We start from the raw sequence: 62781 nt of genomic DNA, 5'->3' as shown, positions 1-62781 counted from the left end.
TGAAAGGATAGAAAGGCATTTATTATGCAAATGGAAGTGAAAAGAAAGCCAGGTTAGCAATAGTTGATATTGGACAAAATAGACTTTATTATTTTTTTAAGATTTTATTTATTCATGAGAGACACGGGGGCGGGGGGCAGAGACACAGGCAGAGGGAGAAGCAGGCTCCATGCTGGAAGCCTGATGCGGGACTCGATCCCGAGACTCCATCTGAGACTCCAGGATCATGCCCTGGGCCAAAGGTGATGCTAAACCACTGAGCCACCCAAGAATCCCCCAAAATGCACTTTAAAACAAATACTGTTAGGGGCATCTGGCTGGCTCTGTCAGAGGAGCATGCAACTCTTGATCTCAGGTCATGAGTTCAAACCCCATTTAGATATAGAGATTACTAAAAAAAAAATTAATAAGTAAAAACTTAAAAGTAAAACAAAGACTATTAGAAGACAAAGAAGAATATTATGTACTCATAAAAGGAACAATCCAGCCAGAAGATACAATTGTAAATATTTATGCACCCAACATGGGAGCACCCAAATACATAAAGCAGCTAATAACTAACATTAGTAATTGTTAGTAATACAATAATAGTAAGGGACTTTAATAACCCATTACATTAATGAATAGGTCATACAAACAGAAAATCAATATGGAAATTGTGACTTTGAATGAAACATTGGACCAGAGGAATCTAAAGATATGTACAGAACAGTCCATCCCAAAATAACAGATATACATTCTTTTCATTGCACATGGAACATTCTGCAGAATAGTCACATATTAGATCACAAAATAAGTCTCAACAAATTAAAAAAGATTGAAGTCATACTGTGTATCTTTTCTGACCACAGCAATATAAAACTAGTAATCAACAACAAGAAAAAATCTGGAAAGACCACAAATAATACATGGAGGTTCAGTAACATGCTACTAAACGATGAATGGGTCAACCAAGAAATCAAAGAAGAAATTTTAAAAAACACGTGGGGATAAATGAAAATGAAACAGTCCAAAATCTTTAGGATCAGCAAAAGCTGTTCTAAGAAGGAAGTTTTAGAGTAGTACAGGACTACTTCAAGAGGCAAGAAACATCTCAAATAACCTGCCCTTATACCTAAAAGAGCTATAAAAGAACAACAAAACCCTAAACTAGTAGGAAGGAAGGAAGATAGATTATAGCAAAAATAAATGAAATAGAAACTAAAAAAGCAGTAGAACAGATCAGTGAAGCCAGGAGCTGGTTCCTTGGAAAGATCAACAAAATGGTACATTTTTAGCCAGACTCATAAAAAAAAAAAATTAAAAAGGACTCCAAATCAGAAATAGAGAAGAAATAACCACTGACAACACAGATATATACAGGATTTTAAAAGAGTATTATGAAAAATTGGGCAACCTAGAAGAAATGGATAAATTCCTAGAAATGTATGGCCTCCCAAAACTAAATCAGGAAGAAATAGAAAATTTGAATAGACCAATTACCAGCAATAAAATTGAATCAGTAGTTTAAAAAAAACAAAAACAAACAAACAAACAAAAACTTCCAACATACAAAAGTCCAGGACCAGACAGCTTCACAGGTGAAATCTACCAAACATCTAAAGAATAACTAATACATATTTTTCTCAAACTACTCTAAACAAGGAGGAGGAGGAAAGCCTTCACATTCGTTCTGTGAGGCCAGCATTATCTGGATATCAAAACCAGATAAAGGCAGTATAGAAAAAGGGAACTACAGTATCTCTGATAAATATAAATGCAGAAATCCTCAACAAAATATCAGGAAAATGAATCATTCAGCAATGCATTAAAAAAAAAATCATTCACCATGATCAAGTAGGATTTATTCCTGGGATACAGGGTTGGTTCAAATTTGAAATCAATGTGATATATCACATCAGCAAGAGAAAGTATAAAAACCATATGATCATTGCAATAGATGCAGAAAAAAGCATTTGACAAAGTATACCATCCATTCATGATAAAAGCCTTCAATAAAGTAGGTTTAGAAGTACATACCTCAATATAATAAAGACCGTATATGAAAAACCCATAACTAACATTATATGCTCAATGGGAAAAAAAACAGAGCTTTTTCTCTAAGGTCAGGAACAAGACAAGAATGTCCACTCTCACCACTTTTATTCAATATAGTATTGGAAGTCCTAGCCACAGCAATCAGACAAAAACAGAAATAAAAGGCATTGAAATCGGTAAGGGAGAAGTAAAACTTTCACTATTTGCAGACGACTTGATAATATAATTAATAGAAAATCTAACAACTCCACCAAAAAAGTGCTAGAACTGATAAATGAATTCAATAAAGTTGCAGAATACGAAATCAGTATACAGAAATCTGTTGTGTTTCTGTTTACTGATTGAAGTAGCAGAAGGGAAATTAAGAAAACAGTCCCTTTAGGGAGGTGAGCAGGGAATGGGCTAAATGGGTGATGGGTATGAAGGAGGACACTTGCGGTGAGCACTGGGCATTATATGTAAGTGATTAATCACTAAATTCGACACCTGAAACAAATTTTACCATATAGATTAACTAACTAGAATTTAAATTAAAAAATTGAGGCAGCCCGGGTGGCGCAGCGGTTTGTGCCGCCTACAGCTCAGGGTGTGATCCTGGAGACCTGGGATCGAGTCCCACATCAGGCTCCTTGCATGCAGCCTGCTTCTCCCTCTGCCTGTGTCTCTGCCTCTCTTTCTCTCTCTGTGTGTCTCTCATGAATAAATAAATAAAATCTTTAAAAAAATAAAATAAAAAATAATTTTAAAAATTGAAATAAAAATAAAAATACTGAGTATATATTTTTACTGCCAAATGGAGAAAAAAAAATCCCATTTACAATTGCACCAAAAATAATAAAATAACCAAGGAAGTGAAAGTCCCATACTCTGTAGACCTATAAAAACACTGATGAAAGAAATTGGAGATGACAAACAAATGGAAAGATATTCTACGCTCATGGATTGCAAGAACGAATATCATTAAAATGTCCATTCTAAAAAAAAAAAAAAAAAAAATGTCCATTCTACCCAAAGCAATCTACAGATTTATTGCAATCTCTCTCAAAATACCAGTAGCAGTTTTCAAAGGACTAGGACAAATCATCTTAAAATTTGTATGGAACCACAAAAGACCTCGACTAGCCAAGCAGTTTTGAAAAGAAAAATAAAACTGGAAGTGTCACAATTCAAGATATGTGACACAGCTCTAGTAATCAAAATACTGTGGTTCTGGCACAAAAATAGACGCATAGATCAATGGAATAGGATCAAAAGCCCAGAAATAAATCCACAGTAGTTTAATGAATCTATGACAAAGGAGAGTGAGAATTTACAAGTGTCTTTAAGAATTGGTGTTGGGAAAACTGGACAGTTGTATGCAGAAGAATGAAAGTGGATCACTTTTTCAGCACACACAAAAATAAACTCTGATGGAATGAAAGACTTAAATGTGAGACATGAAACCATTAAAATCCTAGAACACTGGCAATAACGTCTCTGATATTGGCTATAGCAGCATTTTTCTAGATATGTCACCTGAAGCAAGGGAAACAAAAGCAATAATGAACTATTGGTACTACATCAAAATAAAAAGCTTTTGCACAACAAAGAAAACAGTCAACAAAACTAAAAGACAACCTACTGAATAGAAGATTATTTGCAAATGAAATATCTAGTAGAGTTAATATCCAAAATACAAACAGAACTTACACAACTCAACACGAAAAAAAAAATCCAATTTAAAAATGGACAGAAGACATAAACAGATATTTCTTCAAAGAAGACATGCAGATGGCCATCAGACATAGAAAAAGATGCTCAGCATCACTCACTATTAGGGAAATGCAAATCAAAACCACAGTGAGATATCTTACTCCTATCAAAGTGGCTAAAACTCAAAAACACAAGAAGTAAGTGTTGGCGAGGACGTGGATAGAAGGAACCCTCATGCAGTGTTGGTCGGAATGCAAACTGGTGTAGCCACTGTGGAAAACACTATGGAGGTTCCTCAAAAAGCTAAAAATAAAGTTACCACATGATCTTGTATTTCACTACTTTGTATTTACCAAATGAATATGAAAATAGTAATTCAAAAAGATATATGCACTTGTATGTTTATTGCAGCAGTATTTATAATAGCCAAATTATAGAAGCGAGCCAAGTGTCCATCAATAGATGAATGAATAAAGATGTGATGTATATACACAATGGAATGTTACTCAGCCATAAAAAATGAATCTTGCCACTTGCAACAACATGGATGGGTCTAGAAGGTATAATGCTAACTGTGAAGTAAGTTAGAAAACTCAAAATTTTTTTAGTTTAAAATAGTGAAATTAATTTTTCTCTTAATTTCAAGAAATAGACTTTTATTTTTTAGCATGTTTGCTTTAAATTAGTTGGTTTCAAATCAAATGATTTTAAAGTTTTTGTTTAATACCCTGAAGTATTTTTTTTTTTTTGCTTTCACAGATCTTTATTAACATTCCTAATGCTTTGGGGATGGCCATTTAAATAAATTATATATGTGTGTATGTATACATGTTTGTGTCAAAGTAATAGCAAGAAGTTTGGCTAAAGTTTATTTTGTTTTAATCATTGCAACGAGCATTAATTCTTTTTTTTTTAAGATTTTATTTATTTATTCATAGAGACACAGAGAGAGAGGGGGGCAGAGACACAGGCAGAGGGAGAAGCGGGCTCCATGCAGGGAGCCCGACATGGGACTCAATCCTGGGTCTCCAGGATCACGCCCCAGGCCGCAGGCGGCACTAAACCGCTGCGCCACTGGGGCTGCCCACGAGCATTATTTCTTTACCAGTTTATTGAGCATTTGTCATATATCAGATACTGTACTATTTTTGTTCATCAGTTACTTAATCTTTATAATAACCCTGTGAGGTAGAAAAGTGATATTTCTATTGCAAATATGAAATACCTGACTTGATATATACCATCAGCGTTAACCATTAATTCCCCTTTCCTTCCAACTCCTAAAGCTATGCTCATGAAACTTCAGGGAAATGAAAAGTAGTTCCTCTTAAATAACTGGTTAAACATGTTTAAAGATGTTTGAATATGTTTGTAAACAAAAATTTATCTTCCATTTAGTATGATCCAGAGCTGTCATCTCGACAATTTGGGGTTGAATTGTCCCGTTTGACCAGTGAAGAACGCACTGTTCCTTTAGTGGTAGAAAAGCTCATAAACTACATTGAAATGCATGGACTGTACACAGAAGGTATTTACCGAAAGTCTGGTTCAACTAATAAAATCAAGGAGCTTCGACAAGGTCTAGATACAGGTAAGATAGCACTCTCTAAATCAAGACCAACTGCTTTTATTTAAGTAGGTCATTTCATACTTTTAAACTTTTCATTACATGTTGATCTTTTTCTTGCAGCCAGAAGAATGCAGTCTTTTCTTTGGTGCTTTTTAAATCATTTTGTGGCTTTGTAAAAGTCTTATTTTTGTGTGGTCAGTTCAGCAAATGCATACTGAGTGTGTCATTTATACAAGGCACTATTAGGTACTTCACACAGCTGGCATTTAAAATCTTATGGGCACCTGGGTGGCTCAGTGGGTTAATAAGCGTCTGCCTTTGGCTCAAGTCAGGATTGCAGGATCCTGGGATTGAGCCCTGCATTGGGCTCCCTGCTCAGTGGGGAGTCTGCTTCTCCCTCTCTCTCTGCCTTTCCCCCTGCTCATGCTCTCTTTCTCTCTCTCAAGTAAATAAAATCTTAAAAAAAAAAAAAATCTTAACTATTGAGTGAAGTCATGATATCTGTAATTAACAAGAAATTTTAGATTCAGGGAAATTAAATGATGGTCTGTTGATGATGATGAGCAGTGTGCTGATGTTTTGTTTTTTAAAAGATTTTATTTATTCATGAGAGACAGAGAGAGAGAGGCAGAGACGTAGGCAGAGAGAGAAACAGGCTCCCTGTAGGGAGCCCGATGTAGGACTTGATCCTGGGATCCCAGGATCACATCCTGAGCCAAAGGCGGATGCTCAACTGCTGAGCCACTCAGGTGTCCCCCAAGTGTCTTTCTGATGCATGTTCTTACCTTCCTACATTCATGACATAGTTAATTAGTGGATTGAACATGTACCTGTGTAGAGCTAGCTATAGCCTCAGCCCTGGAATACATATACAGGAGTTTGACTTTGGTTTCATTGTAAACTTCTACTCTTTACCACTTTAGAGAGGGAATAGATTGTTTTGAAACACACTTTGATACAAAGCTTGTCTCTGTGTCTCCAAGAACCTACCCACATACTTTTTCTTTCTAGTTTTTTTGTTTTTAAATGAGCAAATCAGGGAGAGATTGGTCAGTATGGAAATAATAGCAGAAAATGCCTGGTAAAAGTCAAGCAGGATGTTCTGCCTACCAGAGACGCCATCTTCGTTAGTTTAAAGGCAGCTGCCGACTCTTGTACCTTGGGTCAGCACAGGTGAAAAATCATTTATCCTATATCCTCCCAGTCATTTCTTTTGTATAACGTTGGGAGTTTATAAGTGAAACAGAGTACGGGTGGGTTCTTTACATTTCCTATGTTCATTTATGTCCTTTCACCTTTAAAGATGACTTAAAATTAGCCTTACTCTCAGAAAATGTCCTCTGGGCTTTTTTCCCACCTGCCATCTAAAACATTGCTACTCAAAGTGTGGCTCATAGAACAATCCACAATTTAAGTACAGAAATTGAGAGCAAACATTTAGAAACATTTATAGCTGTATTTAACAGTTCTTTAACATGAAAGCATATGATCTTTTATTTTATGTATCTATCAGTCTACAAGAGATTTCGAAAACAAATAAACTAAAAGCTGTTTCTTTACCACAGTTAGAAGTCTATTCCAAACCATGGAATTAGATCGTAGAAGATACTGGTTTGATTAAAAACATGAAGCCTTCTTTTGGTGCTGATCGTTTCTAAAGTGAGTTATTTGAATCTCTTTGCATGTTTTGGCTTTGTTGTCTAACTCTTGTCTCTAAATAGATGCTGAGAGTGTAAACCTGGATGACTATAACATACATGTCATTGCAAGTGTATTTAAACAATGGCTTCGCGATTTGCCCAATCCACTCATGACCTTTGAACTCTATGAGGAATTTCTTCGAGCTATGGGTAAGCACAGGCTAAAGACTATAAATAAATTAAAGGACTAAATATATTTAAGGGCTGGCTTATATTCATTTAAATTGTGAATCTAGGCAAGAACTCTGCTGTCTGTTTTATGCCAAGCCTACCAGGTGATGGAGTTTAGTTTTAGATGTGTAGGATGTTGCTGAAGGCCTGCCTAGAAGTGTGTAGGCCCTGACAAATGACTCCTCAGATTCCCCTAAGACTGATTTATAAATTACATGGCAATTAATTTTGATAGGGAATCAGTCTGCCACAAAATGCCTAAAAAAAAATTAGGGCATCTCTTTCCCCTTGCTCTAATAAGGATTTCTAGGATATAGATTAAAACTCAGGAGACTGTTTAGTGAATTTAGAACTCAAGCAAAGGAAAATTGGTGTGGTAACTGTGAGCTGCTCTTTTCCTGCGATACAGATAAAACTGCCTCTCCTAAAACTTTAAAATTTAGAGCCAGGCTCCCCTGCTACCTATTATCTGTTCAGGAGGAAGATATAGCATATAAGGGAATATTCAGTCTTACTGGCTGTCCTTACTCTTTTTAGGCCTTCAGGAGAGGAAAGAAACCATCCGTGGTGTATACTCTGTGATTGACCAGCTCTCCCGAACTCATCTCAATACGCTGGAACGCCTCATCTTTCATCTAGTCAGGTAATTTCAAGGAGCAAGGCAATGTGTAATAGTTTTTTTTTTTTTTTTCTTTTCAGTAAGTGAGGAACTCCTTCATTTGAAAACCTGACAGATCTTCTTTTTCCTATTTATAAAGTCAGTACCTCAAGCAGGTGCTTTATAATTCCTTGGAGTAGAAATCCTCAACTGAGTTGCACTGTAGGGCAAGGAATTCTCTACCCTATTTGTGCCATATAACAACTTCAGTCTCATAGTGGCACTGTGTAGTCTAGCCTGTTGCCTTCTTCCTGAACTAGAAGGTAGAAAGGAGGTATATATATCCTGATAGAACCTAATTCATAGGAGGTGGCTTTAGATAGTCCTCGAGAATTGATTGTCCAAAGAGACTTCAGGAGTGGTCTCTTTTCTCTGAATATAAATACCATCTTTATTTTGATTAGATAAATATCTGGCAAATACTAGATAAATGATAGATGAATTTCTAATACAACTGTCTGAGAATACCTTGAAGTCTCTACTTTGCATTCTTCAGGTATGTTCATCAGGTATATGGCAGTGGGTCAGAAATTTCCCTTGATAAGCTACCTGTTGGCCTATATTGCTTCAAGTAAGGAGCAGAGTGAAAGTGCATTTTCTAGAGGCAGAAAAGTCTATAAGTGTCTCCTTTAAACTGATACAAATATCGTACAAGTACACTGCGGTTGATGTCATACATCTTCTTTCTCTCATGTCTTTTGTTTGTTTAAGTCCTTACCATTTTCCCTTTTAATCACCATTTTACTTGTCTTTTTTTATTCCTTAGGATTGCTCTACAGGAAGAAACTAATCGAATGTCTGCTAATGCTTTGGCCATTGTATTTGCCCCCTGCATTCTTCGATGCCCTGACACCATTGACCCACTACAAAGCGTGCAGGACATCAGTAAGACCACCACGTAAGGCCGGTTACTATTACCTCCTCAAGACCCCAGGGATTTCTGAGTCCATGTAGCCTCTTTATCCAGATGGCAAACATAGTGAATGAGTTCATAAATTCAGATGTTTTTAAGAAATTTGCTAGACACCACAGGATTTTCTTTTCTTTTTTTTTTTTTTAATTTTATTTATTTATTCATGAGAGACACAGAGACATAGGCTGAGGGAGAAGCAGGCTCCCCAAGGGGAGCCCAATGTGGGACTCGATCCCAGGACTCTGGGATCATGCCCTGAGCTCAACCACCTCAACCAGGTTTTCTTATGCTGAAAATGAAAAATTTCTTTAAATTCTTTTAAATTCTTTAAATTCTATTCATCATTTGTTTTGAAGGGTCTTTTTAAATTTAGCTTTTCTTCAGGAAAGCTTATAGTCTCTAAAAGTATTTTAAAATTCCATTTTACCAAAATACATACACTTTGTATCTTCCTATAATCTAGTATAACTGGCTCTGAATCCTTTTGGCCTTAGTACTTTAGTATTCCTATATTTCACTTTAGCCTTTTTTAATGGAACTCTGCTTTCCATCTAGAGTGATGGTTCCTAACCATGGCTGCAAAAGGAGCTTTAAAAAAATCCTGGTGTTTGTGTCCTATCCCCAGAGAGTCTAATTTAATTGGTCTAGGGTGTGGTCTGGGCATTGCAACTTATAATTGCTTCTCAGATGGATCATAAAGTGCAGCCAAAATTGTGAGCCACCATTATATAAACCTTATCTTAGAGCTCATAAGATAAGGAATGTTGATTTTTCTTTCATCCTCCAACCATCTACCACATTTAGCTGAAAAGTCTGTGGGGGCTATACTTTATTTGACTCACTTCTTTTTCTTCCTAATTCAGCTGTGTGGAGCTGATTGTTGTGGAACAGATGAATAAATACAAGGCTCGTCTCAAAGACATCAGTAGCCTGGAATTTGCTGAGAATAAAGCAAAGACCAGGCTGTCGCTGATTCGTAGATCAATGGTAAGATGCAAGATGTGGATCATAGGGGAAAATCGCAGCCTTCCTGAGGCTTTAAGTATGCATTTATGGTGTAAAGAGAGATTATTCTCGAAATCTTTTTCACATGGAATGAGTAAAAAGAAACCATTTTATCTCAGGGTACTGTGGATGCTTCATGTTTGATCTTTTAGCCGTCTGTAGTTATATGTACAAAATATATGCCGATAAATGTGTAGAATTTTTTTTAAATCAAGTGTTTGGATAAGATGTTGGTGGCTTAATAATCTGTCCTGTTTTCTTTTCCTGTCCTTTCTATGAAAATTTGACCCATTCTAACTTTTTCTCTACTTCCTCTACCATCTGTTCTCACCCTCAACCATGTCACCTTTGATGTTCCTGCCAATACTCCTGCAATGTAGAGAACTTAATCATATGCAAGAATGTGATTCCTAAGGAAATGGAATTCCATCTTATGAGTCTATCGTTATCAAATAAAGAGTTTTTAAGGGTTTATTGTTAGGTTTTGAGAAAAGCCTTACCAAAATGATCATTTATTTTCTCCATTTGCCCACTTTTCTGTTTAATATCTTCCTTTGTAACCATTGACCTACATATAGACAACTTCAGTTCTTACTGATCAACAATCAATAAGGTCTGGATAACTGTAAAACTGCTACATTGAAGTTTAATCATTTGCTGCCCTTTCCCTCAATTATAAAACAAAATTGTAGTCATGAAGACTCAGTCAAATCCCCAGTAAATCTCTAAAGAGAAGCAGGCTTCCCTGTCATCATGTGCATGCTTTTCCAGGGACCCAGCAATATCTTCATGATTTATACTTAGATTAACATTAAAATAACTCTGTTTCTTTGTTTAGTACTTAAACTCCCTGGCACAGAATAAATCCTAACAAATATGTCATTTGATTAAATTAGTGAAGGGTCTTCTCTTAAAACAAGCATAAACATAGACTTTATCCAGGCGATACAGGTATTAAGTAAAATTAATTGTAGGACACTATTTAAATCTTTCCCCTGGAAAAAGAAAACAGAAACCCATTTAAAAGTGAAACCCTTTCTAGCAGTCTGAATTTTCAGGAGCTCAGTCCTAGAAGGCCCAACTTGGTAGTGCCCATCCAAGAAGAAAGGGAGGAGACCTTTTACTCGAAAGCTACTTTTCAAAGCAGCTAGACAAGCTGTGCTTTCTTTAATTTTTTTTTTAACTGATGCTGCAGAAGTCGGATAAATTCAGTCCATTGAAAGATTAAACCTCTTTTAATGGGGCAATGACATGTACATTCTAACCCTCTGCTTTCCTTTTCATGTCCTTCCTAATCCAGAAACCTGTACTAATTGCAGTTAGATTTATGAGCATTACCCGCAATTCAGTCTCGGTATGTATTAATATTGCAATGTATCACAGCCACTTTATTGTCTCTCATCCATCCAGGAGTTGTTCCGCTCTGTCTCTCATCCATGCCTGTCCACCCTCCACCCTCCACCCTCCACCCTCCATGTAAAGCCCCAGTTCAGGTCCCACTTCCTGACCAGCCTTCACTTCTTTTTCTCTTACTCTCTTTCTTTGGAATCTCCACTTATCTTCCTCTGTATCATGCAATTGAACAGTGTCCATTTACAGTATATTTTTGCTCTTTGTCAGATAAGTCTCTTTATGGGTTTCTTCTTTGTTTGGATCATTAAAAGGTGAACATGGAAAGCATTGAGGTATCAAATTTATTTCTGCTCAAGAACTTTGTTCTCATCAATCTCCTTCACTTTATTACTTGAAATACCTGTTACTACTTTTAGCATCCTCCATCACTAGTAATGCTTATTTGTCCATTCATATCTGTGATTTTGATGGTGACTTTCCAAGCATAGAAGGAGAGGTCTTATCTCCTTACCACTTTTCAGAAAGAATAGCAAAAGGTAGTGAGAAAGTTGATATACTGATTCTAGACTTAAATACCATAGTATAATAGAGCTCATACCAGGATTTCATTTAATATACAAAAAAAGGAATGGAGAGATGGAAAGCTAAGAACACCAATATATATGGAAACTAATTTCAGAGGCTTTCCATCTATGGATAACCAGTTCATTGAGGATCTCAATTTGCTGAGATATAAACACAGATCGGTTTTGCTTTTTACCTAGTAACTGCCTGCCAACTCTAACTGTCTGACTCCCCTTTCCATTTGGATGTTAATTTCCTTCTTAGCGTCTTGTCACTATTCTGCAATTTTTAAATACTCCAGTTTCATGCCAATATTTAAGAATTAGTTCTCTTTCTATTATAACTTGACAGACTTGAATCAGTACTCTTATCTAACATTTTCCTAGGACAGAATACACCTTAATCTGGGGCTGAAAACTTTAGGGGTGGATGAGTAGGCTCTTTTTGTCACACATGTCTGACCTCCCTTTTTCCTGTTTTTCTTCCTCTGGTGTTGAAACTAGGAGGAGTGATAGTGGAAGCAAAATTCTACATGCTGTCCTACTCTTGAGGTGTCAGTCCTCTTTCTTGGTTGTTGAACACTGCTGTTCTAGCTCATTGTCAGTAGACTAATTTCCATTTACCCTGCTAACAGTGAAGTCAGTCCTATCTCATTTCTATAGGCTTTGGCAATCCCTTGGAAGATTTGGTTCCATCTTTGGACTAAACCTGTTGATGGTGGCATTCCCACCATGGGACTGTGATATGTCTGTCTTTTATTCCCTCAAGACTTTACAATCAAATCTACCTCCCAGTGCCAATTTTAGGGCCTGCAGGCACATTAGGGAAAAGATACATTTTTCATCCCTCTTGGAACCAGGCCCAGGAACCAGGCCATAGTCTTGCCTATCTTTCTACCTGACACTTCCTCACCATATGCTCTCCCTATTTCTCTTCCCTTATGTATATAACAGAGGGGCAAATCAGTAAGTATTTTGCCTGTATAGATAACCAAATAGAAAATGAAATACCAGTCCGTCTTTCTTTTAGATAACCTCAAACTTTCTTACCCCCTGGTTTCAGATATTACAATTTCTTTTTTCTCCAAAGAGGAAGAGAGTATCCTATTTTCATAAAATCTGTGTTCCCCTTAACGTCCAATAACTTCCTCTTTCTTAGTAGCCTTTTTAGAGTCACATTGACGAAAAGTGTTACGATCATTGTTATGATAGGAGATGGTTTAGTAAACTAGTGCTTCTCACGAAACCCTGAGAGAGAATAGGTTGATACCAACTATGGTTGGCTTCTTAAGCTAAAAGAAGGGGTACATGGGACACCTAGGTAGCTCAGCAGTTAAGCATCTGCCTTCGGCTTAGGGTGTGATCCTGGAGTCTTGGGATCAAGTCCCACATCAGGCTCCCTACATGGAGCCTGCTTTTCCCTCTGCCTATGTCTCTGCCTCTCTCTCTGTGTGTCTCTCATGAATAAATAAATAAATAAATCTTTTTTTTTTTTTTTTTTTAAAGAAAGGGAGTATGTAACTATTCTCAGCTTTGGGCCTTAGCCACAAATTTTGGAACAGGAGGAAAAATCCCACTTAACATACTATTGCTTTTCCATTTAGCTGTAGTAAAGGCTGTAGGCCCAGTCTTAAAAACAAGACTGTTCTTAAGACTATTTAGTATTTAGTAAGCATCTATGGAATTGAATCTAAGAATTAAATCTATGAGAGGTAGCAGTGATTTTTTAGCATATTCATAAATAGACTAATCAAAAACAAGTGTTCATGTACTCATAGATGAAAAACATTACTATTCCATAATTAAATACAGTAGTGACTTTCCTGAAATCAAGAGTGAAATGCATTTATGAGAAATATGTTTTATTGTTGCCAATGTGAAAAGTCATTTGAGTTTAGTGTCTAAAGATGAGTAGTAATTTAACAAATGGAGTAAAGAAAGAAGGAAAAGAGAATTCCAGAGGGAAGGAAGCATGAAATAACAATCTGTGAATGATAACTACCTTATGTAGCTAGAGTTGGAATAGGTAGTGTGGGAAGTGGGTGAATAATTTGGAAAAGTAGATGGGAACCAGATGTGCAGCATTAAGAATTTTGAATTTGCTGCTTTGAAAGGAAATTTGGGAGCTCTAGAAAGATTAAGTAGGGGAGTGTCACCATCAGTGTGTCTTTTAGAAGATAACTGGTAGCATTCTGAAGAAGAATAGATTAGAGATAGGAAAGACTGGCAGTCATATATCAGAGGCTCTTGATTCATAAATCACTGAAATAAGTTGAATCCGGAACATTGTAGTTGTGTATTTGTGAAAGAAGAACCTCTTTTAAAGCCTTGGAATCTTCTTTTTCTCTGAGATGGGGGCAAATAAGAAAAATTTGATAGGGAATTCTTGTAGATAGAATTGCATAGGAATGGAAGAAGTACAGTAATATCTGGGAAGGGAACTTAACCCTTTTCAGGAAGTGTAACAATTAGGTTTGAAGAATAAAAAGCAGAAGGTAGGAAGTGAGAAAATATTAAGGATTTCTGTGGTTTGGGGAATAATAGGATTATATGTGAGAAATGAGAAGGTGCAAGAGTTTACAAACAGGATGATCCTGGGGACTTTCGTGTTTAGAGAATAAAAAGTACAGAATGCTAGGCAAAAATGAGTGCTGTTGGCTTCCTATGTAATTTGAGCTGCTAGAAGGAGATGTCATGATTTTGACATCACAAGCCCTTTTAAATGGGCTTGAAGATATCAGATAATCTCTGCCAGGAATCCACAGACTAGTGCACTTTGGGAACCACTGCTCTATAGTACTATAATACTGCTGGCTCACTGCATTGTACAGAAATATTTGATGTGGATAATTTCTTTTCATCTGCAAGACAAATACACACAGACACATACTGGCTATGTTTAAAGTACTTCCTGAGTCTCATTATCTGATGAGCCGTAACTACAAGCATCGGGATTTTTTTATCGGGGATCCCTGGGTGGCGCAGTGGTTTAGCGCCTGCCTTTGACCCAGGGCGTGATCCTGGAGACCTGGGATCGAATCCCACGTCGGGCTCCTGGTGCATGGAGCCTGCTTCTCCCTCTGCCTGTGTCTCTGCCTCTCTCTCTCTCTCTCATAAATAAAAAAAAAATAAAAAATTTAAAAAAGGGGGATTTTTTTTTTATCAAGCCTGGTTAACCTAAGTATAATACCATGCAGAACAACCAGTATTCTAGAAAGCCTCGGATATAGGATCTGTTCTTAACAAGAAAGTAGAATCCTCAGGAAGAGGTCTAATAATTCAGTTCCTTGCTTCCTATTTTTTGTGACTTAACCAAAGATAGAATAGTGATCTTCCATCTTGGCCCAAAGTACTATTTTGGTGTACAATTTCTTCATAAAGATTCTGAAATTTTTGCTTTAGCTAGTTATATACAGTCCTGTCTAGATGATGCATATTTTCTTCGCCTTATGTATTCAACCCAGTTACGTATACTTTCCTTGGATCTTCATAAAGTATCATACTCCTTGGTGAGGGTCATACGTGTTTTTCATTACATAGCCATCAGGCTTCTTAGGGGTGGTGTAATCCAGTCCTTTACAACCACCAAACAAATGTATCTCTATCTTCATCTGTCTTTTAACTCTTAGGGCTTTGACTTAAAGTGTTGAATTTCTTTGTGTCCCATCAATTGTGCTTTGCCATTCCCTCTCACATCCTTCCTGCATCATGAGCTTAAAGCATTTTCAGAAGAAATTGAAGCTTTCTCATAGGCCTTATTCCTTTTAGCCCTTTGTTATACTTTCTACTCATATTGTTATCTCTTAAAGCCATAGGAGAAAATGGAAATGTAGGGCCCAACTGAAGATTACCTCAAAGAGGTCTTGTACATTATTTAAGTCTTGTACATTAAAGCATTTAGTTCCCAGTATTTTTGTTATGGTAAGAAGCCTTTTATAGACTGGCCTCACAGAATCAGGAAGCCTAATATGGAGTCACAGAATTCTGACCCAAATCAAATAATTAAGGATCTTAATCTGTTTTAGAATATCATTCTTAGAAAAAGTAGATTGTAGAATCTATAAACTTTCTCAGATAAAATATGGCAGATTTATAAGATTAGATGACTGAATTTGTAGGTATTAGGAAAATGTTCTAAAAGGAAGGGAGGGAGGAGGGATCAGATAGTACTGCTGCCTCGGTGTACTGAGAAGGCCTGTAGAAGATGTGACACATGAGTTAGATCTTAGAGGAGGAGTCTGAACTAACCAAATGAAACACATGTTGGTACAAAACATACATGGTTTAATTCTGGAAAAAGCTGTATAACTAAGAATTGCTAGAAACTTGGATATGTAATTGCACAGAAGGGAAACCTTCAGTTAAAACCAAAATAGGCTTTGCTTGGTAGTATACTGAGACATTAGCACCGTGGGGCCATGAGAATGAGCTAGGACTCTCAAAGGTCTCATATTGTAGATAGTTTAGTACTTAACATAAGTTTGGGTGCTTTTTATCATACTTTTTATATTTATGGGAATGAGAGTTAATGTTAGTTTTATTTTTCAACCATAAAATTGAAATTTCCTCCTGGGTCTCCTTCAGGTATCCTAGTAAGTGTTACTAAAGAGTACCCTAAGATATCCAGGCACTCTGTTGGATGGAATGGAAATCTTATTTTTAACCACAGAATGTCCTCCTTTTTAGGGAATAATTAGTACCAGGAAAGATTGTTTAAAGTGAATATCCTTAAATACCATAATTAATGACTGGTCTAATGTGTATATGCAGTAGTTCCTGCTTATCTATGATTTGCGTTTTCTGTGGTTTGTTACCCATGTTCCAGCCATGGTCCAGAAGCAGGTAATCCTCCTTCTAACATGTATCAGAAGGTCAGTAGTAGCCTAATGCTACAGTGCCTACATTATTCAATTCCATCTCACAGGCATTTTATCATCTCCCATCATCACAAGAAGGGTAAGTACAGCACTATAAGATATTTTGAGAGAAAGAAATACCACATTTACATAGCTTTATTACAGTACATTGTTATAATTGTCAATCACTTATTGTGCCCAATTTATTAATTAAACTTTATTATTGTAATGTATGTATGGGGAAAAAGACACAGTATATACAGGGTTCAGTATTTTCCATGGTTTTAGGCCTCTACTGTTGGCATTGGAGCGTATCTTCCACAGATAATGGGGGGGACTACTTACTACACATGTAATTACATATCCACAAAGAGAAAATGTACACTTTTTTAGCTACCCATAGGATATTCTCAAAATGAGGCCATAGCACATCAATATCTGGTTAGTGGCCACACAGGTATTTATTTTATTGTCATTGAAACTGTACTTGTAAATTTTGTATTATCTATTAGTATAAAATATTTCATTAAATAAAATTTAATTAAAATAATATATCTATGGGAAAACATTAGGCCATAAGAAAAACCTCAAAGGCAAAGAGGAAATTATTGAGTAATTTAAAAATTACGATAAAAAAATAAAAAATAAAAATAAAAATTACAATAAAAACACTATCTTGAGTTCCTGGGATATATAGCTAAAGCAATGTTCAAAGGAAATTTTTTTTTTTAAGATTTATTTATTTATTCATTCAGAGAGAGCGAGAGAGAGGCAGAGACACAGGCAGAGGGAGAAGCAAGCTCCATGCAGGAAGCCCGATGTGGGACTCAATCCTGGGTCTCCAGGATCACACCCCGGGCTGCAGGTGGCGCTAAACCGCAGCGCCACCGGGACTGCCCAGGAAATTTTTTTTTGCCTTAAAAATAAAACATGTAAATCAAGAAGTTAGAACAGCAAAATAAACTCGAGGAAAGGAGAAAGAAGGAAATGATGGTAAAAGCAGGAACTACACCAGAAACAACAAAAAATGATGAAACTAATAAAATTGATTCTCTGAAAAAAAAAATCAGCTAATCTAATTAAAATGGAATAGTCATAAATTTACAAATAAGAAATAAAGATTGTCATGGATAACTGAAAATTAAGAGACCTATAAAAGACTACTATTGTTTTAGTCATTTATTGCTATGTAATAAATTACCAAAAACTTAATGACTTAAAACAGTAATAAACACTTATGATCTCATACATTTATTTTTGTTGGTTAAGGAATTCAGGAGAAGGTTATCTGAGCATATCCATTACCCCACACACATAGTTACTTTTTTTTTTTTTTTTTTTTGGTGGTGGTGGTAGTGGTGAGTTCATTTTAAGATTTACTCTCTTAGCAACTTTCAAATATACAGTATTATGTTAATAACTATAGCATGTTGTACATTACATCCCCATAATTCATTCATTTTCTAGCTGGAAAATTTTACACTTTGACCACTATCATCCATATCCCCTACACCCATACCCCAACCCCTGGCAACCACCAGTCAATCTACTCTGTTTCTTGGAGTTCATTTAAAAATACAATTTTTAGGAGACAAGCACCGGACTAGGACAATGTATTTTCAGAACATGAATCTGAAGAAAGATTTGCATGCAAAATATTCAGATAACTAGGAAAACTCTACAGTAAGAAAAGAGACTCTAAATTAGGATAAATAGGGCAATATGAGTAGGTATCTTACCAAATAATATACATAAGTGGGAAATAAGCATGTGTAAATTGCTCATCTTGGGGAATTACTGGACAATGATATGCATTATACATTAAAGAAAAGCAAATTAGAACACCAGTGACATACTCTGTCCATCCATTAGAATGGCTAAATACCAAAACTGATGATACAATTTCTGGTGAGGATGTGGGACAAGAAGAAATCTCATTATTCATTACTGATGGGAATACAAATGGTACAACCTCTTAAGAAGACATCTTATGAGATTCTTTTGAAGTTAAGCATAGTGTCACCATATGGTATAGCAGCTATCCTCGCAGTGCATTTACCCAACTGGTCTGAAAAATATACATCCACATAAAAGCTACTAAGAACATATATAAAGCAGATTTATAAAAAGAAGAAGGAATCCCACTTCCTTCCATTTTGAAAGCATGAAATCCAGTACTAGTTTATTTTTTCTGTACAAACTAATCATAGCATTGAGTAATGTATAGAATTGTTGAATTAATATGTTGAACACTTGAAACTAATATAAAATTGTATACTTTTTGTATACAATTATACTTCAGAAATAAATATATTGTGTAGGAGGGTTCCCTTTTCTCCACATCCTCACTAACACCTGTTGTTTCCTATGTTGTTAATTTTAGCCATTCTGACAGGTATGAGGCAATATCTCATTGTGGTTTTGATTTGCATTTCCCTGATGATGGGTGATGTTGAGTATCTTGTCATATGTCTATTTGCCATCTGTATGTCTTCTTTGGAAAAATGTCTCTTCATGTCTTCTACCCATGTTTTACCCGTATTATTTGTTTTTTGGGGGTGTCAAGTTTTAGAAGTTCTTTATAGATTTTAGATACCAACCCTTTATCAGATATGTCATTTGCAAATATCTTCTCCTATTCTGAGGTTGCCTTGTAGTTTTGCTGTTTCCTTCACTATGCAGAAGCATTTTATTTTGATGAAATCCTATGGTTCGTTTTTGCTTTTGTTTCCCTTGCCTCAGGAGCTTATCTAGGAGGAAGTTGCTAAGGCCAGTGTTGAAGAGGTTGCAGCCTGTGTTCTCTTCTAGGTGTTTTAATCCATTTGAATGTATTTTTGTGTATGGTGTAAGAAAGTGATCCAGTTTCATTTTCATTCTTTTGTAGGTTACTGTCCAGTTTTCCCAATAACATTTGTTGAGGCTGTCTTTTTTTCCATTGGATACTCATTCCTGCTTTATTAGTAGTAGACATATAGTTGTGGGTCCACTTCTGGGTTTTCTATTCTGTGTTCCATTGATCTGTGTATTTGTTTTGGTGCCAGAATCATACTGTCTTGATTACTGTAGCTTTGTGATATAGCTTGAAGTACAGAATTGTGATGCTTCCTGCTTTGCTTTTTTTTTTTTTTTAAGATTGCTTTGACTGCTTGGGATCTTCTGTGGTTCAATACAAATTTTAGGATTGTTTGTTCTAGCTCTGTGAAAAGCGCTGTTGGTATTTTGATAGGGATTGCATTAAATGTGTAGATTGCTTTGGGTAATACAGACATTTTAACAATATTTGTTCTTGCAATTCATGAACGTGGAATGTCTTTCCATTACTTTGTGTCATCTTCAATTTCTTTCATCAGTGTTTTATACTGTTGGTTGGAATGCAAACTGATGCAGCCTCTCTGGAAAAAAGTATGGAAGTTCCTCAAAAAGTTAAAAATAGAGCTACCCAATGATCTAGCAATTGTAGTACTAAGTATTTACCCAAAGGATTCAAATAATTGATTCAAAAGGACACATACACCCTGATGTTTATAGCAGCATAATCTGCAATAGCTAAATTATGGAAAGAGCCCAAATGTTCATCAACTGGTGGATTAAGAAGATGTGGTGTGCATACACACACATACAACACATAATGGAATATTACTCAGCCATAAAAAAAAGAATGAAATCTTGCCATTTGCAATGACGTAGGTGGAACTAGGGAGTATTATGCTAAGTAAAATAAGTCAGTCAGAGAAAAACAAATATCATATGATTTCACTCATATGTGGAGTTTGAAAAATAAAACAAATGAACATGGGGGGAAAAGAGAAACAAACCAAAGAACAGACTCTATAGAGAACAAATTGATGCTTACTGAAGAGGAGGTTAGAAGTGCGTTGGAGTCCCAGGAAGGGGAGATTAAATAGGGTATTAAGGGGGTATTTGTGATGAGCACCAAGTGTTGTATGTAAGTGATGAATTACTAAATTATATACTTGAAACTTATTATACTGTATGTTAATTGGAATTTAAATAAAGACAAGGAAAAAAATTTAAAACACAAAATTTTTTTTAATTGAAAATAGGTAACTCTCCATATTGTCTTAAACTCCTCCCTGATCTTTGAGATTTGTGTTTTATCTGTGACATCTTTGGTAGTGGTAGTCCAGCTTTTCCTAGTAACTTGGATTGGAAATTTGAATATTATGTATGATTTTGAAACCTGGATTAGACTTCAGATCTATACTTGCCAACATTAGCAGATAATTATAGTCAATATCCTAATTTTAGAATAATTTATCTCTAAAGTTTAAGCTGGAATATCAATGAAATACGTTCCTCAGAAAAGAACTTATGATTTTATATTCAGTATTTGCCCAATGAATTGGGTATAAATTTTTCATAAAGTATGTGATCAATCCAAACTAATAAAATCCCTATTATGATAGAAAAATATCCTGTAATCTTGGAGAAGTTTTTTCTATTATACAAAACCATTAAAAGAAAAGTTGATAGGTTTATTAGCATAGATAGAAAGTATTACTGTATGATAGAAATGACTGTAAGCAAGGCAAAGGGGAAATGACACATCCTAAGAAAATATTTACAACTCACATCACAGGGTCTAATTTTCCCTAGATTAATGAGGAGAAGCTCCTATAAATAAATACAGAAAGACCAGCTATCTAGTGAAAAATGAACAAAGGATTATACCAACCACTGCTCAGCGTCTTAACTGCTGACTCTTCAGAGAGTCCATGAAGTCAAATCTATTTTTATTATAATGCCAAGAAAATATTTGCCTTTTCACTTTGTTGACTTTTGCATAGATGGTAGAAAACCAATTACGGGTAAAAGCACTAAAAGAATATGCAAGTGAACATTGCTCTGAAAAAAAATTATAATAAAAAAGTCATGCCATTATAGGAAAGTTTGAAAGTACAGAAAAATATAGAAAATAAAAGATATTACTCCACTCAAACTAGTGTTAATAATTTGGTATGTTTGCAGATTTTACAAAAAAAACCCTACAGTATACAAATTTATGTCCAGTTTTAACACAATATTAGCAGTTTTCCATTTCCATATTTCTAGAAGCTCTGTGTAATCAACTTTAAAAAGTACTCTTTGACCTTGTCAGAGAACTTGGGGATTTCAACTTTTTTTCATCTTTGTTTAATACTGATTAGAGGGCAGCCCTGGTGGCGCAGTGGTTTAGCATCACCTGTGGCCCAGGGCCTGATCCTGAAGACCTGGGATCTAGTCCCACATCGGGCTCCCTGCATGGAGCCTGCTTCTCCCTCTGCCTGTGTCTCTGCCTCTCTCTCTCTCTCTCTCTCTCTGTGTGTGTGGGTGTGTGTCTCTATGAATAAATAAAATCTTAAAAAAAAATACTGATTAGAACTTAGGCCTGAACAGCCTGTTTGATTTTCTTCAGCTGTCTTAAATAATTCTAAGTTAACCCATGTTGAACTACTTAATTGGCTAGATGATATGAACGCTGAACAAAGGCAACTCATTTATTGAATACTGGTAAGTGTGTAGTAGGAATAAGTTCAGATATTTCCAGCTCCCTGAGGCTTTTATATCACATCATGTTTTGGTCATTCATTTGACTTCATTAAAATAATCAAAAATCAAGATTTCTGAAATTTATAATGTGATTGTGACCAGTCATAATGGACACTGTTGATATTAACTCCAAACTCTGTTCTCTGCCCTGGTTTCACAATGCCATCTTCCTCTGAGTCATCCTTTGTAAAATTTGCAGACTGATCTTCTGTTTTGAGGGCCTTTCTTTTATTATATCCTTTACTTTTTGAACTCAGAACTGAAAGTAGAGTAGCAATCTTGTAATCCTCTTGATTTTCATCCTATTGTGGATTTAGAATGCATGAGTTTGGAAGAGTTAGTCTGAATGCTCTGAGAGCTGCCCTCCACTTCACCACATGGACTAGAACAGCAGTTTGTTTCTGAGACAGCCTGTCTTCCTTCTTTCTTCCCAAAATCAACTCAGAAATCTGTCAGTTTATTGTCCCATGCTATTTAAAAGATACCGATATATTTGCATAAATAGCTAACTTTGAAAAGGACCTCTTAAAATATACTTTTTATTGTGAAATATAATACGTATAGAAAGGCACAGAAGCATACATACATAATTGTAAAGGGACTATCCAAATACCGCCTTAGGTCAAGAAATAGAACATTGCCAGCACCCCCAGAGACTCTCCTCTTTCTCTATCCAAACACAGCCCCTTCTCTCCCTCCCAAGGTAAGCAGGAACCTGAGTTTTATGTTACTTACTCTGTTTTATTTGTCGTTGTACGTATTTCTGAACACTCTAGATTTGTTCTGTTTGGGAGCTTTATAAAAATGGAATCATGTAACGTGTATTTTATATCTGACTTATTTCACTCAATGTTATGTGTGTAAGACTTATCCATATTGTTGTGTTTAGATGTATGTAGCTCATTGTTGTTAACCATATAGTATCTCAGTATACATGTATACCACAGTTTATCCATTTTAGTGTTAAGGAACATTTGGCTTGTGTTTTGGGGAGTTATGAATAATGCTGCTATGAACATTCTGATGCATGTATTTTTGATGGACATATGCATATATTTTGTTGATGATACATAGGAATGGAATTACTGGGTCACGGGTATATGTATCTTCAACATAATATTACATAATAGCGAACTTTTTTCCAATATGGTTGTGTTATGCTAACAGTGTGTGTTTGAGGATTCCCAGTTGTTCTACCCCAGTACATATATTGCCAGATTCCTTCATTTTAGCCATTTTAATGGATGTGTCAGAGTGGTTTAATTTGCATTTTTGTGCTATATCTCTAATGTGCTTAAGTACCTCTTCATAAGTATATTGGCCACTTGGATCTCTTTTGTGAAGGCTCTGTTCACATCTCTTGCCTGTTTTCCTAATTGGTCTTTGATCTGTAAGAATTCTCTATGAATTCTAGTTACTTCTGTTTCAGACTTTTTTCTTCCACTTTTAAAGGTATCTTTTTGATTAACAAAGGTTCTTAATTTTAATGTAGGCTTAACATTTAGGGTCATGTGTAAGAATTCTTTTTACTACCTGAGGCTATAAAGATCATCTTTATTATCTTTTAAAAACTTTATTGCTAAAAAAAAAAAAAAACAAAAAAAACAAAAAAAAAACAAAACTTTATTGCTTTGCCTTTGATATTTAGGTATCCAGTCCACCTGGAGGCAGTTTTTGGTATGTGATAAATTGAAGGCAGTGATCTTTATATCTCCACATGGATATCCAGTTTTTCCAGCACCATTTATTTAAAAATTATTCTTGGGATACGTGGGTGGCTTAGTTAAGCATCAGGCTCTTAATTTCTGCTCAGGTCTGATCTCAGGGGTCATCAGATTGAGCCCCACATCTGGCTCTATGCCTGGTGAGTAGCCTGCTTAAGATTGTCTCTCTCCCTCCCCCACTCCCTCCCCTACCCCCACTTGCTTGCTGTCTTGCTCTAAAATAAATAAATAAATAAATAAATAAATAAATAAATAAATAAATAAATAAATAAATTTTAAAAGCATTCTTTTCATACTGCCATGAAGTTCTTCTTTTATTATAAATCAAGAGTCTGTATGTACATGGATCTGTTCCTAGGCTCTTTCTTTTGACCTTGTACCAATACCAGTGTTTTAATTACTCTAACTTTCTAAAAATATCTGCTGGAACAAGTCATCCTACCTTCTTCGAAAGCGCTTTGATTATTCTTGGCTCTTCATGAATCAGCTTCACAAAAATTGTCATGGGATTTTTACTGAGACTCCACTGAATTTACAGATTGCTTTAGAGAGAATTGACCTTTTTTCAGTATTGTTCCCTTCCATGAACATGATTTCTCTCTCATATGGACCATTTCCTCTCAAAAATGTTTTAAAGTTTTCTGTGTAGGAATCTTACGCATCTTTAGTTTGAATTATTACAAGGATTTTAATATTTTTAATATAATTATAAATGTTATATAAAATATTTGTATCTGTTGCTCATTAAGTACAATTGATTTTGGTATTTTTCACCTTTTATCTGGTGACTTTGCTGAACTTATTCTGATATTTTTCTGTGAATTTCTTTGTATTTTCTACCTCTACAATCATATTGTCCATGAATAATGATATCTTCATTTGTTCTTTATGCCATTTATTTTTTCTCTCACATCAGCTAGACCTCCAGTACAGTGTTGAAAGGAAGTGCTGATAGGGATCATTGTTGGCATGTTCCCAATCTGAATGGGAAAGCTTTCAATCTTCCATCACAAAGTAAGATGTTTGCTATAGAATTTTTGTAGATGCTCTTTAGGTATGTTCCCTTTTATTCCTGATTTTCTGAGTTGTTACTATTTTATGTTGAATTTTATGAATTGCTGTTACTATTTGTATTTCGTTGTGCATGAGACTTTTTAATTTTATTGATATATATACACACACAGTGAATTTCTTATGTTAAACACCATTACATATTATTGCAATAAATCAACTTAGTCTTGAGGTAATGTCCTTCTTATATACTGCTTGATTCAGTTTATAGTATGTTTTTAGGATTTTTGCACCTGTGGTAATGAGTAAAATTGTCCTATAATAGTCCTTTTAATATCCTTGTTATGTTTTGATATCAAGGTAAATTCTGGCCTCTAAAAGTGAGTTGGAGAAGAGTTATTTTTTTAAAAACTTTTGTGGAAGAATTTGTCTTCTTGTTTCCTAGTAAAATCATCTGGGCCCAGGGTTTTCTTTCTGGAAAGGTTTTAATTTATGGATTCAATTTATAAGATTTTTCATATTTTTAATACCTTATTTGACAGCATTAATTACTTGGATTTTTGTGGAAATTTCTCCACTTTGTGTAAACTTCCAGATTTACTGACATACAGTTGTTCATAGTAGCCTCTTACCCTTTTCATAGCTACAAGATTTGTAGTAGTGTCCCTTTTTTCATTCTTGCCTTTGGTTATCTATGAGTTCTTGTTTTTTATTTGTCAGTCTTGCCAGGGTCCTAAAACGTTTTATCAGTCATTTCAAAAAGTTACATTTTGATTTTGAGCCTCTTTTTTTTTTCTAATGTTCATTTACTCCTATCCTTGTTTCCGTTTTTCCTCCTTTAGTTTACTTTGTTATTCTTGATCTAGTTTCATGAATTGATGCTTATCTCTTTAATTTTTAACCTTTCTCTTTTTCTAATGTATGCATGTAAGGCTATAACTTTAAGGTAAGCGTGCTAAAGTGTATCTTACATATTTTGATACCGTTGTTCAAAATAATTTATTATTTCCATTGTGGTTTCTTCTTTGTCCATGAATATTTTGAAGTCTTATCTTAATTTCTGAATACATAGGGATTTTTAGTTTTCTCTTTGTGATGAGACTAACAGGAAATTTATTTTAAATTACTTTAAAGGTCAGATAAATTATCTCAACCCCTTGGAAATGTAGTGTCTTGCTGTATATGCTTTAAAATAATGAGTATTCTGAAATTGTTAGATACTAAATCTTTTATAGTCTATTATATCACCTGATGTTTATCAAGTTGTTCCATTCTGTAGCTTTACTGGTCTGTGTGTACACATTTGTTTTTTTCTGTTCCAGTTATAGCTTTGCATTTCTTGGAGTATTTCTGCCAGTATGTTACTTAAAATTTTCAGAAGCCATTTCTTAGGTATTTCCAAATTTGGAAGTCTTCTGTCGGCTTCATAATTTGAGTTTTTGTAAATTGTGAAATATCTTTCTTCATCGCAGGTAACACTTCTTACCTTAAAGTTTACTTTGCCTTGAGTTTATATAGCTACACCAGTTTTCTTTTGATTAGACATGCTATATTTTTTATTCCGATCTTTTTACCTTCAGCTTTTATGAATTCTTATGTTTTATATGTGTCCCTTATACACGTGGGTTTTCTTTACTAAAATAGTCTGACAGTCTTCAGATTTTAAAGTGAGCTTATAATCTATTTACATTTAATGTAATCACTAATATATTGGTATTTAAATCTATTTTATTTTGTGCTTTTTATTTTTCCTACCTGATACATGTTCCTTTTCTTTCTTGCCCTTTTGGGTTTGTTGTTTTTGTTTTGTTTTGCCTTTTCCTTTTGATTATTTTCTATTCTATTTTTTCTTCTCTAGTTTTACACTTTTTTACTCTTTTTTTTTTTTTTTAGTAGTTAACCTAAAGACTACAACATAAATCTATGACTGTCGAAGTCTGTTAATTCGTACTTTTATCTTTTTTTTCACATAATATGAGAACTTTCTTATGCTTTGGCTATTATTTGGTATAGTTGCTATTGTTATTTTTAATTATCTGTATACTTTAAATCCAACACATTATTCTTATGCTTTATGCAATCAATATTTATTCAGTCAATATTCATTACTCACATATTTACTGTTTTTCTTAATCTTCATGTATCCCTCCTGTGACTTCTCTTCATTTTTATATGCCTTTAGTGCAATTGTATTGGTGACTGATTTCCATCTAAGTCTGCCTGAAAATGTCTTTATTTCAACTTCATTCTTAAAGATGGTTTTGTCCTATGTAGAATTCTAGGTTGGCAGTTTCTTTTTCCTTTCATCACTGTAAAAATACCATCTATTGTGTTTTGCCTCCCATTATTTCTGTTGAAAAGTAACCTTTGAACCTAATAGTTTCTTCTTTGTTGTACATGTATATATATATAGCTTTCCATTTCATCACTTAATTAAAAATTTTTTGAGTATAGTTAACACAATGTTATGTTAGTTTCAGGTGTACAATATAGTAATTCAACAAATATATATTATGCTATATGCTCACCACAGGTATAGCTACCATCTGTCATTATGCAGTGCTGTTACAGTACCACTGACTAAATTCCCTGTGCTGTACCTTCCATTCCCATAATTTATACATTCCGTAACTGGAAGCCTGGATCTCCTACTTCCCTTAGTCTATCTCCCTACCCCCTTCCCTCTGGCAACCATCAGTTCTATTTATTTATAGGTCTGATTCTGTTTTTTTGTTCATTCATTTTGTTTTTTTAGATTCCTCATATAAAGGAAATCACGAATTTGTCTTTATCTGAGTTTTTCACTTAGCGTGATACCCTCTCGTTCCATCTGTGTTGTCACAAATGGCAAGATCGCATCCTTTTTTATGACTAATATTCCATTACTTCTTTATCCATTTATCAGTGGACATTTGGGCTGTTCATATAATTTGGCTATTGTAAATTAATGCTGCAGTAAGCATAGGGGTGCATATGTCTTTTCAAATTAGTATTTCCATTTTCTTGGAGTGAATATCCAGTGGTGGAATTACTAGATCATATGGTAGTTCTGCTAAATTTTTTAGGAACTCCATACTGTTTATTAAAGTAGCTGTACCAATTTACATTCCCACCATCAGTGTAAGAAGGTTCCTTTTTTTCCATATCCTCACTATTACTTGTTATTTCTTGTCTTTTTGATTCTAGCCATTCTGACAAATGCAAGATGATATCTCATTATGGTTTTGATTTACGTTTCCCTGATGATGAGTGATGTTGAGCATCTTTTCATGTATCTGTAGGTCATCTGTATGTCTTCTTTAGAAAAATGCTCTTTCAGGCCTTCTACTCATTTTTTAATTAGATTATTTGTAGTTTTTTGGTTTTGAATTGTGTGAGTTCTTTATATATTTTGGATAGAACCCTTTATTGGATATATGATTTGAAAATATCTTCACATTCAGTAGGTTGCTTTTTTGTTTTGTCGCTGGTTTCCTCCACTCTGCAAAGGCTTTTTATTTTGATGTAATCCTAGTATTTATTTTTACTTTTGTTTCCCTTACCTTAAGAGACATATCTAGAAAAATGTTGCTATAGCCGATGTCAGGAAAATTACTGCCTGTGTTCTCTTCTAAGTCTTCTAAGAGTTTTATGGTTTCAGTCTCATATTTAGGTCTTTAATCCATTTTGAGTTTATTTTTGTGTATAGTATAAGAAAGCGATCCAGTTTCATTCTTTTACATGTAACTATCCAGTTTTCCCAGCACCATTTGTTGAAAAGACAGTCTTTTCCCTATTGTATATTCTTACCTCCTTTGTTGTAAATTAATTGACCATTAAGCAAGGGTTTGTTTCTGGACACTCTGTTATGTTCCATTGATTTATGTGTCTGTTTTTGTGCAAGTAGCATACTGTTTTAATTACTACAGCTTTGTAGTATATCTTGAAATCTGGAATTGTGATACCTCCAGTTTTGTTGTTCTTTCTCAAGATAGCTTTGGCTATTCAGGGTTCTTATGATTCCATAGAAATTTTAGTATTTGTTTTAGTTCTGTGAAAAATACTGTTGCTATTTTGATAGAGATTGCATTGAATCTGTAGATTGTTTTGGGTAGTATGGACCTTCAGCAATATTAATTCTTCTAATCCATGAGTATGGAATGTATTTTCCACTTGTTTATATCATCTTAAATTTCTTTCATCAGTGTTACGTAGTTTTTGGAGTACAGGTCTTTCACCTCTTTGGTTAAGTTTATTACTAAGTACTTTATTCTTTTAGGTGCTATTGTAAATGGAATTGTTCTTTCAGTTTCTCTTTCTGCTACTTCATTATGAGTGTACAGAAATGCAACTGATTTCTGAATATTAACTTTGTATCCTTGTTGCAGGTATAATTTTTTCCTGACTACTTTTAAGATTATTTCTTGCTTTGGGGCGCCTGGGTGACTCAGTCAGTTAGGCATCCCAATTCTTGATTTCAGCTCAGGTCGTGATCTGAGGGACCATGAGATTGAGCTCTGCATCAGGCTCTGTGCTCAGCGAGGAGTCTGCTTGTCCCTCTCCCTCTGCTCCTCCCCCTGTTCATGCATGCATGCTCACTTGCTCTCTTATAAATCAAACAATCAATCAATCTTAAGATTATCTCTTGCCTTTAATTTTTAGCACTTGTATCTATGTATGGACTTCTTTTTCTTCATCTTCCTTAGAGTTTGAAGGCTTTCTTCAGCCAGCAGGTTGATATCTTTAGTTGGTTTTGAAAAATGCTCTGTCAGTATCTCTTCAGCATTCTATAGGATCCCTCCTCTTCTGGTATTCTTTTTACATGTGGTAGATATTTTTATTGTGTCCTCTATAATTTACCCTCTTTTGTTTTCTCTGCTTGATTCTTTATATTTTCTTCTGACTTCCAGTCTACTGTTTCAACTATGTCTATCTCCTTTAGCATGGTTATTTTAAGTCTGTCTGATAGCCACAATATCTGGAGTCATTGAAGGTTTCTGGGTTTTGTTGTTTTCACTAGTTTTCATTTACTTTGTCTTGTCTCCTTTTGTGCTGGGTTACTTTATGTGTCATACATAATATTTGAAAAACTATTTGTAAAAATATTTTGTGGCCTGATATGATATGACTTTCCTCCAAGGCATATTTCCATTTTTTTTCTGTCAGGTTCTAGGGCATAACCAATCTTGGATTACTTTAATAATGCAGTTTTAGGAATTACAATATTCTGGACCATTCAGATGACTCGAAGCTAGGCTACAGTGTCCGAAAGGACTGTTATTTCAGCTTATTCTTATGTTTAGTATGCAAACCTCAGGGATCCCAGTGTCAGACATGGAGGTTTTACCCGGCAGCAGTCCACCCTTGTGTGGGTCTGGACTCCAGTTTTTATTCTCTACCCCAGGGGTTGGAAAACTTTTTCTATAAAGGACCAGAAAGTAAATATTTTAGGCTTTGTGGACCATACAGTCTTTGATGCAACAATCAGTGCTGCCATTGTTCTTCGGAAGACTCATAGACAATGTGTGAATTAATGAGCATGAATGTATTTCAGTAAAGCTTTATTTTATTTTATTTTATTTTATTTTATTTTATTTTATTTTATTTTATTTTATTTTTGAGTAAAGCTTTAATTACAAAATCAGGCACAATGCCAGACTTGGCCCAGGGTCATAGTTTGCTAACCCCTGCTGTAGTCTGTCAAAAGCTCTACACAGATTCTCAGCCACCTCTTCTTAAATTTAGATTAGCCCTGAATACTGAACTAGCCTCTCTTTGGTTTTTGCTTTGTTAACTAGCTCTCTAGTGCCTTCAAGAATATTTTGGGCTTTTTATGTTTGGTCCAGTTGCTCCCAGCAGAAGGTTTAATCTGAAATACCTAGGCTGGTATTATCAGAAGCTAAAGTCATATACAAGGTAACCAATTTAAAAGCAATAAGGTTTTTTTCTCCCTCTGATCTCAAGAAGATTTCTTGAGGTACTCTCAAAGAATCTCTCTCACTAGCATCCTGTGATATATAAATGACTTTTGTTAAATGAAACTGACTTTTCAGGACATGTTTCTGTAGTCTTCCTAGAGAAATTCTGCATTCCAAGGTTAAAGTTATAGAGCAGTGTTGTCCATGAGAACTTTCTAGGATGATGGAAATGTTCTGTATCTTGTACTGTTCACTATGGTAGCCACTAGCCACTTGTGGCTATTGAGCACCTGAAATGCGGCTAGTGTGAATACAGAACTAAAATTTTACTTTTATTTAATTTTAACTAATTTAAATTTAAATAACCATTTGTGGATACTTCGTTTGGAATGGATAAAGCTTAGATTAAATGAAGAATCTCCTTCAGTGCATAATTTGTTCCTATAGTCCCACCCACCAAAGTACCCTTTTTCTAGTGCTCTTGCAAGAAATACTTAATTTAAATGTGTTCAATGGACAGTATCTCTCTAAATATCTGAGGCCTTGCAGAATGTTTCCATTTATTCCTATCATGCCCCTGGTATAATGGAAGTACACTTGCTATCCTAAATGGGCCACATAAAACTAATTCAGTCACTCAATTTGCTTGCTAACACGTATTTTTCTTTGCAGGGAAAGGGGCGACTGCGCCGAGGAAACTATCCAAGTCCATCCTCTCCTGTTGTAGTTCGGTTGCCCTCTGTGTCTGATGTCCCAGAAGAGACCTTGACTAGTGAAGCAGCTGGGGAGACTGACATCACTGAACAGCAACAAGCAGCTATGCAGCAGGAGGAGAGGGTTCTGACTGAGCAAATTGAGAACCTGCAGAAAGAGAAGTGAGTTTCCAGGAGAAAAGGGAGCAACCAGTTGTTACCTGTTTTCATTTCCTTCATTCTGTGCTCTCTTGATTTTTCCTGATTTAGTAAACATTTATGTGTCAGGTACTGTTTCTTGCGATACAGGGGACACAAAGATGACAAAGACATGTTGCCTGGACTCAGGTGACAGGATGAAGAATTATCACCTTAGCGAAGGAAGCCCCATGAGCCAGGAGACCTGAAGCTGACAGTTCTGGAGAAGGCTGACTGGGCCAAGGTGTGCCAGTCTTAGCCAGGATTCCTAACAGCTCTACATCAGCCTCATTGAACAGATTGGTCTTTAAAGGGAGGAATAAGGATTCCTAGACTAAGACAAAAAAAATCTCAAGAATGGGTATTACTCAGAACTCCCTAAAGGTTATTATCGGAAGGTCAATATGGCCCTGGGGCCACCAACTTGGATGGCCAGGGCAGCAAATCTAGTGGGTGCTAGGATACTAGGTAGGGAAATTAGTTGCAATTTAGGAGAGAGGCAGAGAGTCGACTCTGTGCCCTCTGCCATCACTGAAGCAAGGGTAGGTAACAATACCTATCTTGGCGATGGACATGCTGTGGTTCTCTTTGAAGGTATGTGTACTGATTCTTAACTGACAATAAAGACTCTTCAAAATTGTAAGGGGGTCTTTGTTTATAAGTTCCAGGATCCCAGGTCTGAGAGCTTGATGCATTAGGAGACATAGGAGTTGTTAAAGTACTTTTTGCCTGCCAGGATTAATTCTAGAACTTAGGCAAGCTAAAAAAGCAGCAGGGCCTCAGTTGTGCAGAGTATGATAAGGCAGGAGTGGTGCTCTCTCTCTGATGTAAGAATGGTTTGAAAAGAGGGTCTCAGTTTTGATGAAAATGGTATTGAAAGTATTAAAGGATGAATGATTCGACCCAGGCAGAGTGAAAGCAAAGCTAAGAAAGCTCTGAAAGGGAGTAAAAAGTGGAAGGATAAGGAGGTTGTGGACAGTTGTGGACTGGTATATTTCTAGGTAGTGACAAACTCTTAAGATCTGCCCATTGGAGAAAGTGCCCACATAATGTGGAGGAAAGGTTGTTAGAGGTAGCCGACACAAAGGTGACACAAAGGTGCCTCAAAGGCAGCTCAGTGTGGACTACTGAAGTGAGCTTTTACAAAGACATTAATTAACATAGATCAGAGTGACATCAAGTAGTCATGAGAAAGCCAGATTAGGAGCCAAGTACCAGACTCGAGGGAACAAGAGGGCACAAGTGAGAGGTATTGGGTGCCTGATGAAGAGGAATAGAGAGAGAATGCTGTGAGTGGAGGTGGCATATGCTGCAAAGGACAGAACAGGTCATGCAACGTTTTACTTCTTCAGAGGTCTCGGTGGTTAAGGTAGAGGATATCATCTGTAGCCAGTTAGTGCCGGTTCATGGAAAATAGTTTAAGAGCTGGAAGGAATCTTAGAGATCATCTCATGTAATCTCTTTGTTTTGTGGATGAGGAAGCTGAAGTCCAGGGAGAGGAAAGTTCTTTCCTAGTACATTATGTATGAGTTTAAAACTGTGATCTCCTGATTACCAGCCCAGAATTCATTTTACCAAAATATCTTAACAGCTGCAGCATCTTTTCCCACCTCACTCTTGGCTCTATTATAGGTCCCAGCCTTTGCTATTTGTAGCCTTCATCGTTACTGTGATTTGCGGGTCTTTATCATCACCTTGAATGGGAATACTAGGAAATGTTACTGTCTTGCTACTTCCAATTGCTTTCATCATAGGTCTTTTTTCTTACTAGTCTTCCTTCCACTTCTTATCAAATGCTAGTGGATTTCTTGATTCTCTCTTACAGGGAGGAGCTAACGTTTGAGATGCTAGTACTGGAACCCCGGGCCTCTGATGATGAAACTCTTGAGTCTGAGGCCTCCATTGGGACTGCTGATAGCTCAGAAAATTTGAATATTGAGTCTGAAGGTGTCATCTCTGAGAAATCAGGTAAATGAACATACTTGAACAAAGACTCCAGATTTGTTTTGCAAGGAAGGAGTAAGGATTCCCAAGCTAAGACAAAATCCTTTCAAGAATGAGACTACTTTGTCAGGTGACAAAGTCCTAACGAGTTAAAATATACTGATCTTTGTGAAGCTTCCATTATATATTGTTCATTAGACCAAGCCTTTAATGCAAAGTAGTTTTATTGTCAGTGTAATGTTTTCTCCTCTGTTTACCACAGAGAAAAACCAATCATCACAACATATATTGTCTTACTGACCCATGATGCATGTTCTAAGGGTGGTTGGCAGGAGTTATGCCCTGCTGAGAGATAGGCTTATACCAAAAGAGGTATTTAACTACCTGGCATGTCTCAGGGAGACATAGAATTACTACGTATCCTGGCAGTATTTTAAATGATAGTGACAGTTGTAGGCCTCTCCTAATGGTGTAGTCAAACTCCAGATTTCTTGGGATTGATTCTCAAATGATATATGTAGAAATAGGTAACTTCTCAAGTTATGCACAGAGTAGGTCAGCCTGGACCCTTCAGACTTCAGCTCACCCACCACATGGGAATAGTGAAACCTATTCATTATGGGATGATGAATTGGAAAGTGTCATTTATAGCTTTGATCTCTTCTTTGGATTAGAGAGAAGCTTAGCCCTTAGCTCCCTGAAGGCAGCTGGCAAGTCTGAACATTCAAGCAAATTACGAAAGCAGCTAAAAAAGCAGCAAGACTCTTTGGATTCAGTGGACTCTTCAGTCTCTACTTTGTGTTCATCTAACACTGCATCTTCTCATGGGACCAGAAAACGATTTCAGATTTATTCTAAATCTCCATTCTACCGAGCTGCCTCAGCTGGGGAGGCCCTGGGAATGGAAGGACCATTGGGCCAGACCAAATCCCTGGAAGACAGACCTCAATTCATCAGCAGAGGAACCTTCAACCCTGAAAAGGGCAAACAAAAATTAAAGAATGTGAAAAACTCACCTCAGAAAACCAAAGAGACCCCAGAGGGGACAGTCGTGTCTGGCCGCAGGAAAACTGTGGACGCAGATTCCAGCTCCACCCAACAGCTAGCTCTCTTTGGAAATAACGAGTTTATGGTCTGAACTGGCAGCTGTGTGTCCCTTCATGGCTACAGAGTGGTAAACACATCTCATCTTTGGGGCCTCTTCTCATCCCCTCGTCCACAATAGTCTATCCTAATTGTGGTCCTGTCTCTTGCCCAAGCATACAACTGAGAACTTGTGTGCTAATTTCTTGGGCCTCCTGCCGAAGCAGAAAGGCCTCTTTGAAGCCTGCTGGGGATGGTGCCAGCTGTGCCTTGGCTGCTGTACTTGACTGGAGATTTCACTAAACAGAGCCACCTGGGGCGGGATTTGGGTCAGTTGTGGAGGTCTTCGTAGTTGTCTCTCCTCCATCCTCTTTTCCTTCCCAGAGATGGGTGTTGAACTTGGGGGGGCGAGGAGGGACATGGTGGGCCTGAGAGAACCACTGGTTTTTGACATTTGAAGAAAACATATAAATCTTTCTTAACAGTGAAAGCAAAAGAGCCTTTGGGTTTATTTTGGGATAGTTAGGAGCTGGGGTAGAATATAATTTTTTCCAAGGATTTATAAAAGCCTAAGCCCTCTATTTTAAGATTTTTGAGAAATACTCCATGTTATATTCTGAGGAAAGTAAAAAAGTAATTGTTTCCATGAAGCCATCAGAGCATGTCTCAGACATCTGGTCACATGATGAAGCAGAGAGTACATGTTTTGTTTTTTGATGATACTCAGTGTCATAATAATGCTGGTTTCACTCCTGGTTAGTTCCTGCCAAGTATATTGCATGGGCTGAAGTTTCAGTTGCCTTCCTGTTTTCATACTTCCTGGTCCTAGGATTAGGTTCCTCTGATCTTTTTTTAAGTGTCTCAGAGACATGGTGATCCCTAAACACCTAATCCACCCAGGCTTTCCTCTTTGTATAGATTAAACTGAAGATCACATATGAACTTGTTCATCTGCTGGTGGAATTCCACCACAAACTCAAATAATATGACCATTTAATCACTTCTCCTAAAACATTCATATACAACACTGCATGAATAAGTGTTAACAGAAAGCTGCCAAAAAGTAAGAGAAAAAATTTTAATATAACCATCTAGCTATCATCTTCTTTTCCTCAGACCATCAGTATTAAATAGATGAAAAAATAAATCAAGAACTACTTGAAGCTATTTTTGTTAATATTCTGGTTACTGAAGTTTACTGTAAATATATATGTATAGGATGCATATTTCTTTTTAACCTTATGCTTCCCTCCTCCTGGTGGAATTTCTTCCCACAGATTAGGAGCCATTGGATAGGGTTGAAAGCCACTATCCCTGGGTTGAGGGAGAAATCAGACCATCTTTTTCACCACTGGGTGTCTCCATACACCTGAGCTACAATAGCATTTTAAGCTTCTTAGCATTTGTGGGATTAGAAATCTGTTTTTGCTATTTATAATATATGGAAAATGAAACATGATACTCTTTCTTGAGATAAGTATGTGAAAATGTTTATTTTTAAAGTTACTAAATGCATCTTGTCTAACTACCACATGCACTGTTCTGAAAAAGAGTCTTTACCATCTGTAACCTGAATTTTGGTTATTTTTTCTTTTCATACTTCTTCGATTTGAAGTTATGGAAATATTAAGCCTTTTGTTAAGACAGATTCTCTCCTGTTACACAACACTGAACCTCATGTCACTGCCTCAGTGGTTATTGTCAAGCCCCGGAGGTCAGGCTTAGAACATCATTCTGAGTGGCAGCTAAAGGTAGCAGGAGTCTTCTCTCTCCCTGGTTTGGTTTCAGAAATGAGCTAGGGAAAGGAATATTTTTAAATCTCCAGAATGATGATGGTTATGAGTAAGTGTTAGATTTTATATCCCACAAACATCCGCCGCCTTGTTTGTGCTGAGGAGTAATAAATGTAAAGCCTTTTAAAAATCAGAACTTTGGAGACTCTCCTAGAGGAAAACCCAACCCCTCAGCATGGTTATGTCCAATTGGGACTGCTGGTGCTCCGGGGCCCCAAGCCAAGCTGCACAGGTTGTTTCAATATTCCTGGGAGAGTAGTGTCCTGCTGGGCATTGACTACCCTCTACTTGCTCCAGAACATTGGTTAAATACCATACAAAAAAGAGATTTACCCTTGTTGGATAATTTCCTTTGGCCCCAGGGAACGGCCTGGAGAACACATCTTGGCATATGTTCTCCCTTCTAAATTTTTGCAGATTTTCTGTATTTGTTTGTTTGCAAAATAAGTTTTTGGCAGTTTAAAAAAAAAAAAAAGAAACTCATATAGGTCACTTTATAGGAACTAGGCAGTGGATGTTAAAAGACTTTATAATTTTTCTCAGGGACCTGAACCTGAATTTGGATAAAATTAAATAAAAAATACTTGTTTTTCGGTTGCTAGATTTGTGGATTTCTAGTCATTTAACAAACTGCCAGAATGAAGGGTGGTGGGGAGGAGAGATCCACACAATTGTAAGAATGGAGAGCAAGTGTGGGACCTTCCCTTTGAAGGGAAGAAAGCTTTTCTTCTGATAGTGTAACAGGTATTGGTGGCCTGATGAAGAGATGAAGCCATAACTCTTAAAAACTGTCAGAACCAAGTGCTGTATCTTCTTCCATCTGATCTTATCTGGTCCTCTCCGCGGTTAAAGTTGTGTCACCACAGAGTGATGCTGTAGTACAATCACTTATGATGAAGATGTTTAACTTAATATATGTAAAAATTGTGCTTCCTATTGCTTCTCTTTTACTTTTCTTTGATTTCAAATGCCACAAACAGAATCCCTGGGTGGCAGCAACAGGGCAGCCCCACATTTGGAGCCCAAGCTCCAAAATACAGAGCAATTTGTTCATATCACACATTCCCAGCCCCAAACAAAGCCAGGTTTTTCACTTCTCCCCATTAAACCCAAGGTATCCCTTATAATGGAAAATGTGATAGAAGCAGAGAAGTATGATTTTAAGGTTACATCGTGTATCATTAAGTGAAACAAATTTGTTTAACAGCAAGGATCAGGGAGGTGGGATGCTTAGTTTATAATGCACTTTGTACTTCCTGCCATTTTAATTCCTTTGCCACTCTGGGCTTCTGGAAACATAAAGGGAGGTATGGAGTTCCCAATATGGACCTTGCAGAAACAGAGGGACCTGAAGTCAGGGGATGGGATACCAGAGCCCCTACCTTCTCATGCCTTGGAAAACAACTGCAGCTCCTACCCTGCTGCTGGGAGGTTAGTGGAGACTTCTATGTTCCATGACAATAGAGTTGTTTTCACTGTCAGAGAAGGAGGAGTCCAGCAAGGTTCTGAAGGCCCACCTCAGTGACTATGGGCCATGTTTTGTTTTGTTTTTTGTTTTTTTGTTTTTAACTATAACTAACAAACATGTACCTTTCACAAGCACTTTGGTGAAATACAGAAGAAATTCTCAGGATGTGTTCAAAGTTAAGAGAGTTTTAATTTTAAAAAGAAATACAGTCCAGATGGCTTTCCTCAACCTCCTCTCCTCTTTTTTCCCCCTTGGTGGGGAAGCTAGGCATTGGGGCTTGAATCATTCTGTGTTGACAAATGTGTTATGTCTATCCATAACTTTGTGACAGTTTCCAGCACTGCCCCCGAATGACACCATGCTAGCTTTGGTAGTAGAAGTCTTTGGTATTTGAGGGAGTCCTTGTTTTTCTGTGCCCCACCCACTTTTCTCTGGAACTGCTCCCACATTTGATTTGGTGTTAAAAGCTAACAGCAAAATGATGATTATGGAGGTGGATCTATTAGATCTTATTGGTCTCTTGGTTAAAATTCTTCAAGAAAGCTGCACGAAGGGGCATATCACCTTGGTGTTCATTTGTACTTAATACCTATTTATCAACCCTCTTAGGTCATATAAAAGGTGCACCTTTTGAACCGAGTAATTGTATTTACTAGGGGAAAGGTGTGGATTACAGATTAGTATTATATTATTTTAATGGATTTAAAGTAATTTATAAGTATGCTGAGTGTAAATTTTTAAAAGACTATGTATTGTAAAAGGACATATCCTGTGAAATATATCATTTTACTGTTTAACAGAATAATTCTATAAAAAGAATGATTTATCTCACCCACGGAACTGATTACATTCCTGATGCAATCAACAGGCACTTTGTAATTTCCTTTGGGGATGGTTTTTTGTTTTGTTTTTTGGGGGGGGAGAGCAAGACATCACCTGTATAAAGTGCAGTTTGTGTCACTCAGAACATGCACTGTATAGCTATAGCTACACAAAAGCAGCTTGATGAACAAGTCACTCCATGGCTCATTAAAGAACAAAGCTTCCAGAAGCAGCAATATGTGTGGTTTGTTTTCTGACCATCCCGGCCCCCACCCAAACTTCAGTTCCACTCCAAGGAAGAGCAGTGAGTTTTGTTTGTAAAGCTGATTTTTGCTTAAGAAAAGGATTGAGCCCCAAAGTGACAAAGAGCAGAAGCAGCAGTTTTTGGAACTCAGCTGAATTCGAGTGAAGGTGATTCAAGCTATTAGTTTTCTGTAATAGATGCTAGCTGCTAGCTCTTAAGACTCCATTTAATCAGCCTAGAGCTAGGTGGACAGTGATAACAGTAAGTCTACATTTAGGATCCTCTCCAAAAAAGCTCTTCATAGCGAAGGAGTAGCAACATCTACTAATAGAGGGCTCAGGAATTCATGCCTAAGTTGTCATTTTCATTCCGCCACTATGTGACTTGGGCCCTTTTTGGTTGTCAGTTTTCACATCTGAAAATGAGTTCTCTTCCTCAGGTTTACTCTGCTTATAACTCCCACTGACTCTCAGGTCTCCATATAAAGGGCAGTTTACTGGAAATCCCCCCCCACCCACCTTGAACTGGGTTAGATGTCTTGTGTTCTCAACAGCACCCAGTATTTGTGGCATCAAAAAACTCATGTAAGTTTGCAAGACAAGAAATGTGCTATCTTGCTGACTCTTAGATCCCTAGCACCCAACAAAAAGTGCCCTTGCTTAAATATTGGATGAGCAAGTTAAATGAGATTGGGGGTTCCCAAATGCATGAAAGCAGATAAGACACAGATAATACCTGATTGTTGAATCTGTGGGCATCTCAGCTTCCTAGTTGAGTATGTCACTTCCCGGCTCTGGGTGGCCTTTTAGCCATTCATCCAACAAATATTTGCTGAACACTCACAGTTACTGTCCCAGGTGTTTGCATGCATTGCTACAAACAAAGCTCCCTAACCCTGTGGAGCTTGAATTTTAGTGGAGGAAAACTACAGATGTCCACCAGATGAGGACTAGCAATCCCCAATATCTGGCTTCCACTCTCAGGTTATATTTATTAATTTGAACAGTATTTCTTGGCATCCTTGTGTCTCTCTCTGCCTTTCCTACCATTAAACAGTCCCTAGGGTGGAAGAGGATGACTGTCTCACAATCTGAAAACTGCAGCTGAAAAAAAGGCCCAGATAGGCCCACGGAGGTTGCCTCTGTGTGCTTCATAACCAAAGACATTAATGGCTTTGAAGGCAAAAAAGCTTTCACAGTATTCCCTCTCCTAGCAACACCCCTAAGTGCAATGAAAGCTGTTATCCGTTGGAGTTTCAGTGCGCCAATTTATGGCAAAATGTTGAATTAATCCTGAGATCAACTGAGTTCTGTATTAGGAAAACAAGAGCCATTCAGCATATTTCAGGTAAGAAGGACATAATACAGGAATTAGGGGTTTAACACTAAACACTGGAAGAACTGGAAAAACAAAGATCAGAGAAGCTCTCATAGGTTGAGGAAGCCAACACAGATCTCATCCAAAAGATCGAAGTTAAGAGCATGCCTGGAAGCTACTGCAATCCTAAAGAAGGCTGCCTGAAATCTCCCATCTTCTCACACAGCTGGCTGCAACTGCCTCCAGAGAAGAATGACTTCATCCTTTACGGCCCACGCCTCACATGAGTGCCTGTCTCCTTTAGCAAGCCAGAGGGGGAAAGGCATCCTGGGAAATGTAGTTCCTGGCATCTCTGCAGTGAGGACCGGACCTTAGGAGGGAGGGTAGTATTGATGCCAGGTTTACCACAGATAATGCAGTTTATATACCTCCTCTTACTCCCTAAGACTTCCTCCTGGAGATCCCAAACAGTCTCCCAGTGTAGAATTGCTGTGCTCACACATCCCAGACACCAGGCTGCAAACTTCCAACAGGCCACTTCTGCGCTCCTATGTTCTGAGACGTGTGATGGTAGGGTAGACGTCCAGGGCCTAGCTGGTCCTGTTTCAGCCGCCTTTCATGCCACAGTGCCTTCGCTCAGGCTTTCTATATGCAAGTCTTTAAACCTTATGGATAAAACCTGTGATAGGGAACTGGATGGTGTAACGGCATTATAGACATTAAATGGCCTGATGCTTTTGGAAGATCAAGAAAATGGGGCACCTGGGTGGTACAGTCAGTTGAGGATCCAACTTTTGATTTCAGCTCAGGTCATGGTCTCAAGGTTGTGGGATTGAGCCCTGAATTGGGCTATGTGCTGGGTGTGGAGCCTGCTTAGGATTCTCTCTCTCTCTCCCTCTGCCCCTCATCCCCACTCGCTCTTACTTTCTCTCTTTCTCTTTACATACATATGTAAAGAAGATCAAGAATAGTTTAAGTGCTCTAATGGGAAGAGCTCAAGCTGGGCAACATTTGCCATACTCTCCTCTCTGGGCACTAGCCTGGCTATTGTCATTCCCAGGGCAGAGTGTCCGAAACCACCTCCTTCCATCAAGGCAGGATATCTCTGTGAGCTAGGAGAATTCATACCCTGGCCAAAGGGCAAGAAACCCCTAGGATTTCACAGATTTCTCACACAACCATCTCCTTCTTGACTTCAAGCAAGAAGTTTCTTCTTTGAGGACAGGAACTGCAAGAGAATCATTCAGCCATTCTGGGAGTGGAGGGTCTGTGGGGGGACGGCAGAACCAGAGTTAAGCAGAGTCACAGAGTCACACCAGGGTTTAAGTTCTCTCCAAGCCTCAATTTTTCCATTTATCACTGGGGATGACTGGTCCCTGTCCCAGCGCTAATCTGAGGATTGAATAACTGCCCTTCTCATTGCCTGGTGTGTCATAAAGTGCTCAACGGATGTTAACTTTTTGCATTACTATCATTTCCTAGGTCTTTTGGGTCTGTCTTTGCAAAGGAGGAGGTTTGAGCAACTCTCCAGAAGGAATTAGGACGTGATAGAGAGTCCTGATAGAGAGTCCTCTTCTAAAACAGTGCCTGGGGACCCCCGGGGGCTCAGCGGTTGAGCATCTGCTCTCGTTTCAGGGTGTGATCCCGGGGTCCTGGGATGGAGTCCCGCATCGGGCTCCCTGCAGGGAGCCTGCTTCCCCCTCTGCCTGTGTCTCTGCCTCTCTGTCTGTGTCTCATGAATGAATAAATAAAATCTATTTTTTAAAAAAGTGCCTGTAGATGCCTGGTGTTGAGTCAGATGTGCTCGCTTTGTTTACGGAGGGGTGAGGAAGGACAGGAAGAGAAATACTGAGAGAGCGTGTGGGTTGGTGGGACCCCAGCTGGAGAGAGGCTGGGTTTTGACTCCTGTGGGAGATTTTGGAGCTGGGCTTGGCTTTGTTGCACCTGGACTCTGCCTTGGCATGGAAGCCAAATGGAATCCAAGAGCCCGTGCTCGCTCCTTCGGTGTCCTCCAACAGAGAGCCTTTAACACATTTGTTTTCTTGGTTTTATTTTTTATTTTTTTCACGTTCTGATTGAGATTTAACATAATACAGTAAAGTGCACAAATCTTGAGTGCGCGGCACAACTAATTTTTATGATGAGTGAAACCACCACCTAGATCAAAATCAAGAACATTTCCAGCCACCAGAGGGCTTCTTTGGGCCCTTTCCCAACCACCCCACCTCTCAACCCGCCCCCCGCCCCAGGTAAGTACTATTCCAGCTTCCACCACCACTGGTTAGTCCTGCCTGTTCTTGAACTTTGTATAAGCAGAACCTGTGCTTGGGAAAGTTCTTCTGTTCTACTTTTATGTCTGTGAAAGCCATCCATGTTGTCACATGTGTTGGTAGTTCATTCTTGATTGCTGTTTTCCATTACATGAATATACCACAATTTATTAATCCATCCTACTGCCAATGTACAGTCAGGGGCTATCACGAATAAAGCTACTGTGAATATTCTTATAATATCTTTTTGTGGACACCTCTGCTGAGTACACATACCTACAGGTGGAACTGCTAGGTCACAGGGCAGGCAAACGTTTGGCTTCGGTAGGTTGTTTTCCAGAGTAGTTAAATGCATTTTACTTCCACCTCCCTCAGTTTTTGAACATATCACAAAGGAGCTTCTCCATTGGAGTATTCCCTATGGTCTTGCGGAAAAAGAGGAGCTCAACTCGTTCAGAAGTGATAAACCTCAAAGATGGAAGAAGCAGGAGCAATTTTCCAAACCTGAACAGGAGAGAGGACACCATCAGTTTTATTATCAGCTTCTGAGCATGAGTCATGGGGGCAGTGGGATAAAAACAGTGAATAAATAGCTTATTATATGCAAAGACTGTAAAGTGAGAATTTACTTCTATCAATACTGTATAGGATGTAGTAATCCTATATATGATTATGATAATTATATAATGATTAATACTATGTATATTTGAATAAGAATATAAATTCCCTCTGTAAACCGCCTAGGATGATAGAGTAGCCAGTAGTAAAAGTGTTCTGAAATTGAGGCATGATTTTGGTGCGTGAGATACTCATCCAGGAGAAAAACAATTGCAGTTTTAAATAACTATTTAAAAAAAAATTTTTTTTAAGAGAGGGAGTTTGTTGGAGTGGCTCAGTTGGTGGAGTATCTCTTGATCTCAGCTCAGATTTTGATCTCAGGGTCATGAGTTCAAGCCCCACTTTGTTCTCCATGGTGGGTGTGGAGCCTATTAAATGAATGATGAATGAATGAATGAATGAATGAGTCAGTCATCAAACCATCCGCCAAGCAAGGGTCCCCAGTGCAGAGAAGATGGATGGTGAAGCCAAAAGACAGATGGGGGGAGGGGGGAAGGACAGATGGGAGGGATCAACAGAGGTCAATGCCCAACATGAAGGAGGTCACTTCTAAGTGGGGCAACTCCATGCTCAACTCCCTCCATGGAGGCCTGTGGGAGGCTTTCCCTCATCTCCTAGTGATCTGTGGGACTTGTTTTTGTCAACTCGGGGGCTTTCTTTCTCTTGCAAGTGCCAAGTGGGTGGCACTGAGCAGTTGTGCATCTCTTGCTTGTTCCTTCCTTGTTTTTCTGAGCTAGGGAGTTGTAGGAAGAAGTAACTAGGAAGTTAAGTGGAGAAATTGTTTTTCAAATTGCAGGAATTCATCCACCAGTGGTTCTGAAATTAAACTTACTGGATTACCACCAGCCTTTAAAAAAAAATAATAAATAGGGACACCTGGGTGGCTCAGTGGTTGAGCATCTGCCTTCAGCTCAGGTCGCAACCCCGGAGTCCTGAGATCAAGTCCCACATAGGGCTCCCCACAGGGAGCCTGCCTCTCCCTCTGCCAATGTCTCTCTCTCTGCGCGCCTCTCATGAATAAATACGTAACATCTTTTTTAAAAATAATAAAATAGAAACAGTAACTTGCTGTCTACAAAATAAGGCTATTAGGATACTATTTCGTTGAACTTTGTTTCAGTGTCTGTGTGTGTTCTGAGTTATGATGAAAACTATCTCCTCCTGGGTATTGCAGTTTTTACAAACTGAAACACATGGACTTAGGGAACCCCAAACCTCTCTCTCAGCGCTCAGTTGCTCAGTTCTGCGTGTAGTTGGCATTCAGCTGCTGTAGAAGTGACATAGGAAATCTTAACCAGAATTGGAATTGGAAGTTGGGCACAAAACCAGTATGCCCAGACGTCTCTGGGAGCTGATCCCAACAGAAGCACAGCCTGGGAGGGCTACTGGTGTTAGTGTCTGGGATGACTGCTCTTAGGATGCTCTGTCAAGGGACAGCCCTTCCCGCGTGCTCCCAAGCAACAGAAATCTTTCTGGACAACACGGTATATTCCTTATATACTTGGACTCTTTTTAAAGGGAAATGACCTCTTGAGATAATTTCTCAGATTAGAGGTGATTTGAAGATGCTCGCATTTGCTTACTTCTCCAGAGTGAGCTGCTGAGAGCCCCCCAAAGAATGCAAATAATATGGCCTAAAATAGCCAACAGATGCCCGGGGGGCCAAGGGTCAGCCTTGCCGAGGCTCCAATGCATCTGCTGGTGCTGGGCCACGCTGGGGCAGCTCAGAGCACTGGCTCCCGCCCCCGTACCCCCCAGCCACGGTCTCAGCCTGTAGCTACTGCCCCCAAACCCAGCCATGGCCGGGCTCTCGTCCAGGTGTTTGGCTTATTAGCCCAGTGCATTCCTAAGAGATGTTCCTCTGCAGCTCCAACAGACCTCGTCATGTTCCCTTAAAACTCTCTCTTCCTCCTGACTTTCCTATTTATTTCTTGATCCCCTCTTCTCCCAAATAGCACCTCTTCTCTTGCTCCTTATATCCCTCCATCCAAGTGCCAAGTTTGACCCATTCGGCCTCCTGGAGGTTCCTACAACCGTCCTCTCCCTTTCATTCCTACTCCCCAAGAGCAGGACTCCATGGACTCCCCTGGATGATGGCAGTGTGTGCTTCCCTCCCTGGTCATATATCCCGTACTCTAGCTCTGTGTACAACACCCTCCTGCTCAAAATTTGCAGTGTCTCCCCTCTGCCTACTAAATCACTTATGGCCTTTGGCTGGCATCCAAAGTCCTGGACAGGCTGGCCCCAGAGTGCTGTTCTAGCTCAATCTCCCACCTTCTCACTGGCAGCAATCTGTTACACCTTCCAGCCTGGACTCCTGTCCTAGACACCTGTATAGATACGTAGATAGAGATGTAGGGTGTCTGAGCCCTCACTATTTGATGAGGGTGGCTCTCACTGTGTCTTATGCTCATTTCCATCCCTACTTCTGGGGCCTAGCACACAGTAGATGCTGGATTTGTGCTGGGTGAACTCATATCTTCAGGCCGTCTCATCAGCGACACCAGAGATGGTGTGAAAGAGGAGGGGGTGAGGGAGGGGGAGGGGTAGAGAGGTGAAGGGACAGATGGGCAGGCAGGCCTAGGCTCAGGTCACCTCACAGGCTGGCTGGGGTGGTGGGCCTTGCTGTGCTGGCTCAGCATCACTTGGGACTGGTCCTGCAAGGCCTCCACGTGCTCAGGATCCTTCAGGCCCCGAGTTTCTGGAGAAAAGCATCAGCAGTGAGCCCCGCTCCCAGCCCACCCTGCCGGCCCCCACCACAGTCAGCCAGGCCCCTTGGCGGGGGGAGCCCAGTCCTGTGCCTCGCCGCTGCCCAGGGAAGAAGTCTGCCCCCGTCTGGGTCTCTGTGGGGTGGATGGAGACAGGGAGAGGCAGAAGGAGATCCCTGGAATTCCCATTCTTCAGCCCCAGGCTTGGGCGGAGACTCAGCTACCTGGTTTGAAGAGGACCAGGGCCTTCATGCAGGCGAACTCCGTGGGGTCCACCGCCAGTGCCCGGAAGCGTGAGATGGTTTCCTGCAGGATGCGACTCTCGGCGCTGGCCAGGCCCAGGCGGCCCTGCGAGCTGCCGGCGGGGCCCTCGGGGGTGGCCAGCAGCGGGCAGCTGTCCAGAGGCAGAGACCACTGTATGGCCCCGAGGAGGAAGAGTTCGCTCCACGCCTCCTCCAGCAAGATCACCTGTGCTCAAGGGAGGAGTGGGTGTGACATGCGACACCTCTGGCTCAGCCTGAGCCTCTGCCACCTTCCCCCGGGCCCTGGTCCTAGATGCCTGGGCTGTGTCCTGACCTCTGCCCGGCAGTGGCCAGGGGCCCAGAGCTCTGGGCTTCGGTACGATCTGGCCCGGCTGCCCAGACTCCAAGACACCCTCCTCGTTCGTCCAGAGCCTCTGCTGGAACATGTAGGAAGGCCTGGGGCCGTGGAAGTTGGGAAGCCTCAGGGACAGTCCCCATGAGCATCCCAGGCTGGGCGTGCTCAGCAGACAGCCCACGCCACCCCTCAGCGTGCCTCTTCTCCCTTTCCTAAGTCGGCTTGGCCTTGAGAAGCTCGCAGGGCCGTCGCACAGGTGAGGAGGTTAGGCTGACCCCGAGCCCCGGAGTCCGAGTCATCTGTGCCCCTGGGGGTCGCGCGCTTACACTCTTCAGGGTGTGCAGACTGCCCTGTCACGTGCAGGGGGCGGTAGACCTTTGTCGGGGGGGGGGGGACCTCAGGCTCCATAGGCACTGTGCGGCCCTAGGTGCACCCCCACTCTCATCTCTGCCCAGAGAGGTGAGCACCCCCAACGGTCACGTCCCTGAGACATGTATCCCTGACTGACACTGCCCCTGAGACAAGCGCACGCCAGCTGCTGGCGTCGCCAAGCTCCAGGGGCCCCTGGCATCACCTGCACAACGCCGCTGGCTCAGTGTGGCCTGGGCCACCCTCACCTGATCGCGGAAGGGCAGGTTGGAGAACACGGGCAGGTTCTTGGCCCACTTGACAGCCATGAAGAGAAGGCGCGCCGAGGTCTCCTGGATGCTGTCCAGGCCACAGGGGGGCGAGGAGGAGTACGGGGACGAGGGGCACTCGGGGTCGTTGCTGGTGACATCAATGTTCTCCTCGGCTGTGGGAGGAGGAGGGCTGGTGACATCGGCCCCAGGCCGAGGCAGGGGCAGGGGCAGGGGCGGGGTGCTCAGGGCCCCCCGCATCAGCCGCCCGCACCTACCGTCCTCCGGCTCCAGCTTAGCGCAGGTCTCGGCTGTGATGAGGCTGGCCATGAAGTGGTGGTGGCCCGGGGCTGCGGACGCAGGGGCCTGCGGGGCCCCCAGGGACTCCAGCGCCGGCTCCGAGGCGGGGGCCCCGCTGCCCGGCCGCACCTGGGCTGCGCTGCGCGGCTGCCGCTCGTTCTGCACGGCTGCGGGGGCGGCGGCCGTCAGCGGGGCGCGGGGGCCCCTCCCCGGGCCGGGGGCGCCTCCCCGGGGCCCCCGCCTCACCGTCCTGGTTCATGCCCTCCTGCAGGCACTTCTTCAGCCGGCAGGCCTGGCACTGGTTCCGGTGCGCCTTGTCCACCGGGCACGTCCCCGCCCCCACCTGGCACCTGCGGCAGGGGCCCCCCCCAGGCGTCAGCGCCCCCGCAGGCCCTAGACGGGTCCGGGACCGGGCGCCGGTCCCTCCTCCCCGAATGTCATCCTCCTGGGGGCGCGGGGCAGGAGGGGGAGCCCCAAGAGCCCCCGTCCCCCACTCCCCTGCCCCCATCCCCATCCCTCCATCCCACATCCCTCCGCCCCATCCCCCATCCCCCGCCCCCACCCCCCATCCTCCCACCCCCTCATCCCTCCATCCCCCATCTCCCATCCCTCCATCCCCCATCCCCCATCCTCCCACCCCCATCCCTCATCCCCCATCCCCCATCCTCCCACCCCATCCCCCATCCCCCCACCCCCATCCCTCATCATTCCATCCCCCATCCCCCATCCCTCATCCCCCATCCCCCATCCTCCCACCCCCGTCCCCCATCCCTCCATCCCCCATCCCTCCATCCCCATCCCCCCGCCGCCCCGCCCCCCATCCTCCATCCTCTCATCCTCCCACCCCACCCTCACCTGTAGATGAGCCTCCGCCTCACGCTCCTCTTGAAGAAGCCGCTGCAGCCGTTGCAGGCGTAGATGCCGTAGTGCTTCCCGCTGCTGCTGTCCCCGCACACCCGACACTGCAGCGGGGGGCCCAGGCCTGGGGGCAGGGTGGGCTCACAGCCTGGGACCCGCCCCCCGCAGGGCAGCACCCTGGGTCTCCCGGCCAGAGGGAGCCCCGTCCCCTTGCGGGGCAGCCCCAGGCCAGGCCACCTGCTGCAGTGTCGGGACCCTCCGACCACCCCCTCGGGAGCTCTGCCCCCAAAGCCCCAGGCCCCTGCCCCCGGGCCCCTGGAAAGCCTACCTGCGGGCTCCTCTCCCAGGCCCCAGCGGCCCGGGGATGCCTTCCTGGGCGCAGCGATGGCCATGTCGGGGGCAGCCCCGCCGCCTGCGGAGCCTCCCTGTCCCCACCTGGGGCTCCTGTTTCCACTTGTCCCTCCCCCGGCCCTGGTGCTCTCCCTCCTTCCCCCCAAGCCTCTCCTCTCCGGCCTCCTGCCTGCCTGTCTGTCTGTCTGTCACACAGCAGCTGCCCCAGCTGCCCCTGCAGTGGCGGCTCCGCTCCAGGACGCTGCTCCCAGGGCACTGCCGGGCGGGCGGCCTGTGAGCCTCTTAATCTTTACTGTCTCCACAGGGGATCAACCGCCGCACCTGCGGTGATACCAAGGTGCCCCCAAGCCCGCGGCCCCCTGCTCCCCCCCCACCCCCGGGCTGCCCGGTCCCCCTCCCCCCGCCTTTCTGCCCTGTGCTCTCCACCTGCTGGCCATCCAAGGCCGAAGCCTGAGCGGAGGTGTGGACTCCAGATCCCCCCAGGACTGTAAATCTCTTTGGGCGCCTGGGCATGTGTCTGGGAGCAATTGTGTGTCTGGCAGACGAGTGTGCGTCCGTGCCCTGTGAGGCTCCCTGCGTGTGGTAGTCTCTGTGGCTCCAGCTTTCCACCCTCCTGGTTCCCACCTGAGCCCTTGATAGGGAGCTGCTTAGGGCCGAGGTTCCTGGGACCCTGGAAGGGGGCTCCCTGCACATCCAGCACCGAGGGGGCTCCCATCACACAGGGGAATGGGTCTAATGTAGGGTGCAAGGCCGGCCTGGAGGCAGGGAGGCCCGTGGCCCAAGGTGGAGTCCCCTCCAGGTGCCATCAGGCCTGCAGAAGGGGAGGGCGTGAGGACGCAGCCCCTGAGCCCTGCTCCAAGCTCTCGGGCGGCCTCGCCTCCTGTCCCCGACCTGGCCCGGTCCCAGGCAGGCTGGCCTCTCACCTGCCCCCAGACCCCATGTTTGCAGCTCAAGCCCAGAGTGGCTGTGAGGTGAGGAGGCCGAGGCCAGAGTCTGTGCCTCCTCAGACCCAGCCGGCCCAGGGGGAGTGTGGAGAGAGCCCAGACAGAGTCCAGTTTATATGAATGTACGTATTTATTTATTCCTGAGACGCGCAGAGAGGGAGAGACACAGGCCGAGGGAGAGGCAGGTTCTGGGCAGGGAGCCCGACGTGGGACTCGATCCCAGGACCCCGGGGTCATGCCCTGGGCTGAAGGCAGACACTTAACCGCCCAGCTGCCCAGGTGCCCCCAGAGCCCAATTTAAAGACCTGCTCCGGCTTAGGCCAGCCGCAGCCTTGAGCCGGTGCTCAGCCTTTCTGAGCCTCAGTTTCCATGTCTGTGAAAAGGGGTTTCAAAAGTACGTTTCCTGTGGTGTAGCTGGGGAAACGAAGTGTTCCCGTGCCTGGTGCTCAGTAAGAGCGTAACACATGAGGGGGGCTGTTATTACTATGGTTTCTCTGAGAAGGTCACACAGCAATCCTCAGGAAACTGCCTTTCCTTCCCCTGCCCCTCTGCCCCCGTGCACCCCGCCCCTGCCCCGGACAGAGCGGGGAGCCCTGTGTTGGTGAGGGGGGCACCACCCTCCTCATTCTCAGCAGACCTGCTCACCTCTGGGGTGGGGGCAGCGCTTGCTCAGGCTTGGAGCCCAAGGAGGAGTGGAACAGTAAGAAGTTTCTGGAAGGATCATGGGAAGGAGACAGGGGGGAGGGCCTTATGTAGGTGGGGTTAACCCTCACTGGGACAGAGAAGCACTACTGGGGATTTGGGAAGTCAGCTTGAGGGGCTTTGTGGGGTAATCCGCTTTCTGGGGCCTCAGAAGATCGAGGGTGCCAGGCTGGGCCCCACACCGCAGCTCCTCCGCCTCTGCTCACCTGCACCCCTCCTGACGGGCGGCCCTCAGAGCCGCCGCCCCGTCTCTAGCTCCACCTGACCTCCTGGGCCATGGGCATCTTCCTTGACCTTGACTGACCTATCCCTCCTCCCCACAGCTTGTCTTTCCCACCTCGGGGCGTGTCTTCGCTGTCTCCCTGGGCCCTCACCTCGGGGAGCCCCAGAGTCACCCCAGAGGGCCTCCTCAGCGCCTCCCTGGGCCATCTCACACATGCACGGCTTCCGGGACCCCGCACACCTGCCTGGTCTGGGCCGGGGCTCCATCCACAGAGCCACCGGGGTTCAGGTGTGGAGACCAACCCCACGCGCCCCACCAGCCCGTCCCCAGCTCGTCTGTCAGCTGGTCGCCCAAGCCGTGGGCGGGGGCCGCCCGGAGCACGGTGCCCGGCCAGGGAGGAAAGCAGCCAGGCTGAGCGCAGGGTGTGAGCTGGAGGTCCGGGCCAGGAAAGGGCCTGGGAAGGTCAGGACGGCGGGGGTAACGGGAGCGGGGCAAGGGGAGGGCTCGGGACGGGGCCGTCAGCCGGTCAGGAGTCCTCTGGCACCTTTGCGCCACCAGGAGCACGAGGGCGAAGGCGAGCAAGAGGAAGGCTGCACAAGGACTCCCAGCATCGCACCGAAGCTCCCGCAAACCTCACCCCACAGCTGGGGAGGCGAATCGCTTCAGACCGCACAGCGGCAGAGGCAGAGGAGCTTAGGGGTGGGGACAGGTGTCTCAAACTGGTGTCCGATCGCCCAACTCCTGCTTTCCCTCAGGGCGCTCCCGAGGAAGACTGAGCATCTCTTGGATGGGAGCCCCAGAAGGTAGCCAGTGGGAGGTGAGAGAGCAGAGGAAGAGGGGGCCGCCCTGGGAGGCGGGGGGTCGGGGCGGTGGTAGGCCGAAGCTCCAGGGCTGGGTCTTGCTCTCAGGGTTGAACCTCACTCCAGGTCACCTTTCTCTCCCCAGTCAATGGAAGATTCCAGGGCCTGGGTTCAGAGTTTCAGGTGGGCGGGGCATGTTCACAACAAGGCACTCGGTGGACAGGAGCCTATTTTAAACTTGCCTTTATTTCCCTGATCTTCTCTAGTGGGAATGTGTGACTTGGAATCCATCAGAATGAAAGACACGAGCATGGGTTGACGTGCCTGTTCTTAAATGTGTTTGGACTTGATTCTGTTGACCTCACGCCCTGTTTTGACTTGAGCCCGGCTCCCCTCTTGCCCCCCCTCCCTGTTCTGGGGCAGGTCGGGCCCAGCCAGCGGCAACCAGGCCAGGCGGGTGCTGGGGAAGGAAGGAGGACAGCGGGGCGGAGCTGGGGCAGGGGTACCCCCCCCCCCGCCCGCCCCCGATTTGTGACCACCAGCTGCTAGGGCAGACGCCAAAGGATTACCCAGCCCAAAGCCTTGAATCTGCTGACGAAGCCGCCAGAGGCCACCTTATCACTAATACAATTATTCCCCCGGGGACAGGTCAGCAACTTCCCTGACTCCCTGGAGGAAGGGGCAGATAGGGCAGCCAGGAGGGGCTGGACGAAAAAGGCTGCAGAACTGACCTGCCTCTGGCAGGTAAAGCCCCCTGTCCCAGACCGTGTGGGGCCTGTCATATCTGTGTCACCCTGTCCCAGGCCTGTGAGATGACCTGGGTGCTGTCAGAGGGAGGAGGACTGACTGACTTCTGGGATGAGGTCAGGCTGGTCTCCACAGTTCCAAGATCTTCTGGTTTCTGGTTCGGGGCAAGCTTCATTCTTGGCATTCGGTCCTGGGAACATATTTTCTGGGATTTCTTTAAAACCCTCTTTATTCCGCACCCATGGTCTTGGCCATCAGAGAGGGGATAGCCAGTGGTGTGTGCACAGGCTCCGGAGCTCAGGGCATCACTTCCACTTCTAGGAAACTATCCCATGGAAACATTTCACGAAGATTTAATTATATGGCTGGTCCCCGCAGCAATTTTGGTAAAACAGCCGCCCGTAGACAACTGGCTACGCGCTCCAGCCCGACGGTGGGATGCGAGGCGGCCCATTGCGAATGGGCAGCGTCTATCTCCACGCGCGTGGCAGTGCGCCCACGGTGTACAGCCCGAAGGCCAGCTGCAAAGCAGCTCGAGCGGTCCGATTTCGTGCATCTCAGGGCAATTGCTGCCCGAAGGTCATGCGGCTCCTCTCTCCTTGGTGGGACCTAAATGCATCAATAGTTGGTTTCTCTAGAGCAGTGAGGGGAAGGTTCGGGTCTCCCAGCGGCAGAGACAGGCAGGAAAGCTTCTCAACAAAGCCCCTCTCTTTTCTTTTCAAGATAACACTTAAAAATAATCAGATATCCCCTGCGTAGCTTTCCCAGCCCTTGGCTGGTGAAGTCCTTCCCCCCGGGGTCATTTTCAAGGTCTGAGCTGACCTGGGGAGGCTCCCTCTTCTGTCCTGGGCAGAGGCCAAAGGCAGCCTGCAGCTCCAAGCGGGGGTGACCTCTTCCTCCTTTGTCCTGCATGGCTGGCAGCAAAGGGTCTCTGTTCCCCTTCTTCCCCACCAAGAGAGGTGCCCCGAGAGGTGGGCTTCTCCTGTATCTAGCAGAGCTACTCGAAGGATGCCAGCGGCAGAGATTCTCACCACAAACAGAAATGTTGCTGTTTTGTTCAGAGGTTTAATAATACATAAAATATATATAATTATATTATATTAACTATATAATATATTAATTATATAAAATTAATATATAATATATTAATATAATATGAATACATTAATTAACATATTATGTTAATAATATATTAATTATGTATGTATTGCAAGAAAATAAAGCTGTTTTCATTAAAAGAAAGAGAGAAGGGCTAATTTGAAACAAATATTGCTACTTCTATTAACAATAAAAGTGGGAAATATTTATGAAGCAATTGTGAAGCATTTCTATGTGTGAGAATGAAAGGCTTCTCGTGCCTTCGATTTTGCTCCCTCATTCCCCGAGGGGAGGGCTAGAATCTCCATCAGTGTCAGGCCTGAGCCCTGCCTCACCAGACCAGTTGCAGCCGGTGCAGCCTGCAGAGCCTCAGAGGCGCCCTTTCTCTGTCCTCTCCTGCTCTAGACCCTTCCATGCTGTACTGGGGCAGAGCCGCAGGCTGGGAGAGGGGCCAGGCAGGGGTGCCTGGTTGTTGGGAGCTCTTTGAAAACTAGTAGAGAAGTGTTTTAAAAGTTTGACAACAGGGCAGCCTGGGCGGCTGAGCAGTTTACCGCCGCCTGCAGCCCAGGGCCTGATTCTGGAGACCCGGGTTCGAGTCCCATGTCAGGCCCCCTATATGGGGCCTGCTTCTCCCTGTGTCTCTGTCTCCCATGAATAAATTTTTTTAAAAAGGTTCAACAACACCTATAACCATACCAGCGTATTCCAGCCGACTGACCCTCCTGCTTATAATGTTTATCTTCTTCTAGAAACGAAACTACGTCAGGCAGGGGTCTCACCTTGGGTCCTTGGACATTTTGAGCCAGATCATTCTTTGTTGGGGAGGGAGGAGCCCTGTCCTGTGCTTTGTAGGATGTTTAGCAGCAACCCTGACCTCTCCCCACTGGATGCCAGAGGTGTCCCCTCCTCTCCAATTGTGACAACCAGAAATGTCTCCAGACATTGCCAAAAATGTCCCCCGAGGGGCAAAATTGTTCTTGGTTGCAAACCACTGGTCTAATCCATGTTATTTCCTGTTCTCTGGGAGACGGTTCGCCAAGTGTTTTTACAGATGCAGGAAGCACTGCCCAAGACAAACGTCCATGAGGAGCCCCAGGCCGGCAGGCATGTAACCTTATCTTCGGTATGCAGACTCAGGAACTCTTTGGAAGGATGCTCAAAGGGTTGACAGAGATTTTTCTGAAAGGGAATTTTACTATTTTATTTTCTTATTATTTTCTGTGTTGTTTAAATGTTCAATAATGGACATGTATCATCATCGTAATCAAGATCAGGCTTTCTTGTGTTTTTAAAAGGGATTGGCTAATTCGACATAAACATGACCTATGTTAATAATAATAACAATGGGAAATAATTATTAAGAAATCGTAATGTAGCAGCCGCAGTCCTAAGGGTTGGGATGTGAGAACTTACTTCATCCCCACACAACACTATCCAACAGCCCGTATCACTACCGTCCTCCGTGTGCAAGCAAGAACGACAGAGAGGTTTAGCGGCTCCCCCAGTGTCACACAGCTTGTGGGGGACAAAGGTGGGATCCGAACCCAGGCAGGGAAGGTGGTTATTTTAGGAGAATGCATCTGCCCAAGGGTACGGGAATCAAATATGGGAATATCATATTTACAAAAACGACCTTCATACATTTAATAGAGAAAACCTCCTGCTCCGGACACATTCTGTCTCTGGGCAAGTTGGAAGGGGACAGCAGGTATTCTGGGCTACGGAAACTCTCTTTGAACTGGCATTTCTGGTCTCAGCTTTTCTACGAGATGCAGATACTTTGGTTCCAACCGCAATAAAATGTATAGAACAAAGTGAAGGATTATTCTCCAGGAAACTTTGTTTTCTGTGTTGGCTTTTAATGGGATGACTCTGGGGCTGCACCAGGTATGGCTCGGGGATTACTTGTAGTGTGTGTGTGTGTGTGTGTGTGTGTGTGTGTGCGCGCGCGCACGTGTGAAGGTGTGAGTGTGCGTGTGGCGAGAAGGCAAAACCCGGCTGTCCTGGACAAAGATAGGCCGAGAGTCACTATGTGGGCACAAAGATACTGTCTCTGCCTGTGTCTCCTGTGGTTTAATCTTGAGGTCCCAGACAATGTCATGACAGCTGCACAGGCTTCTAGAAACTTCCCCCAAAGAACTATTTAGATGAGGGCCCTGGGTGGCTCAGGGATTGAGCATCTGCCTTCGGCCCAGGGCGTGATCCCAGGGTCCCGGGATCGAGTCCCACATCGTGGAGCCTGCTTCCCCTCTGCCTGTGTCTCTGCCTCTCTCTCTGTGTCTCTCAGGAATAAATAAAATCTTTTTTTTTAGAAAGAACTAGTTAGATGAGCAGTGTGCGACCGTAAATTTGGCACATTTGCCTTCCTGACTTTTGATATTGACCTAAGCTGTATTTTCTGACCTTACTTACTAGCTGTATTTGCTAATTTGGTGAAAATACTGAAGTGAGGTAACAAATATCCAGTGCCTGCCCACAGAGCCGAGGGATGTGTTCTTTAGAACGACCTTTTACAAACTGCACGTGCTCCAAGCAATTCTCCCTAAGGTGGAGTGACATGGGGCGCCGGTGCTGTCGGTGGGGCTGCACCCCTGCCCTGCCCTGCTCTGCACTGGCTGCGAGGGTCTTGGATCCGGGTCCCAGCACACTCCCTCCCAGTAAGGGGGCCTTTGCATGTGCTCTCTGGCTCCCCGGCTACCTCCCAGGGGCCTTGAGAGACCTGCTCTGTAGACTATCCTCCAGACACACTGCGCTGTGGTATGTCAACATGTTGCCTTCAGCCATCCTGCCCTGGAAATCACAGCATATATTTTAATGTAATAAATGATGGCTCATTTCCAAGAGGGCTACCCTTCTGGAAGGGCTTATATGGAAACTGTTATGAAGGAGCAAGGCGCAACATACTGCAGGCTCTCAGCACTGGTGCACAGAAGCAAAGCAGTTTTGCCAAGTCAAGGGCACTCTGGTTGAAATCAAATTTAGCATATTTCCTTTTATTATCATCATTAGGGTAACGTACCATCGAATAGACATTAGCATTATTTTACTGTTCTTTTATGCCTTCCTATGTTTCTTCGGCATCTTTATTTATTTATTTGGCCGTCTGTTTCCAAAAGGGGATTTCTTTTTTTTTTTTTTTAAGATTTTATTTATTTATACGAGAGAGAGAGAGAGAGAGAGAGAGAGGCAGAAACACAGGCAGAGGGAGAAGCAGGCCCCATTCAGGGAGCTCCACGCGGGACTTGATCCCCGATTCCGGGATCACGACCTGAGTCGAAGGCAGGCGCCCAACCGCTGAGCCACCCAGGGGTCCCCAAAAGATAATTTCTAACTCTGAACTCTGATCTGTCATTTTCTTCGCAATGATTTTAAGGTGAGATTTCTAATACATTGAAATTTCAGATAACTTTTCCGGAAATCTGAACTTCTTTCAAAAATAGAATGTTAAAAAACAAAGATGCTAAGGAATGGTTTTAGGTTTAGCTTGCTCTGACAATGGTGTTGTGTTTATGCTGAATGAAAAAGAATCCTGGTCTGTTAGAGACAGATCCTAAAGTATTCACTGGTGAAGTGATTCAATGCCTTGGATTCGCTTTTTAAAAACGGCGGCACAAAAATTTTGTTTGATAAATGAGTAAATGGAAGGAGGAGGTATATGAAGGCAGAACAATTGAAGTTGGCGGTTGCTGGTGTGGGAGATGGGTCCGTGGTATTTCATTGAACTATTATCTCTATGATTTTGCTTGTGATTGAAGTTTTATAGAATAAAATGTTAATTTAAAGACACAATACACTTTTTTTCCATTTTTTAAAAAAGATTTTAAGTATTTATTTATGAGAGACACAGAGAGAGGCAGAGACAGAGGCAGAGGGAGAAGTAGGCTCCATGCAGGGAGCCCGATGCGAGATCGATCCCAGGACCCCCAGGGTCACAACCTGAGCCAAAGGCAGATGCTCAGCCACTGAGCCACCCAGGCGTTCCCACATATCCACATTTTTCAATATGAAAAATACACAAAAAATGTGGTTGATGACTGTGGATATAATCACCAGCCTAAATCTGCTCTTTCTGTCTTTGCGTCCACCACCCCCACCCTAAAATCTGTTTCCACTGACCATTTTGCTCTTTTTTTTAAATAATAAATTTATTTTTTATTGGTGTTCAACTTGCCAACATACAGAATAACACCCAGTGCTCATTTTGCTCTTGATATGTAGTTTTTGAGGAGCCAAGGCGCAGAGGGTGATGCCCTAGAGGCAAATTCTGTTCTGCGCACCAGCGCCCCCTCCTGGAAGGAGAAAAAGGCAGCGGTACCCTGGAGCTTCCTGAGTAAGAGAGCCTGGGGTTTTTTGTTTTTGTTTTTGTTTTTGATTTTTGTACATATTTTTAATTGGAGTTCGATTTGCCAACATAGAGTATTAGAGTGCCTGGTTTAAAAAAGACCTAAATTACGGTGCTATTTCAATGATTTATTTATTTGCTTGTTATTTAATTTTTCCCCAGCTTCATTAAGTTGTAAGGGACCCATGACATTGGGTAAGTTTAAGGTGTGCCGGTTTGATACACTTATATATTGAGAAATGATCAACCGCAGCCAACACTTCCGCTGCCTCACTTAGCGACCCCTGCTTTCCTGTGATTGGAACATTTGAGATCCGTTCTCTCTGCAACTTTCACGCGTGTAGTGTGGTTAACTGTGGTCGCCACGCTGTGCGTTCCATCCCCAGGACTTATTCATCTTATAACTGGGAGTTTGACCAACATCTCCCCCTTCCCTCTTCAATCTCACTCTTTCTTACACTTTGAGACACAGCTCCAGGGCCCCTCCTCAGACTCTCTGACATCGCCCCCCGCATCCCACTTGCGATCAGAAATGACCCCACTCATCTGTCTCTTTTGCTGTTAGCGTCTGTCTTCTCCAACTAGAACGTAAGCTTCCTGACACCAGAGATCTCGCCCATCCTGTTTAAGGGCCCGACACAGGGAATCGCCTGATAATTCCCTGCCAAGCAGGTGATCAAATGTGCATATGGATCTTCCCTGACACCCCCCCACCCCAAGTCGGCTGCTCCTTTCTCTGACCCTCTGCTCTTGCCTCTGCTGGAATCATCTCACTGCATCAGACCCACCTGCTCACGTGCCAGGGCCTGGCGTGGAGGAGGCCCCCCACCTCCGTGCCTTCCCGCTGCTGTCGCTCCAATGTTACCCTTGATTCTGTCCTAGGAGGTTTAAAACATTTACTTGAAATTGCAAACAAGTCAACTTATAGACTCTCTTGGGAAGAGAGATGTAAAAATGAAAAGTTGCTAATAATCATGCTAAAAAGAAAATGTGTTTTAAAGGAGGAGGTATAGGATCTGGCCAGAACAGAAAACTGGTCAGATACGCTGCCTCAGGATGGGATGACATTTTCCTAGGGACCTTTCCCGCATTCCAAAAATGTTTCTGCATTGATTTACCAGGGAAACAGCCCCTGGTCTAGACCATAGTCTTCAAGGTGTGCTGAGTGAAGGGGCTGCAAGGGTGGGCCCTTCTGTCACTTTAGCCAAAATGCCTTCACATTTGTGCTTTATAATTGGTGGAATCATTTAAAGAAGGGTTTCCTCTTCCTAAAAAGTGGCCAGAGGAATGCAGGAGTGTGAGGTAAGATACTCTACTTATTAGCTGTGTGACCTCGGACAAGCCTCCTGCCCTCTCTGGGCTGTAACAATAAATAGTGGCTCGTATAAGCCTTACCTGTGTGAAGACAGGAAACGGAATCAGAGGACTTCCCAAGTTCTCTCCGGGGTCTAAGATCCGGGATGGCGATCCTAGCACCAGAATAAGAGAGGCAGCTAAATCTACTGGTAATAACTAGAAAGACCACAAGATGTAGGTGTTACTCCACGAGAACGGCTCCAAGTTCTAGCCCAAGAGATGTGAGATTTCTTGAAATTACAGAGAAAGAAAGAAAAAAAGATCTTTCGTACTCTCAACCGCAGGCAGAGGATTTAAGATCTCTTAGCAATGGCTCCTGGCACAGTCACCCAGTGTGGAAGGCATAGCTTTGTTTTTCCACCAAAGCATCAAAGAAAAGCTCATGTGATGGATCCATTAGCTGGAACTTGGTTTCTCTGTATTTTGGAGGCGCTTGCCTCCAGGGCCAGATTGCCAGGGTCCGGGACACGGAGCAGGGACACTTGTCATGTTAGGACGCGGTGGGAAGCTTTGGCGCATCTCACGGTATTGGGGGTGGGGTGGGTGAAAGCCACGGGCTCAGGCAATCACAGCTCAGGCCCAAAGGATCCTCCTTAGCAGGCGGACAGGAGGGGCCGCCTTCGGCTTGCAGCCCTGGAGACAGGGCTCCAAAGAAGTGGGGGCTCCGGGCAGGTTGTGCAGAGGAGAAGCCAGGTCGCCCAGGAGAGAGTCCAAATGTTATGGACTCTGTGATGACAAAGAGCAGATGCCCTGGGCCTGGGAGCCAGGGAACTTTCTGGACAGAGGCCCCAGAGTTTGGTCCTCACCAGGATGAATGAGCCGAGCATCCCTGACTCCACGCCGGGCCAGCGGGTCGGGCGCCTGGCTGTGGAGGGGCCCTGGGGAGGAGCTGGGTGGGGGAAGACCAGCCGGGCTGGGGGGTGACGGGTTGGGGCACCCGGAGGGCCATTTGGAATCTTCCAAGTCTTCAGGCCTGCCCCGGCGTGGCTGGCGCTCAAGTGATGTTCAGACGACTTGTAAATGAAAAGAGCTGTTTCACTCATCTCCGATGTCAAATTAAATGACTTCATGTTTAATTCTACTGATGTCACAGAAATGGAGCTGCGCAGAAGGCTGGAACCCTGGCGGGACCATGTAATCGAAATGAAATGGCAAATGAAGTGAAAACTCGGCCGCAAGCACTCGGGATGAGAAGCAGCAGCACTGATGGGAGATGATGCTCTGTTGAAACCCAGCAGCCACTCCGGGCTTAGGAACGGGAGCCGCATGTGGGGTGCAGAGGCTTTCGGGTCTGACGTGGGAGCAAGCACCCCGCTGCTCTACTGCAGGTCCTTTGTCTCCAGCAGCTAGTCTGTGAGACGATCTGGCTTTTGCTTTGTGAGCATCTATGTTGTTTTTTTTTAAAGGTTTTATTTATTTATTCATTCATTCATTCATTCATTCGAGACACCAGGAGAGAGAGCAGCAGGCTCCATGCAGGGAGCCTGACATGGGATTCGATCCTGCGACTCCAGGATCACGCCCTGGGCCGAAGGCGGTGCTGAACCACTGAGCCACCCAGGGATCCCCGAGCATCCACCTTTTAATCCTATATCTGAGTCCGTCTTAGCTCCGCTCATGACCATTAAATCAATACCACCTGCTCCCAGTGATGTAGGAAACTAAGGCCAAAAAAAAAAAAAAAAAAAAATTAACTTTCCTCACTACTCCCAGCCCACTGACAAGTCCTTGAAACAGGCAGAGTGACATTCCTCTAGGGACTCAGCTGCCTCAGGGTGAATACTCTGCTAAGGGCAAAAGGTAATATTAGCCTGACCCCCAGGATCCTATAATTCTACTTTAACATATAAAAATACCTTGGGAAGTTCCCTTTATCTCTAGTCCCCATGATACATGTTGGCCGTCATCCCCCAAGTGCATGGCCCACTGATACACATCTGAAGGGTCTCGTGACTAAGGTTTTATTAGTAATAAATGACTTTTCCCAACAATAGCTAGCCCCCTCGAGGTCCTGGAAACCTTGTTTCAAAATTTCTTTGAGATTTACGCTTTCCCTAACCCCCTCCCAACTTGAAAGTACATAATAGGCCACTCCTCATGACCCCAGTGCGGCTCTTTCTGCCCATAGGTCCTGTCCCTGTGCTTTAATAAAACCACCTTTTTGCACCAAAGACATCCCAAGAATTCTTTCTTGGCCATTGGCTCCAAACCCCAACATCTTTTCTACATTACCAGGCCGGACGCAGTGGTGGTACTGGGCCATAAGGAAGTCAACCAGATGATGGAGTATATGTACATGTCTACTTTTAAAAGATTATTATTAATGTGAAAACACAAAATGAAAAAAATGATTATTGAAAACACTCCTGAAAAAGAAAAAACATCACCATTTCCTTAAGTCCTCTCCCCAGGATGACTTCCCAGTCGTGGAATTATTAAGTGAAAGGGTGTACAGTCAGCTTTATGGCTCTTGTTACATTGTGCTAAGGGGACTTTCCTAAATCAACGTTTTCACCGAAATGGGATTTCTCAGCTTGCCTCCTATGCTGATGGTTTAGCCCAGGAAAACCGGTGTTTTGGGCACAGTGAATGTCCGTGCACAAATCACAGCTGATGCCAGGCTGCTGGCCTCACTCAAGCCCCATCACTCCTCCGTGCCAATCCCTAACTGGCTTCTCCTCTCACTTGTGGTGAAGCCAAAGTCTTCCCCAGGCCCCCAGGGCACCTGACCCCATCTCCTGCTCCCCTGGTTCTTCCACTTTCTGAATGTTCTGTGCTCTCATGGAGGCAGAGTTCGTGCACATTCCTCTGCCTGGACCATCCTCATCCAAGTAGCCACGTGGCCAGCTTGCGCCTGTGCCCCCAACCCCCTCCTTGAAAATCACGCCTCTTGATGACGGAGAAGGCAAGAAGAGGGCAAAGCAGAAGCTGACACCCTGCAACACCCCTCCGCTCCTCCGGGTGGGATCTGTGTGACATTACTCAGGCACCCCTGGCTGCCCTAAACCCGAGGGAAGGGAAAAAAAAAATTAACTGCTAAAGATCAGAGTCCTGCAAGACAGGACTCTCCATCGGGTTACCAACATCTTAGTGATTCACGAGGAGAAAGCATTCTAATCAATGCCTAGCTTTCAGGGACCCATAACGCCCTGATTTCCTGGAGTCCTAACCTCACCCTCCCTCGTGAGTGATGTGGGAAAGACAGGCAGAAGGGAATGTATGCAAAGTTAAATTTCTTTAAGGATTTATTTATTTATTTATTTATTTATCTATCTATCTATTTATTTATTTATTTATTTATTTATTTGAGAGAGAGAGCGAGCAGCAGGCAGAGGGAGAGGAAGAAGCAGGCTCCCTGCTCAGCAGGGGCTCCATCCCAGGACCTGGGATCATGACCTGAGCCGAAGGCAGATGCTCAACCCACTGAACCACCCGGGTGCCCCCCATGTTAAACTTCTTTATGACCTTGAGCCTATTGACAAGGACCTGAGTTGGGCAGAGTATAACATTCCTCTGGCGGGTCCCAGCTGTCTTAATGCCTCACTAGAAGGAAAAACAACCCTCGCTTGACAACAGCTAGGCCCCCAGTATCCTGTGAGTCTTCTTCAGCATTGCACACGCCTTTTGGACACCCATGTTCCTTACCTCCCCCAACTCCCGAGTATACAGTCAGCCACCCCCTCCCAACCCCAGGGCAGCAGCTCTTTCTGCCAATGGGTCCGGTTCCCCATTCTTTAACAAAATCATGTTTTTTTGCACCAAAGATGTCTCAAGAATTTCTTTCTTGGCTCAGGACCTCACCAACCTTTCAAAATTACATCACCTCCTGCCCGGCTCCACCATGCCTCATCCACCTTCCCAGCTTTGCCATTTCCCACAATGCGTATCACCACCCGCCATGCCACACAGAAGTCACCTGTTGGTCTTTATCTTCTGTCTCCCCCGTTAGCACTCTGAGGGCAGTCTTCTTCCACTCTGCATGCTCAGCA

At 42.4% G+C, this 62781-nt stretch overlaps 2 protein-coding genes across 2 annotated transcripts; one reads left to right on the top strand and one right to left on the bottom strand.

The window, feature by feature from the left end:
- The first annotated feature begins 2450 nt into the window (after positions 1 to 2450).
- Positions 2451 to 38932, top strand: MYO9A (myosin IXA). The gene is made up of 10 exons (XM_072738130.1): positions 2451 to 2495; positions 5128 to 5320; positions 7021 to 7149; positions 7708 to 7813; positions 8595 to 8726; positions 9605 to 9728; positions 11047 to 11100; positions 31373 to 31575; positions 33416 to 33558; positions 34209 to 38932. Exons 1-10 carry the CDS (start codon positions 2451 to 2453, stop codon positions 34670 to 34672), a joined length of 1593 nt encoding a protein of 530 aa, XP_072594231.1. The 3' UTR covers positions 34673 to 38932.
- Positions 38933 to 42294: 3362 nt separating this feature from the next.
- Positions 42295 to 48621, bottom strand: NR2E3 (nuclear receptor subfamily 2 group E member 3). The gene is made up of 7 exons (XM_072738129.1): positions 48227 to 48621; positions 47618 to 47721; positions 47350 to 47538; positions 47072 to 47247; positions 46082 to 46325; positions 45745 to 45850; positions 42295 to 43035 (listed from the first exon to the last, which is right to left on the bottom strand). Exons 1-7 carry the CDS (start codon positions 48619 to 48621, stop codon positions 42903 to 42905), a joined length of 1347 nt encoding a protein of 448 aa, XP_072594230.1. The 3' UTR covers positions 42295 to 42902.
- Between the last annotated feature and the right edge of the window lie 14160 nt (positions 48622 to 62781).

Source organism: Vulpes vulpes, chromosome 15, assembly GCF_048418805.1.
Source record: "Vulpes vulpes isolate BD-2025 chromosome 15, VulVul3, whole genome shotgun sequence".
NCBI classification, from domain to species: domain Eukaryota; kingdom Metazoa; phylum Chordata; class Mammalia; order Carnivora; family Canidae; genus Vulpes; species Vulpes vulpes.
Note: the sequence above shows the minus strand (reverse complement) of the source record. Positions and strands in the feature narration are given on the sequence as shown.

Excerpts from the sequence above, each read along its gene's own strand:
- NR2E3 (XM_072738129.1), bottom strand. The coding sequence starts at position 48,621 with ATGGCCATCGCTGCGCCCAGGAAGGCATCCCCGGGCCGCTGGGGCCTG. Across the intron at positions 47,722-48,226 it reads AGGCGGAGGCTCATCTACAG|GTGCCAGGTGGGGGCGGGGA; the intron begins GTGAGGGTGGGG and ends CCCCTGCCGCAG. Across the intron at positions 46,326-47,071 it reads ACCTGCCCTTCCGCGATCAG|GTGATCTTGCTGGAGGAGGC; the intron begins GTGAGGGTGGCC and ends CCTTGAGCACAG.
- MYO9A (XM_072738130.1), top strand. The coding sequence starts at position 2,451 with ATGGGTATGAAGGAGGACACTTGCGGTGAGCACTGGGCATTATAT. Across the intron at positions 7,814-8,594 it reads CTCATCTTTCATCTAGTCAG|GATTGCTCTACAGGAAGAAA; the intron begins GTAATTTCAAGG and ends TTTATTCCTTAG. Across the intron at positions 31,576-33,415 it reads GAGAACCTGCAGAAAGAGAA|GGAGGAGCTAACGTTTGAGA; the intron begins GTGAGTTTCCAG and ends TCTCTCTTACAG.